The sequence below is a fragment of the Sceloporus occidentalis genome, unplaced genomic scaffold (genome assembly GCF_023333645.1).
Source record: "Sceloporus occidentalis isolate IW3139 unplaced genomic scaffold, rSceOcc1.0.p SCAF_385, whole genome shotgun sequence".
NCBI classification, from domain to species: domain Eukaryota; kingdom Metazoa; phylum Chordata; class Lepidosauria; order Squamata; family Phrynosomatidae; genus Sceloporus; species Sceloporus occidentalis.
Window position 1 is genome coordinate 236,647 of NW_028317365.1, and position 72,089 is coordinate 308,735.

General features: G+C 40.5%; 1 protein-coding gene across 5 annotated transcripts; it reads left to right on the forward strand.

Annotated features, from left to right (window-relative positions):
- Positions 1-29,613: 29,613 nt before the first annotated feature.
- On the forward strand, positions 29,614-53,818 carry LOC149273325 (ral GTPase-activating protein subunit beta-like). 5 transcript variants are annotated; one of them, XM_089506451.1, is made up of 31 exons: positions 29,614-29,796; positions 31,111-31,313; positions 31,602-31,765; positions 32,358-32,544; positions 33,683-33,814; positions 34,277-34,455; positions 34,678-34,725; positions 36,834-36,982; positions 37,203-37,419; positions 38,533-38,568; positions 40,628-40,829; positions 41,208-41,375; positions 41,663-41,777; positions 41,889-42,036; positions 42,547-42,611; positions 42,709-42,835; positions 45,578-45,711; positions 47,279-47,461; positions 48,100-48,254; positions 48,490-48,677; positions 48,871-48,977; positions 49,140-49,292; positions 49,565-49,774; positions 50,336-50,494; positions 50,947-51,112; positions 51,804-51,926; positions 52,089-52,222; positions 52,440-52,548; positions 52,971-53,049; positions 53,132-53,280; positions 53,625-53,818. In XM_089506451.1, the coding sequence occupies exons 1-31, from the start codon at positions 29,614-29,616 to the stop codon at positions 53,816-53,818; spliced, it is 4,566 nt and encodes a 1,521-aa protein (XP_089362577.1). The 5 variants fall into 5 exon arrangements, with proteins under 5 accessions (XP_089362577.1, XP_089362578.1, XP_089362579.1 ...); XM_089506452.1 differs by lacking the exon at positions 38,533-38,568; XM_089506453.1 differs by lacking the exon at positions 34,678-34,725.
- The last annotated feature ends 18,271 nt before the right edge of the window (positions 53,819-72,089 follow it).

The window sequence follows — 72,089 nt, forward strand, 5'->3', positions numbered from 1 at the left end:
AGAGGTATGGCAAGGGGCGCAAGGTTTTACCAAAATTTGTGTGGCCTATCAACAGATACTTCAGTAACTGAGTAAGAGAGAGGAATTCAGACATATTTGAAGTTCTAAACACATTTTGTGAACTTTATATAGATGTAAAGTGACGTACTGGTCTGTAGAAAAAAATGAGATATTTATGCTCGTCTTGGAACTGGTCCATACTCATAAGCCCTCCTGAAAAAAGAAGATGAAAAAGGCACAAGAGATTTGGGTCCCAAAGAGGCACTTCTCCTTGTAAAGAAGGACATTTGGAAGATAAGATAATGGAGGCTACCAACTAAAAAATACTGTTACGGCAACTCAAAATTACAGCCATTGGAGCTAACTCTGTCTTATTACACCAACCATGCCCCTTCGTGTCTTCTATAAACAGCAAGAAAGGGAAAGCTTTGAAGGTTCTAAGGTATGGGCCAATCTATCATGAGTGAGTTCAAACAGGGTAGCTGTACAATGTGAGCTTATTAAACATTGTTGGATCCCACAAGCAGTCTTCCCTACTAAGTTCAGATGAACCTGATAGGAATCTGCATTTTTGTCAGTTAGTCATCATACCAAATTCAATATAAATACAAAAAAATATATGTAACAGAATGGTAGCTTGGCAGAAATTGACCAGTGTCTGTTTCCAACTCTGAGCATTGACAATAACAATTTCTATGCAAGTTCACACAAGACGATCAAGGTCAAGGTTAAATTAATAAAAATGGAAGCTATGCTTTTATACTCTCAGGGCGCAGCAGCAGTAAGCAGTAGGGGTAAGTATGCGGTGCTGACCGCCACTGACCAATATCTCCATCTCTGACATTGAGGACTGGTGACTGTAATGGCAAGTGGTAAAATAACCTTTCCTTGTATCACCTGTAAGATTTAATATTGTGTTGAAACTATTACAAAATAATTGTATCACTAGTCATGTCTTTTGAGTTGTTACAAAATAACTTGTTCAAATGAAATTTTTAAAAAAAAACATAAAAACTTTACATACAAGATGTGAGAACTGCAAAATGCAGGACACATTACTATATCAGTATGATTTATGATTCTTCTGGCTGGAACTGATGGGTAATGGCCTCCAAAAAAAAGATGTTGTAGGCCAGTGACAAATTGAAACGGTAAATGTATGTCATAATCACACAGCAGACATGGGAGTGCAGAATTTAAATTTGGAGACAAGTTGTAAATTAAAGTGACGTGGCTTGGAAACATGACGTGGCTCTGTAGCATGAAAATGAGTTTTAAATGCCTATTTAGATTTTTAAGCAAAAATAAAATATTAGTTTAGTGGATGGCTGTAGAACTGCTAATGTTAGATTTCTAGGATTCGGAGTACATCAGGCATCAGGTTTCGGCATCAGGTTTAGTTCTTCCTATTTGGTATTATTTTTATTTCACCAACCTCTGTCCTTGTGGTACCGTCATCGGCCTTCAAAGAGACTCGAGCCTCGATAAACAACCCCTCAAAGTTGTCAAATTTTAATCCTTTTGGATTCCTGGAGCAAGAAAGTCTTCCCCTCACCGTGTAGCCAAATATACCCAGAAGCTTTATTCACTTATCTGATCTCACGGTACTTCAGGCGGCCCACTTTTTTTAGGAGTTGTGTAGCTAAGACTTTTATGTGACTCTGTAACATATTGATAGCTCTTTATGTGACTGACTAAGGCATGAAGAATAATGTATATTATCGATAGAGGTTATGAACAGATTTTCTGCTATTTATATACATTTAGGGTTTTAGGCAGGGGCGGCCTGGCCCAGGGGCAGGGGGGCAATTGTCCTCCAGACCTTTCCAAAATTCTTCACAAAGAGTTGGTCCGACCTGAAGGGGGTCACCCATGGAGGTGGGAACACACGTTCTATAAATAAAAAAAATGTGTTAACATGAATGTGTATGTGTTTGTGTGTGGCCATGAATGTGCATGTGTTAGTATAAGTAAGTGTGTGTAAGTGAGTGTGTGTTAGTGTAAGTGTGTGTTAGCGTATGTGTGTAAATATCTGTGCCAGTGCATATGTGAGCTACCAGGAGGGGGCAAGGGGCCTATGGGGTCGCTTGCTTTACTTGTTCTTCGGGCCAAATGGTGTCAGCTCATATTGGCTTTAGAAGGCTGTGATGTATTCATAACTATTAAAACATTCTTATAGATAGGATGTCATGCAAATAACACAAGTGTGATGGTATCAATCCCAATTCTGACACACACACACATGCTGAATGCATGTTCATCTGAGATCCCAAATTACACCATCTAAAGGTGCTGTTCCACTTACTTTGCTTAATTTCAATTTTAGTTCTGCAAAACAAAAACAAAAAAGCAATACAATACAATATTTTGTGGATGCTTTTGAAAGCATCTTTAACCAATTATTATGGCCACTTGTTGTTTAGTTCTTCGACAGTTTTATGTGGGGTCTTCTGAATTCTCCAATGAAACCTTCACAGCCTTTTAGCTTTTTTGATTAGGTATAATGCTTTGTAATCCTGGCTCTTGGTTCTGCCCATACCCTGCCTTAATCAACTTCTGATGACTTCACCCGCTGTGGTTTTTAGTCCATTCTAAGCTACCACATGGATCAGCATACCTTGGAAGTTCCATGTATGATAGACAGTTTATTCTTACAGGGACCCTCCAGTGTCACATGGATCCCCACCAACAAAGAATGGATATTAAAGCTGGGAAATAGGCAAAGGCAAACACCCCATAGATTACAACAAGTAATCTACCGTAAACTTGCTTCTGACTTGTGGCAGACAGACAGATGAATAGATAAGGTTGAAGATCCCAGGGTAGCGTCAAAATATTGATGGCTGAAATAAATATTTTTTTCCTTTTCTTTTATTGTCTTTCACTGAAACTATATATATATATATATATATATAATAAACACATACATATGAACGTGAACTTTATTGTATTCTCTATACACACTCAAAAAACTTATATATTCAACCATTTATTATCACATGGAGGAGAGAGCTGGGAAAGAACGGTTCATGAATTTGTTTGCATGTTCCGTATTTAAGGTATTTTTTCCCTATGTTTTGGAAAGCTCTCAATCTGCAGTATGAAAGGACGGGAATTAGATGGCAAAAATTGTAGCAGCTGTTCTGAGCATCTATAGACAATGAGAGAATGTTTTAATTTATCAAAACGCAGATGGAAGCTCTGAGGTCATCATTTTCTAGGTGCGTGATTGCTTCAATCACAGGTGATACAGATACCGATCGGTTTCGGTAGCACGGCTCATAATTATAAAAGAGATTGAACTGTATGCATTAAAATAAAATAAAACTCCTTTATTTTGTTCAATCAGGTTAATAGCAACAGAAAGTGCGTGATGAAATAGAAACTACATATTCAGTAAATATGCACATGTTTCAAGAACAAAGAGTTCTGCTGATGTTATAAGGCCTTATATAAGAAAGGGTTCAAAAGTGCAGAGAAGAAAACCCTCACGCACATATACACACACACACTATCTTTCAAAATATTGGGGTCACTTAGAAATGTTCTTATTTCTGAAAAGAAAAGTCAATTTTGTCCATTAAAATAACATGAAATGGATAAGAAGTACAGTGCAGACGTTGTTAATTTTGTAAATGACTATTGTAGCTGGAAACAACTGATTTTTAATGGAATATCTTTTGCAATTATGTTAGCACAGCTAGAAGTTTACTTTCAAACTGTTGAATGGTAGTGTGTGTATGTACAGTATATATATATATATATATATATATATAATATATATATATATATATATATATATATATATATATATATATATATATATATATATCCATAGGGCCATTGGGCACTTATGGTGCAATTCAGTTGGTGAGAAACCATGAGTCTCAAATGTACACCTTAAAAATGCTAAAAAGTCAATAAAACAACATGCTGGGACAAAAAAGTATACATCAAAAAAATAAATTAATTAACAAAAACATTATTCCAAAATAGAGTGAAATCTGTTTGTGTTATGGAAGGCTCGTAACCAATACCTGGAAAGTTGCCAAACTACTACTCAGTTGGAACTGGTAAACAGCACCAGAAGCTGCAGCAGGTCTGTTTAGTAGGTCATATCTTGTTTAATCATTACATAAAAATGCCTGAAAGTCAGTTTTGGCACTAATAAAATGGGAAACTTGGGAGAAATGTGTCTGGACAACTGTCCTGATCCTTTCTTGTACATTTTGATAATCACTGGCTTTCAACCAACCTTCTACTCAACCCCTATGCATTCAATGTCCATGCCTCATGCAGAACATAACAGGTTTAATATTTAAAAAAAATGCAGGGATGCTGGAGATCTCTGTTCTTGAGTTTATGTTGGATTCTGGCATCTCACTTCAAAAAACACATCTAATATACTAAGGCCTTACTGTCAAAAAAATCTTATTTCCCAAAGGAACCTACTTTACATATCAGAGGATCAGAGTTTATGTTATTGTGAAATTACTGGAATGCCCTAAATGAAGGCAAACCATGGTTTTTATTTTTAGATTTTGGAACTTTAAAAAAGGGATCTGTACAATATAGTTTTTTTTACAATGTAGGATTTGTGCAACCCAGACACAGTAACAAGCAGCAATGAAGGTCCATGGGTTTGTCTGCCAGTGATCTTCCCTTTCTGCTCTTTTTGACTAGTAATGTACGCTGGAAGAGCTGTCCTCTAATTTACGGGAATGGATGGAAATGGCACTCCTCACACCTGGAGATAAATGCTGTGGCCCACATACCGGCTGTGAGTTTCAGAGTTTCCAGGCCATTCCCATTGAGTTCCCAGTAACGAACATAAATCATTTGGATTTCTCAGTCCCTGCAAATGTATTCCTGTATAGTCACAGAGTTGCCTTTGATTCCTACATTCAAGCCTGAATCATTTGCATGTTTCGTACATTTCAGGAACACCACCCTAATATAATTATATGATCATTCATTAACAAAAAGACGTCAAATGCACAATCTACCATTTAGAGGAGCACTTCCATTTTTGAACAGCATCTAATCATGTTTTCTGAAAAATAAGTTAGGTAAATTCACATTTAAAAAAAAAATACATTTAAAAAAAAAAACACAACTTCTTTCTTCTATCTAGTAAGTATGTTTTTCTTCTTTCTCTGACATTACACAGACAAAAGACAGAGCAGGAAATAAGACTATGCTCTTAATTACTCTGAATAAAACACAGGACTTGAGTGGATTACCTTACCTCTAATGCATTATAGTCCAGAGCTTTTAAAGATGACAGTGTTTTGCTTCAGATACTAATGGCCATCAAGAGTATGCATTCCTCCTGATGCATTCCTCTTAATGTAAGATGTCTAACATGGCACGTAATAAAGTGTGTACATAGAGTGCCTGTATGAACCGTGTAAAAGACATACTTAAGATGCCAGTCTGACTCATCCTTTGGATATTGTTCCCTTGCTCCAAAAATAAGTAGCTCTACAGTGCATTGCTCCATTCAGCCATTGTTAACCCTATCATTAGTCACCATGTTGCAAAATGCACTTCTTTTCTTTAAATTCCAACTAGAAAGAAATAGTAGCACTGAATGTGAGTACAGAGAAGTCTGTATAAGGACTGCATAAGGACTGGAGGCAACCCATATAGACTTACACAAGGGCCAAAATACCAAAAGTCAAGGCGCAATATAAGTTGGCCTGAACCAGGCATTGGTCAGCTCTCCCTGTCAGTGGAAAATAATCCTAAAATGTGCTGCCAATAAGCATCTGGAGACTGTATTTTCTGTATTTCAGCAGAATTATTCTTCCATAAAGGAACGGCCACTAAATAGCGAAGTCACTAAATAGTGAAGTCCCCTTGCATCGCCGTGCTTTGTAGAGTGTTTCTGTGTGAAACGCGTTAACATGGCTTTTTGCCAAAGTTTTATATCGAAGTTTTTTTTTTAACCATGAAAAAACTATACATAGAGCTACATTTTGATTTGCATTTAGTTCACTATAAAATTTTACCTAATGTTTTTAGAACACTTCATTACATAAATAATTAACATTTATATTGGGCTGAAAATGACATCAAAGTGCATTGTTGCATTATAGAAAAGCCATTGTGGAATTAATGTTGGATGTGTATCTTGTATGGCTGTAATTTATTATGTCCATTGTTAAGCTTTGTTGTAAAAGTGTGTTCCTCTCTGTCTGACTGAGTCTTTAGTCGAAGGTGATATGTTTTATTAGTACAACATAGAATAAGATGCAGAATCACATCATTTCTGGACCTCAGTGATCTCTCCTTTTTATGGAATCCAAACAAGCCAACTCTTAGTGATTTAAGAGTGAAGGATTACCTCTTACAACATCACCCTAAGCTGCCTATCCCTAAAACCATGATCTGCTCAAACCCAGTCATCCTTAATGTATAATAAATTTAGAAATGGGTGATGGTGCTAAAAACAGAGGTCTTATGGAAGTTGCAACAGCAACATTTGGATGAGAACAGATTACTAAAATACCCAAAGGCAGGTAGGCCTGTGACATACACTCTAACTCAAATGAGTTGGAAAAACCATCTCCGGAATAGCGAAAGGACTGGTATTTATAGAGGTCACCACACTAGGCCTGACCCAGGGCTGCTCCCTCCAGAACTACCCTAGTTTTCCTCCTCCATTGACTGTTGCAAAGTGGTGGGACATGACATCATATCCCAGTGCTCTGCATTAACTTAAAAGTAATCATGTCAACTACCCCATTAACAGCCGTGTTAAAAAGTATAAACTAGGAAGGACAATCAAGCCCATGGATGAAGTGGCCCGGAGGCTGACATTCCCTCCAGATCTGGCACCTTAGGCCCAGTTGGCCTAGGAGAGAATACACCATTGAGAAGGACACCTGTAACAATGTCCTCCCTGCTTCTTGTCTCCCTATCCTGAGATAATTTCATCATTCTTGCTCCCTTCCTAGGTTTTAATTTGTGTTGGAGAGCCCCAAGTACCTTCTTATTAATTAATTTCAATATTCAAAATATTTGGCCTATTCACAAATTAGCTATATACATTATTGATCTATTAATTATATATATATTTTTTTATATTATTATTTATTCAATATCTATACATGTATTAATTTATATTACACTTAATCACTGATTTAATTGATACAGTATTATATATTTTTTTCCTTTTTGCACCTTCTTAAGGACGTCTCCTAGGTTGAGGAATGATACACAAAACATTTTTTTATTTTTTTTGCATGTAACCAAGAGATGCAATAACATTTTAGTATTTTGTTCTATAAATATCATTTTGTTAATCTGCAGGGTTTCTATATTCATTATATTGAAATATGTATTACGTTGTCAAATTCTCATTTAAAATATTCATGCCATCCCTCTTTTTGCATGAATTGTCATGGTAACATGAGAGTTGTGAATAAAATTGATAAATAGGTTAATATAAAAGGCAAAAATAGGGTTTAATCTGGCTTGTAAGTGCCCCTGAAATGGGATTGTTGGACAGTGGAATATGTTTTAGATTTAGATCTAGTCTGCAGGAACCACACTGTATATTTACATGGATTTAGCCATATTAGCATAAGAGAAGATGGAGCTTTTATCAAAGTTGATAGCTTTTATTGGGCCAAAATAGAAAAAGCAACGTGGACCTCAAAGGTCTCTTCCTCATTCCATCTCATTTCTAGATTTTTATATACTGGTCCTATATAAGGTGTCAACATCAACTAATGACTTCATGTATGTCATGTAACAATTAGATATATGCTTGTAGTAGATAAAATAAACCACTAATCTACTAATGAAAACCCCTAAAGATGAATTTGAGGTTAAAGCAGTATTTGGCAGATAAGAACCATTTGGCCCATCTAGTCTGCTCATCAGTTTGTGATCCTGAATTGTCATCTTAGGTGTCTTAAAATTCAAGATAGCTTGATGCCTATTCCATGTTTAAATTCCCTCGCTCTGTCAGTCTCCACCACTTCGGTTGGGAGGCTTTTCCACTTATCTACCACCATCTCAATACAGTAAAACTTCCTTACATTACGTCTAAGCCTCTTACCCTCTAGTTTTAGATTAAAATAGTTCTCTTCTTTTGAAATAAGCGTCCCTCCAGTACTTAGTTAAATCCCTTTAAGTATCTAAATGTTTCTATGGCATCTCTTCTCTTTCTTTTCTTTCCTCCAAACGATGCAGCGCCATTGATTCAGCTCAATGGTAAGCAATACAGCCATTTTAGCAGCACCCCAGCATTTGTATTTATATATTTCTTAGAGTATGCTTCCCATTTGTTGCTTTTTTTTTCTAGATAAAATAAACCATTGATCTATAAAAACAGAATCTCTAAATAATAATTTGAGGTCAAAGCACTATTTGAAGAAAAGTGAATTAAGCCCAAGCAATATATTTTTATATAAAAAAAAATATATAATAAACATATAATGATATGGTGTCTGTGATTAGTAGATATATTTGAAATGCAAGTGAACCAGTCATTCTTTTTAATAAACTAACTTAAGCTAATCACTTGCTCTTATCTGTTTCAGTGTATAACAACAAATTTTAGATGACAATCAAAGGTCTCTGGATAAATGAAACTGATTAAACAATCTGTTAAAAACAGACAGCTGACATTTCCATGCATGAACGAGAGCTAAAAAGGGAAACGTGGCAGCAGAAATTTGGTAAAAATAAAAATGAAAGATTCAAAAATAAGATCTTTTTTTGTGTTTTGAAACAAAACCGAAATCACGAGAAATTATATTTGTTTGGGAAAGAATATCTAACTGTTTGCTATTTTTGAGTTCTATTTCCTCTCCAAAGAGTTCCAACAACAATTTAGAAGAACGATGAATGAGATTTAACTGAAAAAAATACCCTTTTATATCCAATATCCTAACTAAATCAAAGTCATTAGTAGCTCAAATAATTGTATTGTTTTAGTATATCTAGTATTTATTTGATAAGGCTTCTGGTAAAATATAAGTCCATTTTGGTCATAAAGGCACATTTTCACATAGTTGCCAGCTGTCCTAGTTTGATGTAAGGATGGTCAAACCAATGTCACTTAGAACTTCCTCGGCTATGCTACCCAGAGCTCTCCCTCTTCTGGGCAAGTGGCTTTGTGTGCGGGTGAGGCTAGCCTTATAGTGCCTTTGGTGGGGGGGAATGTGGTTAGGGATCGGTGGAAAGTGGGCAGGGAGTAGTCCCCTTGCTTGGAGAAACTGGTCTGGAGACCCAGGGAAGCAGTGCTTTACTCAGAGACTCCAGGTCAAAAAAGTTCCCAGGTATGACCACATAACCTAACCTACATAGGATAACCTGCTTCACTGGTTATCCAAGGGGGTCTTTGGGGTCATTCCTATGTGTGTAAACTATGAAGTATAAACTGCTTTTCTAGAATCACACCAATGAGCTTAGACCACTGATCACCAACACGCAAGTTGAATAACCTTGCCATTTGACCTTCATTGCTACTATGTGATTAAAGACAACTGCAGGTAGTGTCCTTTAAAGCAAACAAATGGAAAAAATACTAGCAAGATAAAGGGCTAGGGAACACGGATGCTTTCGGTAGGTCCCTATACATGTTCAGATACTAGTGTTAGCTATTAATGACTGTGTACTCCAATCATAGCCTTTAATTTTTTATAGAACTCAAACATGACAAAGTAATATTTACGCTAACAAACTGCATTTAAAGGGACATTGATTCTGATGTTCATTCTTATGCTCTGCTCCTGGGTGTTTAACCCATAAATATTTTAATTTAATTTACCATGGGCAATGGGTACATTTAAATCTGACCTTGCCGCTCTTGCCACGAAAAGCCAGGTAACAGGATTACAAATTGAACATGTTATTCTAATCACTGGATAAATTGTAACAGCTTATTAACGCTAGACAGAAAATCAGACATAAAAGGATGCCTTATCCGTTTCGCACCATGGTAATTTATGAACGTCGTAATCCATAGCTCATTTACGAACACAATTGAAAACACCAAACTAGTATATTTGTTTGCAAGTCTGTCAATGGAAACATGGAAGAAAACAGCAAGAAGAAGCATGTATAGTGTATGTGAAAGCTCACAAGCAGCCAAACTGGATCATTAAAAGCAACACACAACAATAAAAATACAGGGGATGGAAATCACCTAAATTTTTTTTAAAAAGCAAAAAAAAAAAAAGAATAATCACAGTGATTAAAGCTCACTTAATGCTGATTTATATATTTTTACATTGTCCTTTATAGCAGTGTGTACAGGGGGCACAACACTGAGGGAGAATGCCCTGATCAGGCCGCATGGGCCAGTTATAGGGGCTATTTCTCATTACACTGTGATGGCATAGTCTCCATGTTATACTATATTCAGTATTGCATGGTGGAGCAGTGGAGTGGAATATGATATCATACTGGAATATGACATCAGATCCCGGCACTCAATAGAGAGAGAGAGAACAGTGGCCACTGAGGTAGGTTCTGGGGTTGGCTAGGGCACTGCCCTTGGTCAAGCCTAAAACCTCATGGCTTCAGACATCAGACAAAGCACACTTATAAAAGTTTCTGTCTGCAGTTTAAATGTTCACATTACCTTGCTGCAAGCTGTTAACATTGTGCATACATAACCTTTCAGTGTCTTGCTGTTAAAATTGCCTCTGTGCTGATATACCCCATTACTGCCTTTGTTTCTATCATCTCGATTCATTTGCGTACTATTGGTCTCCACCACCTGGCTTACATGTTAACGATATCTTCCTTGTTTTTATAGGGGTTACAAGCTTCAACTACATGCTTGCGCACATGGGCTATCATGTCCCCAGTCCTTTGTATAATATCTCACCTCGTGTTATCATCCTTGTCCTCTCCTTCATATCCCTATAGGCTACCTGTAAATCACACGTAGAAACACATGCTTGTGTATATAGCAGGCATGTGTTAAAATCAGTGCTACCTTGCATGATATATTTTTTGTCCTCTAGTTAAAGGACCCATCTAGTCACCTAACTCTAGGCACATGCCTAGCCATTCCTAGCTTCATACCAGCCATGACAGTACTGGTTTTCAGCCACTTTTGATAGCCCCTCTCTTTGTTAAAAATGTCCTGGATATCACATTCCTTCGCCTCAGCCCTGATTTTAATGCGTGCTCCTCGGCTTGGATCTGACCTTATTGTTCATTAGACACCAATGAGTTTATACATGAACACAAACCTCTTCAAAAAAATAATTGATCACTCAAAATTAACAGAACTGTTCCTTTTTTTTAATCACTTGAATTGATACAACATATAGAATGGATTGTGTGATATTGACTTGTAAGGTGATAGGTTAATTTTCAATTATTTTTAATTGTATTTCTTATATGTCCCACATAGAATTAAGATTTCTCCAGATTTTGCCCAAAATACTAATGATAAGTGTACATTATCACAGAATCTGATGCCACAGAACAGATAAGCTAACTATATATATATCTTTTGGTGTTTATCTCAGAAATATACCTGGATCCAATATTTCTATTGAGGTAAAATAAAAGCATCCACTTTTTTCCCACATTTCACTTTTTTTTTGTCCTCCGAGAAAATAAAATCAATTCCCAGCTTATAAATGGCAATTTAGAAATATGTAATTCCGTGTTGAAATATGAAATGAAGAAAACATATTCTCTCTCTTTTTTTTGTTCGCTCAAATCAATCTTACTTTCCATCATTTTTTTTTCTGGTGCTAAAATTAAGAATTGATGGTATGCTATAAGTGGATTTTTTTGTCCTGTCTGAAAACTTGCTGGATTTTTTTTTTTTGCTGCTTAGAAAAAAAAAAGCTTTTGTGAAAAGCTTTCCTACATTATCTCGTGAATTATAGATAGTGCAGTTCAATTCTGATTTACATAGTTTCTCTATTTAAACATACGCCATCTGAACAAAACTTGCTCCAAATGCAATTATTTTCTGAATAACAGAACAACCATGTATTAACCCGCCAGTTGCCTGGAATTTGGGGGGATTTAATGTTTTTTTTTCCATATAATACAGTTATAGTTTCTTTAGCCTTCACGTTTCATAAGAAAAATTAACTCTTTATGTTTGTTACAATGAGTCAAGCCTGGCATTATGGAGGGTTGGCATTAAACAGCTTGAGGCAAGTGAGTTGTTAAAGCAGGAGGGTGTCCAACTCGGCTCACGAGGAGCTGCCATGATTTCTCCAATTACGGTGGAGGCCATTATTTTTGTGACTAGAGTATCTTTGCTAAAACCTGCAACTCATCGGAGCTCCTCCTAATTGACCGCCAGACAAGGGATTATGTATCAAAAGTGATTCTGGGGCAGGGTTTAAAAAGTGTCTTTTCACCATAGCAACCAGGGAAATGTTCCTGCTGATTGGACAATTTCCGTTTGTTGCCATGGTTATACAACTGTTTTTTTTTTAAACTTTACATACTGAATCACTATTTATATATAACCCTGGTGACCCTCTTCCTATCAAGCTCAATCTTATACATTTATATATATATATAAATAGAAATGTTTCTATTTATTATATTTTTGGTACAATTTATATATTTTGCAAGTTCTGTCAGTGGGCCACACTGAGTAAACCTCATTTAATTAACTAAATTTAATAATCCAATATAATTTTAATTAATGAATCCAATGTCTGTAATCTGCTCTGTAATGTGTCTGTGATGTCAATATCTTTGTGGTAAATATCTGAATTTTATGCACATTTATGGCTGGCCAATCATGATGCCCCCATATTAGCAAGCGACAAAGTTACGTTGTCAGGCTGTTCATACTACAAGACATATATCTATACTTACTGTATCTTTACCTATGAACAGCGGCGTATTTACCTGCGGCACAGCCCTAGGCATAATCCAGGGCAGCGCTGCTTGCCGTCCCCTCTGAAAGCAAACTATGGAGGAGTGTGGTCCCTCGGCACAACTTTCGATAGTAATAATGGGTCAGCTGGGGAGATCAGTGATCTCCATTTTAACTGGTCCACTGAGTGGAGACGTTACAGTGCTTTTGAGAAAAGTAACTGATTTGACTATCCAAACCTCATGGAATCTATAATTAGATTACAATGTACCCTCGAAAATGATAAATATGTCATCAATGTACCTGTTTCCATTAACATATCAAGTGGATTATTACACAAGAGAATAGTAATATTTACTACAATAAGCATAATTACTAATTAAAAAAAAATCTCTTCCTAAAATATAAAAAAGTGCATAGAATTCAAGACTTAACTGTATGTACATGAGAACGGGTTCAGGCTAATTTATCAAGAATAGCATATTTTTTTAATAGCCTTCTTCTTGTGACGTAAGTACAAACTATTCAGTTACACGTTGATTATGTCCAATCAAGTTTATATTTTATAGAACATGAACATCATAAATACTAACATAAGAAAACAAAAAATGTAATGCATGAAGAATACACTTACCATAAAGGCTGGACACTAGTGACAAAGTAAAATAGATTATCCTTTCAATTTTAAAAATAAATGTCAATAGCACGACAATGGAAAAGAAAAACATCTCATGCTTTTCTCCTCAAATGCTTATTCTAAGAACTTATCACAACAATTTGATCTATTGATACCTCTTCACTACTAGTTCACTCTGAATAAACACACAAGGATGATGTAAGTCTCCTCTAGTCTGTGGGTCACATTACTGAAAAATGATATTATGGTAGCAATAAAGCACCTTTCAGTGTGTTGATTGCATCTTGAATTGCAATGTTACCTACATGACCTTATCCTTATTTCCCGATCCTGCTACTTTATGCAACTCTTTCTTCTACAGCCCCGCAAATGAAGAACGCACATATAAGTACTTTGTAAGAACTTTAATATGCATTATTTAACCCTTATGAAACAAAAATACAAGAGAAGCTGCAGTTCCAATGTCGTTTACCCAGGGCCGGCCCAAGGCAAAATGCCGCCTGGGGCGAATTTTAAAATGCCGCCCCCCCCCTTATCTACCCCCCCCCCCCTTGTACTTACCTTTCAGCAGTCCTGCGGCGAGTCTCCCTGTTCGGTCTCGGTGCTGGCTTGTAATGCTGAGCGCCGGAAATCTTCTGGCACTCAGCATTACAAGCCGGCACCGAGACCGAACAGGGAGACTCGCCGCAGAGGAGAGAGAGAGTGGCGCCGAGCGGGTACTGACAGCGAAAAAGTAAGCGAAAACCATTCGGCGCCCCTTTCTCTCTCTTTCGCTTTTTTTTTTTTAAAAAAAGGGGCTTGGGGCACCTTCAAAAGTGCCGCCTGGAGCGGTTGCCCCACTTGGCTCCATTGTCGGGCCGGCCCTGCGTTTACCACTCCAAACCAATATGAGCACTTTCTATGTATGCACACAAGGTTTCATTAGACCACAATGGAACTGAGCCAAAGCTAGACCTGGATGCCGATAAGTATTGTGCTCATGCACAGTGGCAAGAAGGATATGGAGGTGAGGAAACAGGCAAATACATAGGGGGAATCTGCTGAATCCCCCCATACATTGGAAAGCAGGAAAAAACAAGTACATATGATAACTCAAGTGTCATTGGCTTACTGTCATGTGGCAGCTATATATACCCTTTCAGATACATTATTTCTATGTCAGACAAACCGATTCTCTTTAGACTTACCTCATAAGAAGAAAAAAAATATTTTAACATTTTACCCATTTTTTTTAATGGTGCATAACAGGTTAAAAGTCAAACATCGTATCCTATAATCATTGTGAAGTCGTACCAAAAATCCATAAACAAAAAAATAATCTATTGACGTACATCTTAATTTTCTTTTATACATAGTCATTTCGATATCTCTTGTAACTGCCACTTGATACTAAACTGTATTCTAATTAACTTCCCATAACTGTGTGTTTTAATGTTGAATTTAACTTACTTTTAACATCCCAAATTTCTTTACATGCAAGGGTAGGATAATTACAAAACTTTGTCATACTGGTGAATTTAGATTTTTTTCCTAGAAACTCTGCCTTTTATTGATTTCCATGTGTTGCAAAATATATGTTTGTTTTGTTAATATTAGATCGTACTTTTGAACTATCAATTATTAATTATGTATTTCATGTCAGCTTCTTCTGTAGGAACTGCAGCTCAGATCTTACACAATGGCTTTGCTCCTGCATAGGTTTTAGACTGAGACAAATAATTCTCAGATGAATTTGCACAATTAATGAGCTGTTACTTATTAGAACCATCATTCCTTGCATATTCCATTTGAGATTCTTTGGCTGATTCGGTATATTCTGTTAATCATATAATGTATTTGGACCTATGGGCATTTCTGGTTGGATAGAGTCCACAAACAAGAAATGCCTGCTTTTAGCCCATTTGACTTGTCCACCATGGTTGATACAATTTGGGTTAAAATTTAAGTAGCTTTTTATTCCTATTGTAGGAAATCTGCATTTATTTTCCTAAAAGAGTAACGGAGGTTGCAAGTTCAACAAGATAATATAAAGATCTGTATATGTGAAAACTATAGGTGTGACTATGCTGAGTGAAAGTGAATATACGAGGAAGCGTTCAAGGCATTTGTAATAATTGTACACTTTGACCTTACACATAATTACACTGATCACCTGTCTGGTCATTCAGTATCTGATATTGTATCATTGCTTGCTGTGTTCCATACCGCCCAACATTTTAAAGAAGGGCACTTTTGAGGGGTGGTTAGAGACAAGACTATTAATAATGGCGTTCTACCATAACGAAAGCACATACATACCATACACTCATATATACATGCTACCTCCCTCTCTTCTCTCCCTTGCACCACTAACCCTGACAATCGAGAACCAGCTGACACAAAAAACTCACACTAACACCATACACTAACACACACACACACACACACACACACACAGACACTATAACACCTGTATACACATGAATGCTTATACTAATGCACACACTAATGCTAACACCATACATCAACATACACAGACTGTTACACCATAAACTAATACACGCTCTCTAACACCATACAGTAACATGCACATGCTAGCAGCATCTTCTCACAGATGCTAACACCACACACTAACACATACACACCCTCACTCTTGAACACCATACACTTACACATAAATACACACACTATCTCTCTCCCTTTATCCATGCAGCCTACACACTTCTCCATCCCTGTCTTTCCTCCTCCCTACCTCTTTCCTCCTCCCTACCTCTTTCCTTGCATAGAGCCCTATCTTCACTGCAGCTTGCACTCTCTGTGCGAGCTCTTGCCCTACTTCTGCAGGATTATGTGATGCCAGTGGGCACCTCGGTTACCAGACGCATCGATGCCATCTTCTACTGGACCCGTCTTAGCACACCTGTGAATGTGAGCTTAGTCTTTCTTTGTCCCAAGAGTGCATCACTATTCACACAAAATAAACAAGTATTTGGGAGCATGAATACAAAACTATTTTAGGCTTATTTTTCTTAAATACAAAGCAAAAAAGATGTTAGGGTGCTATGTCAATCATTTAGTGTTTACTTAATGTTTAATTACCTCCTCAACACCCTTCTAAAACAACCTCATACAGAGGAAACGCTCATTTATAGGTGGTTTGACACCTAAAGTACTTTTATATCAAGTGGTTTCCACTCAAAACATAAGATTTAGAGCACCATCTAGTGCAAGAGCCTCGGAATTGCCCCAAAACATTTTAACTGCAAAGTGCTAACCATATGTAACGCAAAAATCAAGACTGGTCTTATCATCAGCTGTCACCGATAGCTTCCTGGAGAGCCTGAATAAGGAGTGCCAGGCACATTATTGGGCCCAAATTCCCTCTTTCCTCTATGGATGTTTCTACCTAGCTCTGGACGTTCACAAAAAGTAACAATCGTGTGCATATAAACAGCTAAACGGAAAATGTGTCTATAAATTAAATTAAATTAAAATGGGGGGTTCCAAAGAGTATTCTTGTCTGGGATGCCATTAGATCCAAGACTGTGCCTGAAAAAAACTTCCATTATATGCAGTACTGGTGTGTCAAAGACTAAACAAAGGAGGTAATTTGTCACTCTAGCTTGGTTTTTCATCAGTAACCCATTGAAAACCAGAACAACATGGACAGTAAGGGCTTTTTAGGTGACCCTCATTCTGTGTATGTTAAAATGCCTGTTTGGCAATAGAGACAGCCACAGGGATAGAGAACTGATCTTCTTGGTGAGGAAAATTACTTGATAGAAGGTAAGATGCTCCCAACTGGTACAATGATAAGACTCCTTGTACATTTGTGTCCGTTACCTCTTCACCAATTAAAAACACCATAAGTCTTGGAAAATGAACAGTAATTCAGACATACTGAAAGCTGAATCTCCCCGATGGCTATGATTGCATAGGTCTGTGTTGTTGGTTGTTTTGTTAGGATGAAATGTGCCTAACATTTCAAATTTGACAGTTTCTTGTTTTTTTTGTGTGGCATTGAAATGGCAAAAGTAATCTAAATGTTGAGATGCTTCTAGGTGCCTACCATTCCACGGGACTTTCTCTTTTATATTCTTTATATTTCTTAACGTTATGATGATGAGGTATGAAAATAATGGCAGCAATAAAAGAATTGGTGTATAGTGTATAATTAAGACTCCTAGTCCACTCATTTAAACCATATCGGGGTAAGTATACTGAAGTTTCCAAGGTACAGGTAATGTATGGATGGTTTTCAGACTCTATCCAAAGATGTTCTTCAAAGCGGATGCATGTTCTCCAAAGGTAAGTGTACAAGTAATAAATTTGCATTATAGTACAACTAGCCCTCAACTATGGTACATACCCGGCAAGCCATAAAGTTTTGGCATCACAGACCTTTAGTTTCTGATCCTCAATATATTGAATTTCACAAAATAAATTTGCTATGAATACAAATCAATTCAATAAAAGATGGGTAAAATAATGAATACAATAATAATATAATAATTTAGGGAATATAACACTTTTTAACAACAATAGCAAGCAAATACTTTTGGGGGTGCATTTAGCATGTAAACAAATAAGGTAAATTACAATAAAACAATCATATACATAAACTGTACCTCTGTTATCAACGCCATCAATATATCCCACACCACTCCCGGCCCCTTCCCTTAAAAAAAAATTTTTTTTGGAACGTACAAATCAGTTTTAAAATACTTTGGTTAAGTTCTCCATTTCAATAGCTGTACTTCAAAAGAGAAATTGTTGTTCCAGTCCCTGGTAATAAATTACTTTGGAATGGCACGCACTTCAATTTAAAGTCGGGAGAAGCGACTTTAATAAAATGTACTCTAGTAATACACTGAGAGTTGTTTCTTTAGAATCGACTCCAGTTCTTTGGTTCTCAGCGGAGCAGAGTGAAATATAACATGCAGCCTTGAGCGATGGAACAGGAAAACAGGCAGCTTTATGATAAATGGCCTTGAAAAGTGAAATTACAACTTCAGCAAATGAACAATATGTAGAAATGATTTGGTGTTTATTATTTTTTCCATCTAGAAATGCTGTAGAAAGCAATCAAGATCAGTTTGGCTTTTTTTTGTTAAATTTTAAGACAACAGTGCCACCAAGGGGTATTACTGTCTCAGGGCAGATGAAGAAAATAAAGTATATTTATGCAGGAACATTTATAATTTAATATTGTATAGTGGGAGAACAGATATATTTGCTAGATTTACCAATGTTATCGAACTTGGTGTCCTGCTTGTAAAGGACTTTAAAATATATCTTTTCACAAACGAACAGGTGACAACCAGAGAGGGATTTTCCTATACAAACTTTCTTAAAACAAGCTATTATTTTACATCAAATTATATGTATAACATCAGTGATGTTCCAAACCTCCCACAAAATATTCCTCTCCAAAGTGAGCGGCAATCTCAGCATCATAAACTTAGACCCACTTTCCCCACAATCTCCTTCAAGCAGAAACCACTACGTCCCCGGCGGCTTAAGATGCTACAACGCCAACCAAAGTGGCATTAAAGTGCTCTTGTTAGAGAAATGCAATATCGTATCCAAAAAACCTTACCAAAATGAGCACAAAAGTTGAGCCGTGATTAAAAAGGCTGTTATTACAGAAGGTGAATAGTATTTCTACAATACAGAATTGATAAGGAGATGTTAGAAACAGCACCAAAGAGAAAGAATAATACTGAGCTCATAACATGGCCGGCCTAGGAATAACAAAGTGGCTCTAGCACTTTAAGGCCAGTGGCCCCCTAGTTACATAGGTGCAGTCGATGGCTGGATATGAGAGGCCATTTTCATGCTAATGTAGCGTACAGTCAGGATATGCAGCCAGTGGAGCAATATATTGTGTGAATATTGGGCTCTGTCAGCCAGTGGCATATCGGGCATCTGCCCCTTGTGCCAGGTGACCAATACAGACTTGGCTTATAATAACACACAGACCCTTTTTCAATATGTTGCCCTTGAGTGAGCAATGACACCAACAATGAAGATGTACCAGCACTTCCACCAAGCACTCTCACACCAAGCACTCTCACACTGGAGTGTTGCTGGGACATGAGGGTGTCCAGGCTATCTTCAGACACCTTTTGTGTGGATGTAGTAGAAGGTCCATAAGGCTGTCAAGGGGTTATACTTATTAAAATATATATGTTATATATATGTTAAAGAATCCATTTTGGAGAGTTTTTTTATTCTCTTCAGGAGGACAAACTATTCTGAGATTATGGAAAATACATTTATTTATTTCAGTTAGAATTCTGCTAGGATCTTGAAATTCAGTAAACATAAAGATTAGTTATGAAGCTTCTGTGACATTTAACACAAAATAACCATGCCAGGGGCAGTATGAGAAGATCACTTGAGCTTCTTGTCACATTTAATTGGCTGAGACACATACTGACAGCCGACAACTTATCGCTTGGAACATATACATTCTTGACTGAAAATTCCAAAAGCAAAAATAACCTTTGTTTTTAATCAGCGATGCCAGTTTTTTTTCAAACTTTAATGGTCCTTTAAGATTCCATGAAAAAGAAGGTACTTCCTTTGTCAACAAGAATATCCTTAGAAAAGGCATATCAATAGAACAAATGATTACTAATTAACATGCCTATGACAGCAATGCTATTTGGATGCAAATGACCATTTTCCTGATTTCTCGGAGAAACGATAGACAGTGGGTCTACTTGGCCACTGTGGAGACTGCCCAACTTCTTATCCAACTTGAAGAACAGCTGATTTGCATATGTGGCTGAGGACGATGTCACAAATGCACCACAAAAAATATCTTAATCATTCTTTTCCCTGTTTCAATGATTCTTTACTATTCCCAGCTTGTCAATTTTACCCTGGAAAAGTGTATGGTGCATGTTCTTTTTTTCCAATATCCAGTCAACCTGTAAACATCCATCCAATAGATAAGATAATCATATATGTTTATCTCACAACCATGTTATTCAATCTTCACAAGCTGTTATTAATACACACTTATAATACACAATACAATACACACTTTTGTCTCATGAATCTGCATTGGGTGCAGTTCTCCATTTCAGAGCTATTGTCAAGATATTGGTGACAAACTAACAATGGGCCCCAGCATGATGCTAAGTGCAGGTCTGAAGGATAAAATCTGCACAGGGTGTAAATAGAACATGTTTTAATCTAATTAATCAATAGCTAATGTCTGTGCACAGTGTTACTTTTACTACAATGTTACAATCAAATGAGATTTTTGCAGTAATTGTATCCTTACTAGACTGTATTCGGGAGAACATGAAAACGAACACAAATGTTGTGTTTTTCGTTGTTCAAAGCAAATACCGAATAAACCAATATGGCGGCGGGTAAACGTGCATGAAGACGAAGATGCACAACACGAAGAATCTTTGTTTCCTCATGTTCGTATATATACTAGGCTAGCCTAGCCTCTAGCCTATCTTAAATCCTCCTTAATTCACAAGGGAGAAAAAGATAATAGTGTGAGAAAAATAGATCCCTAACCCTCTAACCTGATGCTCGTTTCAGGTTACCCGGCTTTGGCGCCAAGATTTAAAGGTCCGTAAGAGCGACTCTATTGGTTGCCGGCAGGTTGCTTGTCTGGCATCAACCAATGAAGGGCCTGAGCAGCTGCCCTTTCCCATTATTTTAATGCTGCTGCTAACTGTTACAATGTTATGCATTGGTTTCATTTATAGGTTCTTTTATGAATGAGGGACAGCGTTGGATATTTCATATAAATTGCCAGAAGCAAACCTATGAATCAAACAAATGTATAACACTGTAACAGTTAGCAGCAGCATTGACATAACTGCATTCACACTAAAGAATGATAGGAAAGGGCAGCTGCTCTTCATTGGTTGATGCCAGACAAGACCCCTGCTGGCTCCTACAATCAGCACGTAAACAGAAGAACTGGAACTGAGCGATGGAAAAAGGTGGCCTGGTTTGATGAATCACGTTTTCTTTTACATCACTTACCTGGAGAACACATGGCACCGGGATGCATCCATTGAGGCCCCACCCCACAACTTACAGGATTTAAAGGATCTGCTGCTAACGTCTTGGTGCCAGATACCACAGCACACCACATCAGCGGTGTGTCTTCTTTATCCTGCTTGAAACATTCCTCAGTCTATATGGTCTATATGGACATGATGGCACCATGCATTTGCTGCAGATTTGTCGGCTGGACATCCATGATGCAAATCTCCACCACATCCCAAAGGTGCTCTATTGGATTGAGATCTTGTGACTGTGGAGGCCATTGGAGTACAGTGATCTCATTGTTATTGAAACCAGTGTGAGATGATGTGAGCTTTGTGACATGGTGCATTATCCTGCTGGAAGTAGCCATCAGAAGACAGCTACACTGTGGTCATAAAAGGATGGACATGGTCAGCAACAGTACCCAGGTAGGCTGTTGCATTAAAATGATGCTCAATTGGTACTGAGGGGCCCAAAGTGTGCCAAGAAAGTGTCCCCCATTACACCACCACCAGGCTGAACCTTTGATACATGGCAGGATGGATCCATGCTTTCGTGTTTTTTATGCCAAAGTCTGACGCTGCCATCTGAATGTCGCAGCTGGAATCGAGACTCATCAGACCAGGCAACGTTCTTCCAGTCTTCCATAGTCCAATTTTGGTGAGCCTGTGCGAATTGTAGCCTCAGTTTGCTGTTCTTAGTTGACAGGAGTGGCACCCGGTGTGGTCTTCTGCTGCTGTAGCCCATCTGCTTCAAGGTTCAACGTGTTGTGTGTTCAGAGAAGGTATTCTGCATACCTTGGTTGTAAAGAGTGCTTATTTTAGTTACAGTTGCCTTTCTGTCATCTCGAACCAGTCTGCCCATTCTCCTCTGACCTCTGATATCAACCAGGCATTTTCATCCACACAACTGCCACTCACTGGATATTTTCTCTTTTTGGACTGTTCTCTGTAAACCCTAGAGATGGTTGTGCGTGAAAATCCCAGTAGATCAACAGTTTCTGACATACTCAGACCAGCCCGTCTGGCACCAACAACCAACATGCCACGTTCAAAGTCACTTAAATCCCCTTTCTTCCCCACTCTGATGATCAGTTTGAACTTCAGCAAGTTGTCTTGACCACATCTACATGCCTAAATGCATTGAGTTGCTGCCATGTGATTGGCAGATTAGCTATATGCAGGCCCGGACTGGGACAAAAAATAGGCCTGGGCATTTAAGCCCGAGCAGCCCATTTTTATTTATTTTTTGTTAAAGCCCACCCTTCATGTACCATCTTTGCATTTACTCATTCACACAAATCATTAACACATTCATTAATGCAGTCTCACAAATCATTCAAGCAATTCATCCACAGATGAATTCATTAATTGTCATACGCATTCACACAATTCATCCACACATTTATTCATTCATTTTCATACGCATTCACACTACCCCCTTTCCCCATCTTATCTGCCCCTTCTCACTATGTACCCCCTCTCACTATCTATCCCCTTTCCCCATTTCTCACTATCTAACCCCCCTCTGCCCCTTCTCACTGCACCCCCCTCCCTCACCCTACTTACCTTGTTGTCGGAGCAAGCAGCAACTGCTGCCGGACTGACTGGGCCTATGCGGCCTCTACGGCCGCATTAACGCAGGGCATAAGGGGCACCTACCCCTTAAGCCCCCCGCAACTGCGACCGGGTCCGCCACTCTAAGGGGCCGGGAAGCCCCCACCAGGGCCGGCCTTACTATTTTAAGGTAGGGGCCTGGAGCTGCAGCTCCATCAGCCGCTAAGTCAATCCGGCCCTGCCGCGGCCCGGCCCACCGGGCCTGGCTATATGTGTTAACAAGCAATTGAACTGGTGTACACCCTCAGTGTCTGGATTACTATATAATCACAGGAGTCATGCTGTACCACAATCAGTGTGTGGATCCCTTTATAGTAATGGGACTTGCTTTGGCCCCAACCAGCACCAAATGTGAATAAATCACTGGGTGTGGGGAAATTTGTTTTACTGCAGGGGATCTGGATCTAAGTTTTAGAGCTCTATTTGAGGTCTTAAATAATAACATTGTGTAAAATGCACAGGGCAGGGCAGCTTATGAATAAGGATGCCAGACAGAACTGCTTACAACCTTAGCGCATGCGCGGCTGCCACAGAACTGTCACTGTCAACAAGACGCGTTCCAAGCCTCAAACTGAAAATTCTGTTAGACCGCCTTCTTCCGGGTAATGGTACGAGGCAATTTGAGTGCCATTGGACAACTGGAGTAGGTACCTAGTTCTCAGCCAATAGGTTTGGGCTTTGCGACCGTCACGTGATCGGGGCGAAAAGCCAGCCATCTTGCGGCGGCTCTGGTCTCCATCCGCCCAGTGGGTTGCGGAAGCAGTGACCCAGCCGGACCTTGGGCACCTTGAAGGGAAGAATTTTACTGATGCTGAAGGCCGGAGAGAGGAGCTTCCCGAGTACTCTGCGAGGTGAGGTCAGCGCGTTTCCTCGGCCGCTGACATCAGGCCAGACGGGCAAAAACTTACTGGAGAGAAAGGGTGGGATAGCGCTGGGCAGAGGCGAGTAAAGTTACAGAGCGGAGCTGGGGATCCCCGGGTCATCCAGATGGCTGCCAGGTATCCGGTGAATGAACAGGCGGTTTGCAGCCTCAGAGTAGAGTACCGGCAAGGAGGGGGGTCATAGGGGTACACACAAACTCGGTGTGGTATAGGTTGATAACTGGGGACGTTAAGTGACATTGAGGAAAAGTTGGTAAATGCTGGTACTGGTGACACTCTGCTGATGCCTGAGAGTGATGAGTGACACCATGTGAGGATGCCTGGATAAGGTAGGTGGCCAGGGGCTGGTAGGTGCCGCTGCGGGGTGGCCAGGGGCTGGTAGGAGACAAATTAAAGGTTATTTATATAGAGTTAGGTGCATATTAACATTTGTATGGTTGCCATAGTGACAAATTTGTTATTTTGTCACCCCAATGACTCTCATTGACTAAATGGATGACGTACTTGTCATGATTACTGGGACTCACAATGTATACATTTTTCCTACCCATCTTATTGGGATTTGTTGTAAAATACCCTTATGACAGAGGTGTCCAACCTGCGGCCCTCCAGCTGCTACAGGACTAAATCTCCCATACTCCTCAGCCTGCACTTTAGCTGAAAGAGCGTTATGGGAGATGTAGTCCTGCAGCAGCTCGAGGGCCGCAGGTTGAACGCCCCTGCCTTATGTGCTGCCACAGCTTGTTCAAATGCTTCAGATGCAGAGGAGTTTACTTTCTAAAGCAGGAGTTGGCAGGAGAGTTGCAGTTTCAGCTTGCTGACTTCGTTGTGCATTATGAAGCTCACCCCAAATTTCTGGGACAGGAATGGCTGGTGGGCTCTGAAAATGTGGAATACGGTGGGTTTCTAAAAAAAAAAAAAAATCTCATTGATTTCATTATGCATCATACAGGGCCAACCAAACTGTTCTTGCTGCCAGAGTTCAGTGAGGTTGGACCTTCATAGTAAAGTTAAATCCAGGAGTTGAAACTAAAACACCTCGTTTCGTGAATAAATACATGATTTACACGTATATCCTTTCCATCACATGAGTGAGGACTGCCTGTGTGTGATGCTGCTTTTGAACTGTTCAGTCCTTGTGAACTGTGTCTAATGTGAGTGTTGGGAACCCGAGGTCTGTGTTGGGTGATCACGCTATTACTCTACCGGCCGGTTGCGGAGATCAGAGATCTCCCTTGTAACCGTCTCATATATGCTATGGATAAAGGTGGCAGACTATAGTAAACGTATTCTTCACCACTTTTCATTTCTAAAGCGTTTTATTACATGCAAATTCATACATGTATCCTTTCGCTATTGGAAAATTGGATTCACTCGCTCTCTCTGTTTACTGAAAGCGGGGAGCATCCATAAGAACATTTCCTGCACATACCAGTTGCCGCTTCCTGCTTTCTGTAAAGTCACGCAGGGGGAAGGAGGAAAATGAGAAGTCCAGAACTTGTGTGCATTGAGTCCATGAAAGAGTATTCCGTTATGCCTTTACAAAGTGAATTTACCCAACTTGCTCAATTCTAAGACGACCCTGATTATGAGATGACATAGATGATCTGATCAATATAATGGTACATATTTTGTGTGGGTTCCATACTTTGCGGGAAACACTGCAAAAAAATGTTAGTGCACTAGTCACGAAGCTTACAAAATATGACACACAGTCCAGTCATAAAGAGGTTTGTGATAGAGAAAGAGAAAAAAAAAGTCTTGAACATAAGATGACCCTATTGGGGGGAAAAGAATCTTAATCGCTGTTTTTGCTTTCGTTGATCTCGTGCTCTCTGTGTTTCTCCGCCGACCGCTTCCATGTCCCCGTCTCCTTTTTCACAGCTTTTTCTTGCCTCTTCTTGTTGTCCTGTCTTCTCGGCATCAGATCTGTTATTCATGTACCTCCACAAAAGGGCGGAGCCTCCGCGCACATCCTCTCGCCCGTGATGAGAACTGTGGCTCCGCCCTTTTGCTGAAGTTCTCCGAGAGGCCTTCAAAATTTTCCAATATTGCAGACAGAAAGAGAAGCGTTTCTGCACCTCCTCTGCCAATCCGTCTGCTGTATTCTAGAATAATATTCGAAACCTTCGCTATTTCTTTGTATTAAGCGATTTTCCCCTGAATAAACATAAATGTAAAATGATAGCTTTTAAGTTGAATTAAACATAACTTTTGTTTTGTACTTTGAGGACTGAGAGGTTACTTAATGAAGGTCACTCAGGCTGAACCCCAGACTTTAAAATAAAATCTTAAATTTTGGACAAATAAACCCATATAATGGAGATCAAACAATATGTATGCATTTCAAATGCCTTTTCTGTGTACATCAGTGGGACCAGCCTTCTCCGCTCCATTACCGAGGAGTTACAGATCACTTCCGCAAAGCGGTCAGGACAGACAAATAGCGTGTAATGAAGATTTTGCTGCCAACTGCCACTGTGTCCGGCACTAATGAGTTAAATAGTCTCTTTTTAAAATATATTTCTACACGCTTTGGAAAACAAAAAAGGGTATCTTGGTCACCACATCTACATGTAACAAAACCTAAAATAACTGGGGTAGCCGTCGCCATTAAGGGCTCCAGTAGATCTGCTTCATGCATCATCTAGATAAGAACGCTTGTTTTGGATGCTGTGATACCAACCAAACCTGTATTATTACCACATCTCTGGCAAGCCGGCATTGGCTTGAGTTAGAGGTCTTCAAGAGTAGAGGAGCACAAGCCAGATCCAAGGTGGCTGAACCTCCTCAAGGTTGTAATGCAAGTGATTCTAAGTTTAACTATACGTACTTAACATAATGCAAGAAAGCATACAAATACTGACCCAAACGCAATCCCTCTCAGCTAGTCTAATCCAATGTCAAACTACTTTGAAAGTAGAATTAAACTTTCTTTTTTTACTCTTAAGAAAATCATCAAGCTGTCCTTAAAAGTATGGTTGGCAGACTCGCTTCCTTTAGCGTTTAGAAGAAGAAATGCCCGTAATTTAACTGGCGATGACCAACTCATCCCTGGGATTCTCTGCATAAGCCAGTCTCAAAAAGGGCCAAATCCTCTTCTAACGTTGTAGGAGGGTCTCGCTCAACAAGTCCACCTCAGACTGACTTCTAATCCAGGAGGCAGTCAAGGAAAGTAAGAGAGCGTCACCCGTGACATGACCTGGCAGTTACCTAAGAACAAAAACATTTATTAATCCGTAATAGTAAAGCACAAAAACAGGACAGGGAACGATCTAAATGGGAGAACCATCCAACGCGTTTCACACCTAAGCGGGCTCGTAATCGCAGACACCTGGGTGCTATCAAATACCATCTATAAAGTCTAGCTGGAACGTGACCCAGCTTATGCTGCTGAACGCCATACCCACATCTGCCACCGCTTCTGATCATAAGAGATACTGGATGGTTCTGAGACATTGGGTGGCAGAATGATGTCATTGTAGTGACTACTCATTGCTCGTGTAATCACCCCACATCATAAATATTGTATTGTATATACTCCTGGTGCCAACTATAGAAGCCTGGAAAATTTGGATTCGTCGGCGGATCAGAACCGTCTGGCCCATCTAGTCTGTTTTTGCTGATGTCAAGAATCGGATTTTACAGTCTTTGGTCTTGTCTTAGATTCAGGATAGCTTTATGCCATGCATGTTTAGATTCACTCAGTGTATTGGCCTCTACCACTTCTGCTAGGAGTCTGCTCCACTTATCTACCATCCTCTCGGTAAAAAAAAAAAAAATCACCTTACGAGCCACCATCCCTTATAAACACAGAATTTGTCGACGACCGAGACCTACTATTCAGTCCTGTGCACCGAACTCCTTGCATCAGCATGTAGTCAATCGGGGTCACTCCCGACAGCATGTGAAATAAGTGAACGGACGTCCCTTCTGCGTTTCTGCTGCTGGGCTGTCGCTTCGTACGCTCGAGGGAAGTGGTAGACAGAACAGTGTCGCGGTACACGTTAGAGAACAAAACCACGATAGGGAGACTCAACGATGAGATAATAACATCCATTTCCAAACAAAGACGGGAAACTTGCTCCGAATAATCGTGGCGTCTTTATTCAGCGCGGGGCAGATACCCGGCACGACATGGAATATTCGGTGTCAGAATCCCTATTAAACGTGTAAGGGTATGGCGCTTTTCAGTGAAATATTATTATTATTATTATTGGTATGAACGGTTGGCGGACCCGGGGCTCGATTTGTTAAGAATTTTCTTTATGTATTAAGCGAACGTCCGCCATCAGAATATTTTTTTTATCAGATTTTCTGGTTTAATGTCCTAAGCGAATCTAAGCAGTGATGATTACAGAAAAGGACATATGACCTCCTGTTTTCTGGATCTGCGTGATTATTCCTCCCCATTAACTTTACTCGACCTGTTAAGTTGCTGATTGTTATTGATGTGTTCAGGCAGACTCTGCCAGGATAGAAGGGACAGGAAACTGATTAGATAATTCTAGTTTTGTTGTCTTTTCCTACAGACTCCAGATTCTTTAAGGTGACTTTTTAATGCGACACTCCTAAACAAAAAATGCCTAAAAGTCATTTGAAAGTATCTGTAATATGTATTCGTTAAACCTGCAAATAAAAAAAATCAATTATGTGCCTTTAGGAGAAGCTGCAGCCATGGTCGGATGTTTCGCTGCCAGTCATTGTGAGCAGTTTCTGCACATTCGCTTGGGGGTCTCAGTAAGCCCCTTAAGAATGCTTGCAGAGCAAGCGATGATGGGGTTATTTTGTTTTTTAAAAGTGTTTTTCCGCCTACTCTGCTGCCTTCCATACTATTGGAAATAGTTTTAGAATAACGAACGTTTTAGCATTTTGTTGAACTTTTGTTACAAATGTGTGTAAACATTGTTTAAAAAGAAGCTAAACACAACCTGTAGCCCCTTTCTAATATTCTTTAGCCAATCTTGTAGGCGATGGTTTGTCTAAATCGTTTAAAGAGCGTTATAGAAATTACCTTTTTTTTATATATTTTTTTTTTTTAATGGTCCTGTAGCCTTATTAAATTTCTGCCTGCCTGCCTTGGTCATCACAAGAATAGTGCCAGTGGATTCTTTCTGTCTTTTAAAAATCCTTTCCTGATATTTAAGAATTTTATGAAGTGAAGAGGGAAAAAAAACAAAAAACCCAAAATCTAAACAGAAATAAGGAAAGACATGTTTGACGGTCGGTCTGCTTTGATTCCAAAACGGCGGAGCCTAAATTTCTGCATTGTGAGCAAGTAGTAACCTACCCCCCTCCCGGCAGTGATTTATTATATTTATTATATATATGTATTTTGTTTCTGTGAATACCCTTTTTTGGGGTTTACATTTTAAATAAATCTACCATAAATGTCTGTGCTCCTAAACAAAGCATTTATCGGTTGCCGCGTGAATCTTTATACTCTTATAAGCGGTTGTGCGCTTTTACTTTTTCTACGTCAGTCGTTATTTTGTTCAGTGGAGAGAGTGGTCCCGGTGTATCTCCGGCCCTTACGGGGTTAATACTCCTTGGACGTGTTTAGCGAATCCAGACTTCCTCTCCATTGTAAGCATTCTTCCGATTCTTCCCGTTTCAGACGTCGGGCTCTGAGAGGCGCCCACCATGTACTCCGAGTGGAGGACTCTGCACCTCGTCATCAAGAACGACCAGGGTCACACCAGCGTGCTGCACAGCTACCCGGAAAATGTGGGCCGCGAAGTGGCGAACGCAGTGGTCCGGCCGCTGGGCCAAGCGCTCGGCTCGCCCTCCTCCGGACATGAAAGCATATTGAAAACAGACAAAGAAGTAAGTGCCGCTCCTCAGCTTCTCCTTTTAGATAAAAATAGGCGCTGGCACAAGGGCTTCTCCCGTGGACTCCCGGTTTGGAAGAACTTCTATTAATACCCAGCCCGCTGTGACGAACGTCGCTGAGATGTTCTGCGTAGGACTAAGTTGTCTTCCGCTGACCAAAAAAAATATTTGTATTTCTGTGCTATCCAGAATTTCGATTTAGCAAAATCTTGACTAATATTTTTAAGTTAATGATGTAACGCATTAATCAAAACATCACAAAAAGGCGCCAGTTGTAAAATATAGCTGGTAGACTTTGCCTGGTAGGCCGCTCATATCGCTACTTGTTTTAGGGGAGGAGGCTTTGTGAGGGGTATTGCTAGCCATGTGATGCGGTGTGGCTAGCTGTGTGTCAGGGGGAGCTAGTCACATACACATATGCAACTAGCCCCAGGTAACCTTAGCTCTCCCCTGGAGAAGAAGGAAACTAACCTGAGAGACTCCGGGTCAAACCGGGAGAGTTCGCAGGTACGGCTGAATGCTTAATTATTGGCTGGCTATTCCAATTTAAAGGTGCTGTTCCCCTTCTGTGCTTTTGTTACTTAATGCAGCGTTAGATACGGTATTCTCAGCACCGCTGAATGTCCCTGAAGCGTTTCCAGAGATATTTACTTAAATTGACACTCCATCGTATTCACTTTAATGCATATGATATACATTTGCCCCTTCCCCGCCCCGTGTGTACTTAATGTTGGCCGGCTCCAGCTCTGCCTCGGCAAATGCTTTACTTTAAATGGAAGTGCTTTCCTGTCGCTGATTGGCTGTCTGAAGTAGCCAATCAGTGGTGGGAAATGTCTAACCACGGAGGAGGGTAACTTCGGTAATTTCTATGCCAGATAATTCCTTATTGAAGAATGTATCTTAAAGTAACGGAAGACGGAATATTATGTTGCAAACACTTGAGACATAATGTAAGTGCAATCCAATTTTATTGAATGCAGGCTTTTTTAAACAGCAACCTGCTTCTGTTCTCTTTTCGTCGATTTTTAGATGGCTTTGTACTCTGCTTCCTGGGCACTTTCCAAACATTCTGTTTAAATATAGAAAGCGGAAATCGAAAGGAAAATTCTTTTCTCCGCTCTGCCCAAAAGCACAAAAAACAAAGTTTCCAGGCCCCCTGATGCTTCTTCTGTTAATCCGATTATTGTATTGGTCTGGGATATACAGTGTATTTTACTATAGTATATGATATATTTCTATTTGATCAATGCGTGTGACCTTCCCCACTTATAACCGGTAACAGACAAATATTTCCATTGTGCACGCCAGGTGAAGTGGACCATGGAGGTGATATGTTACGGGCTCACGTTACCCCTGGAAGGGGATACAGTGAAGTATTGCGTGGATGTTTATACAGATTGGATTATGGCCCTCGTGTCTCCCAAGGACTCCATCCCCCTACCGGTTGTCAGAGAACCCAACATGTACGTCCAGATCATTCTCAAGCACCTCCAGAACGTCTTTGTGCCCAGGTGAGAAATAACGCAGTAATATGGACAGCATGAGATGTAATTGGAGTGGCCTATGGGTATATATTAAGAGTATGAGTACACACTTAGCGAAGGGGCAGGGGATGCTTTAGCCTAAAACATCTGTGTACTAACTGCCATAGGGCTTAGTCCTAAATGACAAACCCTACCTTTAACCAGTGAGGACCTGCTGATTGCCGTTTGGCATCTATATCGCCCTGGTGACAAATAAAAAAAAATATATTTTATATGTGCTAAAATGATGAATCTACCTTGTTCCCTCTGTCCCAGACAGGAGCAGTTTAATAGCCAGGTTCGGCTCTGCCAGCAGGTTCTGCGCTCCGTCCAGAAGCTGGCCAGGGACTCGACAAGCATGGCACGTGAGACCTGGGAGGTGCTGCTCCTGTTTTTGCTGCAGATTAATGACACTCTTCTGGCTGCGCCAACCGTGCCAGGTTTGTTTGGGTCACGCTGATCATTGTCCTTTTGGCTCTGCATTAACGCTGCAGGAGCTTCGTACGGAGCTCTCGTGAGTGTTGTGTAGTAAATACGCCTGTGAACTCTTGGTGTTCGGTATTACGCCCTGCGCACAGTATAATAGCTACTAAACAAATGATTAAAAAGATAAAGCATATATGAAATAGAGGACAAAAATGCTGGACCTTCTGCTTCCGTCTTCAACATTTTACAACAAAAAATAAGAGTGAGGGGTCATTTCTGTCTCACTCAGAGGACAACGTAGACCTCTCGACCAATGAAACAATGCGCTTTGCGATGCAGGCATTTTGGTTCTGTATTTTTGGAGTTCCAGATTTTTAGTCATCATTGTAATTGTTTTAATTAAACATTTGTGGGATGGGGAAATAACATAATGTTATTGCATAGCAGCTGAGATCTGTTTATAGCGGCCATTTTTCCTGTATTGGATAACCACTTTCTTAGTGCATATAGCTTAACTTCTCGCTCGATATACTTTAGATAGAAAACTGCTGGGGGTCCTTGTTTGTACCTTCTGCCTCTTGACCACGTGGGTTTCATTTCCTTTAGGGGGCATTGCAGAAAGCCTCGCTGATAAGCTCATTGGAGTTCTGTTTGAGGTCTGGTTTTTGGCCTGTACACGCTGCTTTCCCACACCACCCTACTGGAAGACGGCCAAAGAAATGGTGGCCAATTGGAGACATCATCCCGCCGTGGTAGAGCAGTGGAGTAAAGCCATCTGTGCACTTACTTCAAGGTAAAGAAAGTGCTTGTACGAGTCCAGTATCCCTTGGATGGGAGAAACCACGTGAGATCACGCACAAAAATACAATTTCCTTTCATTGACCCAGCACATGAAAGGAATGTATTTAGGTTGTGAGTTGCCTTGGGCCCCCATCTGCCCTGAGGCTGACCGCTGTGGCAACCATCCTAAGGGTTGGGATACAACATTGTATCCAGGCGCTCAACCCAGATGGATATGTGACTCCGGGGAAACATAATACGAAGATGATGAGAGATCGGAGACCTCTGTTACAACCAACCCATTCAGCAGTGCTGCACCAATAGGGCTTAAGCCAGAATATGCCACTGACTGTATATATATATATATATATATATACAAAGAAAAGGTATTGCTTCTATTTCTTTTTAATAGCAGCAGACACATGAACAGTAGAGGACGATATCTTGTTCCCTGTAGTACTTTAAAGTGTAGAATTATCTTGTATAAACTCTGCATTATGCATGGTCATGTCCTCTTCCCTCTCACGAACCATTGAGATAGGCCAATGTGGTGAGAGGACACACTTCTGCTATAATACCCACCGCTGACCGCATGTGTAAATTGTTCAGATCATGTCAGAAATGTATTTCTGTAAATATATATATTGTGAATTAAACCTTGAGCAGCACCTTGAAGACGCTCTCAAGTCCAGGTAGTAGTGGATAGATGTGTGATGACAAAAAGAGACACAATATGGTGTAGTGTGATTGTGACTTCTTAAATAAAAGTGCAAAAAAAAAAACGCGCTTACAATATTTGGAACGCATAAATCCGCTCCAGTTGCTCTTTTATTTAAGAAGTCACAATCGCACCACATCATACCTGGGGAATTAGTTTAAGCCGCTGCTCCCTCCTATTTTTACTACCATTCACGATCAGAAAGGAGAGACTCTGGTTTGGGTTGTCCTAGCTGCCCGGTGACATTAAATATTTAGCGCTAAGAAACCTATTGTATATTACTTGTGTTAAAAACATAATGACCGTTGTCCTTCACACTTCAGGCAAACGCCTTTGTGATGAACTTTTTTACGGCAGGCACAAAAATACGCATCTCATGTTCCTCGTTGTTTATCTCCGTTGGTGATCCGTGTTTTCCCTGCCTCTCTCTCAGGTTGCTGCGGTTCACCTACGGCCCATCGTTTCCTCCGTTCAAGGTTCCTGAAGAAGATGCCAGCTTGATTCCTGCGGAAATGGACAACGAGTGCGTGACCCAGACATGGTTCCGATTTCTTCACATGTTGAGGTGCGGTTATCTCGCCTAAACGTTCCCCTAAAATATATATATTCTGCCAAATAGCTTTAAAAAAATCTATTCTCTCCTGTTCTCGACATTTACGTAGAAACAAAGTGTTCATAATTTGGCTAATATATATTAAAAGTTTAAGTTTTATATTATATTGACAACAATGTGTTTACTTGTGATTGTTAAACTTTATTTGCCTACCATAGTAGGCAGTTACTTATATTTCTACTGCACCCCCTTAACCTGCAAAACTACACTTTTGGTTGCTTTATGGGAGAGCTACGGAAATCCTCGCTGTCTTCTTTCTTCTTAGAGGTTTATACAATATCTGCCTTTCTTGCTTAATATTGGTACATCAATCCAAATGTATGTTTGCCCGTGCAGGTATACGTGTTTGCTGTATTTGCTTTTTCGTGTTCTGGTCTGCGCTGCATTCATGCTGATCCTTTTTATGTCTTACAGCAATCCGGTGGATCTAAGCAATCCAAGCATTATAGGCACAACACCCAAATTTCAGGAGCAGTTCCTGAATGTCAGCGGCATGACTCAAGAACTCAATCAATATTCTTGTCTCAAGCAACTGCCACAGATTTTCTTCCGAGCCATGCGCGGGGTCAGCTGCCTGGTAGATGCCTTCTTAGGTAATGTAAAGATCTTGTGTGTGTGTGTGTGTGTATAATATCTATATATAATTTGGAGATATGCGTGTTATGGATAGCCGCTAGCCCTTGAGACATTGTGCACTACAACTCTCGTGCTCAGCCAGCTGTATGACATGAAGCTTAGGAAGGGGTTCCTTCTGTTGTGCAGAGAAATGGTTGAAAGCCAATTCACGGCAGCAAAATCATATCTTTCTTCTTCAGGAGTTGCAGTCTTTAAGAACATTGGGTTCCAAAGATTACCCAAATATGGTATCCAGTCCTTCTCACTAACCTTGCACTTATTTGGTACAAATAATCGGGGGGGGGGGGGGCAAATGTGCATGGTTATTAATATCCACTGATTCTCTGTTTAATGTTTTGGGTCAAAATGTTCCATTGGAACGATACAGCATTCTGTTTCTCGTAATATACAATATACAATAGACTGTACACCTCATCATCAATCTATTTTGAAAGTAAAATTATTTTCCAAAACCGTAAAGAGCCCTACTTTGCAATGGGGTTCTTGATCTGCAGCTATTATGAAAATATTCTAACCCCCTTCCAGCAAAATAACGTAATACGTTGACTGGCTTTGTAGCCTGTCGATTCTAATGAAAGTAATATCTTTTAGGTGAATGTCCACTATATGACCAAAAAGTGTGAGGACACCTGACCATCACACCTATATGAGATTGTTGGACATCCCATTTGAAAAATCATGGGCGTTAATAATATAGAGTTGCCCCCACTTGCGGTTATAACAGCCTCTGTTCTCCTGGCAAGGCTTTCTACAAGATTTTGGAGAGTGTCCGTGGGACTTTGTGCCCGTTCAGCCAAAATAACTTTGGTGAGGTGCTGATGTTGGATGAGATGGCCTGATTTACAACTTTGTGGCTGAGCTGTTCTCCTAGACTTTTCCGCATCACTGGCACCCAGCGTGGATCGGGGCAGAAATTTCACAAACTGATTTGTGGGAAAGGAGGCATCCTACGGCACTGCCACGACCCATTCTACCGCCAGCGTTTGTTCTTAATTTTATACACTTGATAGCCATGGCTGTAGCTGATGTGCTTAATCTCCGTCATTAGGAGAGGTGTCCATGTACTTTTGGTCATATAGTGTATAAAGAACCAACTATAATTCCAGAATACAAGTGCACAGAAATGATGTCCGGATGCAAAAAGAAATATGGAAAACATCTCAAGATTAAATATCACTGAAAATGTTTGCTGGTCAAGTGGCATAGAGTCCTTTTGCAGCTTAACCCCCGCTGGGTTCAAATGACTTGTAGGAAACAGAATGCTGTTGTCATGGTGTGGAGTTGATTGTCCCCATTCTGATTTTACAAATCTAGATTGCACCGCAGAGGTATGGTGGGGTGATTGGCGATCAAAATCGGGCAACCGGCACAGATCTGTTTGTTTGTTTCTTTGTTTGACCCCCAAGATTTCACAGTTAATGGTTCCCTTTCACAAAGCCAATTGAAACTGGTCACTTTAAGGCAATGTTCTCTTCTGGTAAATCCAATTTACCAGTAAGAACTTTGACCCCAGGCTGTGTAATATCACATTTCACAAATTAAGGAATGCAGTTACATGCATATTAAATGGCTGCACTAAGAAATTACAAGGGGTTTGCGTAAATACATATTTTTTACAAGACAAAGTTACCATAAATGGGGTAAGAGCGTTATCAGAGGCTATTGTATTCATGAGACATAGTGAGTTTTTCACACGTCTTTTTTGTACCCAGGACAATTCTACAATAGTTATAAAAAAGCTCAAATATTATAATAATCAATCATGTGACTTGTGCTTTCCCAATTTTTTTCCCCATAATTAACAATTCTTGCCCTAAAATTGTCATCTTTGTTAAGTTGTGACGCTGTTACAAGGGTTTACAACCGTAGTGTGGATAAAAAATAAAAACCCAATACAATTTCTTAATGGGTTCCACGACTAGACCCATTGATTGTTTATCAAAATGAAGGCGTTTAACCCTTACAGCTTTACACATTGTCCTCTTCTGAAAAATAACACACTTGTGATTTCTAATCATGGTGATTTTTGGGGGAGTGTTGTGTCCATTTTCAATGAAATGTATGGAGGGTGTTACCTGTTACAAAGTAATTAAAAGTATTGCTGTACCCCAAATCAGAGAACACATTTTTTGCTGAAGCACATCTGTTGGTGGTGTCTGATCCAACAGGCCTCTCCTAATCCAGATCGCTACTCCATGTAGCTTGTGCGGAATCTAACCTTCTTTTGGGAAGGTTTGTCTTAAATCGGGTGCTAATCAATACAAAAGCTTCCAATCCTGCTGGGGCAACTTCAACGGGGAATACCTCCGGTGACTAATCCATCTCCTACTACTAGGTATCTCTCGTCCCAGAGCAGACAGCGCTCCACCTACACCGGTAAACAGACTAAGCATGCCACAGAATACAGCTACCAACACCACCCCTCCGCACAACCGGAGGCATCGCACCGTCACTGTGAACAAGACCACCGTAAAAACCAGCTCAGTAAGTCAAAGTCCGGCAGAGTGTGTGTTTATTATTATTTATTTTATCTTAAACAAGTCGATCCATTCTTAGACTTTAATTTTAAGGGTCTGAGATCATTTTCACCTTATAAGGAGTCAAGTTGGCCATTTCGACCCAAAATACCATCTACGGCCGCTTGCGCCTTTTCCGGTATAAAAGCTGTTGCGTTTTATCCTGTCTTATGGATGTCCCTTTGCAGGCGAGCACAACCCACAGCACAAAGGTCCAGCAACAGGCATCTTCCACGTCTCCACTGTCCAGCCCGAACCAAGCCAGCTCCGAACCTCGTCCGCTGCCGGCCCCTACGCGGCCCAAAGTCAATAGCATTCTGAACCTGTTTGGTTCCTGGTTGTTTGATGCCGCATTGGTTCACTGCAAGCTGCAGAACGGAGTGAACCGAGACAGCAGCATGACAGGTAAGTGACCACCGAGACCTCCACAGTCATTATCTCATCTTAGAATTGCCACCATATTTCCTACCTGCAAGATTAAATTTGAGAATTACTGGGGGCGGGTGGGGGAGGGGTAGACCGAGGGCATACAATGATGAACCCATCCATTGTTATTCCTACAGTAATGAAATGGACATTTTTTTAATCTCTCTCGGCTCTATCCACAGTTATAACAGGTTATTCTAATTTTGTGATATGGTCTCCTATGGTTGGCCTTTAAACGTTGCTTCTAACTTGATTTAAATGGACTAAGGTATGTTCCTGCGATACATGACCCTCTGTAATGGGAAATGACCGTTAAACCCACTGAGTTAGATAAAAAGGCACCCGAAGGCTGAGGGACTCGGTGCATTTTGGGGTAATTACTGGTTATAAACACATTTTAGCCGTTTATTTGTAGAAGCCATGCATCTACCATGAAGCTAGAAAAACAACTCAATCTGAGTGCTGAGCTCACTACTTCTAGTTTAGTAAAATAGCCTGAGTTCACTTAATGAAAGGCCCGTCCCAGGGGGGGTTCACCTGCATGATGTCATAGCTGATCCATCATAATACACGGTTAAATCGAGAAGCCGAGTTTCAGAAAAATATTTCCACGTTGGCTCTCCATTATGCAGGAAAGGCTGACTGGGTTTGGCCCTTCATAATGCATAGAGAGGAGAGTATTCAACTCCCAGGCAAACAGTTACACATCTGAATGATATCCATCTAAGATCAATGACGGGTGCCCGGTTCCCCCTCCCCACCGGCCCTAAATCTACTGAGAACGTCATGTTTTATGTAAATGCTATAATGTACATAGAGCTGAGATGGTTTAAACGCATTTCATTAGATCAGCCTAGTCCTGTAAGTAAAACACTCCATCCATCCTATAATTATTTACTCATCGTTGTGCACACTGTTCTCCGACCTCACAATTTGCAATTACCCAACCCCTTCCCATCTAATTTTTTTTTTTCCTTTTGAAATAATAGTAAGTCTTTCCGTTACGCAAAGTTCTCACCATAATTTAAAGTACTTTCTTGTAACTACTTCTGTCCTTTGATTTCTTTCCATTTTATTTCTGTTATCTTGCAGCATCTTTTATCCAAATTCTTCTTTCTTATAAATCTTGTAAGTAGGAATCTGTAGCTTCTCCTCAATTGCCATAGTTTTTATTTCTTCATAACCGCTCGCATTTTTGTTTCTTCCTAATGTCTTTGTTGTCTTGTTGCTTTTCCCTTCTATTAAATTTTTTTTAATTATTTTTTATTATAATGTATTTTTATTTTTTTATGTTGCGCTTTCTTGTGGGGAGAAACAGTTCATTTCTTCAGTCGGAATGGGAACGATTGTTAGCACAGCAAAATCAATCTGTATTCAATCCTCCCCATTTAACTCATGTTATGAATTCTAGGATTTTTGCACTAATCATAGTTTACTTTCATTTTCGAAATTGTTTTTTTTTTAAATTTATTTATATGGATGTAATGTTTGATATTTGTGCATGTGTTGGTTTTACTTATTTTTTTGTACATTTCATGAACTGTACTTTATTTCTGCTGCCTGTATCTTATGCAGCAGAGGCTCATGGGAAAAAATGCAAAAAGATTCATTTTGGTTTTAAGGACCAGGCTAGTTTTTTTTTATTTCTTTTATTTTTTTGTCATCCTTGTGCTTAATATTTATCGCTAGCGGTTACAATGGTGGTATTATTAATTATTATTTTATAATTATTATTATTTAATATAAATTTCTCTGACCCAGGCTGCATGTAATGCTTCTTTGTGTGATCTGCAGAAAATGGTCTTAATCTAACCCTGCATTATGGGCACGTTTAACTTCACCCACATGGCTGGACGGGTGCTTGCTGTGTGTTACGGGTTAATCCTAGTACTAAATGGAAAATAGTTAATGGCGCTGAATCGACGATTGAATTTAGCCTCCGTTATATGTACTACATACTGATTTATCACATCGCTTTTGAAAGTTTGTATGTGGGAGTCCTTACCGCCACCAGTATTGATTAATTTGTCACTTTTATGTAATGGATGTAATTGGAGAACACATCGCTGACAAACTGGCCGGAAAGGTAAAGAGCTGTGTAACCCAAAGCGCAAGGAAAATCTGCAATGGTGCTTGTACTATATGCCTTATTTATAATATTAAAGAGCCTTCAATATCCGTTTATCGCTTTGAGAAAATGTTATATGAAAGTTCTCCCTTCATGTAATGTACGCTGCTGTCTATGATCAGTCTAAAGGGAGCCCACTGTGTTCATTTACAATTTCCTCTGAAATGGAATACAATAAGCAGAAATACTGTTATTTGCTTACTTTACTTTTCATTCTGTTTAATCCGTCTGCCAGGAAGTAACAAATCTAATTATATATATAAAAAATAAAAATAAAAATGACTGAGAAAAAGAGGGCAAAATATTCCCACTGCAAATGCGTGTGACGGGATATGAAGCTGGGTTTTGGGGTCCAACAAATTTCAGAAGTCCCCAGGCACTGGGCAAGCGGGAACCTAGAGGTCCTCTCAGCATATCCATCGACGGAATGTTCCTGCTGACCTTTCTAGCGGTTATTAAGTCATAAAACCACTTTTTAAGAAATCGACCCCAGAATTACTTTTATACGTAATCCCAATCCGAGACGGGAAGATGTCCGGCCAGCGAACGCGTGAATCCACAGTGATTGCTCCGTAGTTTATAGACCTTACTGAAAAATCCCACATATCAAGATCAGCCAATCCAAAACATTACAACATGATTAACCCATTCCTCTTCCTACTCCTACAGACTTCACTGCATCACTGAAAATAGACACGAAAGATAGCTTTTTAATAGGTTTTCCTCTAATTGCCTGTTTTTGCTTAGAATTCTTCCAATCCCGTCATAATTATCGCCTAATATACACAGCCTGATTGGTTTTGCTTTTTAATTCTATTTTACATTATTCTCGCTTGTTATAATGGATCTTGAGACCCGGGGAGAGCAGTGTCGTAGGCGTGCTTTTATTGTTAAATGTATTTGAAGATACTGAGATAAGTCGGTAGGACTCCTGACCCCTGGTCGTTCTCGGGGTAAAATCCTTTGTTTCGATCTTTTTGCCCTTGTTTCCCATGAGCCTAGGACCATTGCCTTGATGTGAAACTATCCAGTGAAATAATCTTCCTCCCTTCTTTACAGCGATGGCTACGCAGGCCACCATGGAGTTTCGTCGCAAAGGATCTCAGTTGTCCACCGATACCATGGGCTCGAGCACCGTGTTTGATGCCAATGAATTCCCAGATAATTATGAGGCAGGACGGGCTGAGGCATGCGGTACATTATGTAGGATATTCTGCAGCAAGAAAACCGGGGAAGAGATACTGTCCGCGTACCTCTCCAGGTAGCCGTTCGCCACCCGGTTACTTGCCTTTTACACGTTTTGTCGTCCCCAACGCTCCCGTCGTCTTTTCATAGATAATTGCATTTGCTTTCCGTGACCTAGTGAGCATGGTGTGTCAACATTGTAATGACTGGGCCACATGTTCCAAGGGCCCAACGGGTCAACACTCAGTCGAAGACCATCTCCTGATCTGTTCCAGGAGGCAGCAGAAGATGAGTTTCAATGACATCACATCCCGGTACCTTCCTTGGCTGCCGTATAACAGGCTGAGTGTTTGGTATCAGTGATGATATCTGAAACCGTCTGAAATGTCTAAAACAATTGTATGCCCTTGTCTGAACATTGCTTGCTCACTTTGGTTGCACTCTCTCTTTTTAGGTTTTACATGGTTTTAGTCCAGGGGTTGCAAATAGGAGACTTCATCTGCCACCCCGTGCTGGCCAGCATTATCCTGAACTCGCCTGCTCTCTTCTGTTGTGATCTCAAAGGGATCAACGTGGTCGTTCCATACTTCATTTCTGCACTTGAAACCATTTTGCCTGACAGGTAAATGCTGCACAGGTTGGGATGTATCAATAGCGGTGGCAGATCTTGTAAGCTTATTCATTGTTCACATCAAGTGGCAGTAGTACTTTTAAAATGATCCATGAGTTTAACACATGTTTATATTTGCCTTGTGGCAAAAAATGCTGACGACGCAGATCTTCTCTTACTTTGTGATGTGGGTTTATTTTTTTTAAGTAATTTCCGAATTGCCGTCCTCCTTGGTGTCTCTGTTTATCAACAAGATCTTTGGAACATCTGACCTTATTTATTTTGCCTATATTTCTTAGGGAACTTTCAAAGTTTAAAAGCTATGTAAACCCAACAGAACTAAGGCGATCGAGCATTCACATCTTGCTGTCGCTGCTCCCTCTTCCACACCATTTTGGGACTGTAAAATCCGAGGTAATTACCCTTGATCTTCTCATGTAGTCGAGGCGCCATAGCGAGCAGCTGTCATCCGCTCTCCGTTTTATAAATTATTTTCCAGAATTCATTATTTTCTTCTCTTTTGAGGTCCTGCTGGAGGGAAAGTTTAGCAACGACGACAGCTCGGTTGGTGATAAACCAGTGACCTTCCTGTGCCTGAAGCTGAGACTTGTCAATATTCTTATAGGAGCTCTACAGACAGAGACAGATTCTAACAACACTCAAATGATTTTAGGTATGAATGTCTCAGCGGTTGCGACGTATTTTCTGTGCTTGACAAGTAGGGAAATTATGGTGGAAGTGTACACTAGAAGCCCACAAATGGTGATGAGACCTAATTATACCCAGGAATCCTATGGAAATTGGTTGAGGAATGAGCAGAATTGTTGCCAAAATGTGAAAGAAAAAAAATTCATTGCCTTCCACGGTGTCTATACCGGTTATGGTTTTCATGGATCAAGAATCCTCAACAGGGGGAACTGCATGTGGAGGCACGAGAGGGAAGCCTACAGGGAAACCAATTGGTCCTGTAGGCTCCAGCTTCCACCTGCCAGTTCATTAACAGTTGGTGAGATGCTTTTGTCTACATGTGGTTACTGTACTTGAGCTAAGAGCTTGTCATTCTACTAAGGTTTCATCACCTGGGACAAGGAACCAACCACGGGCACACAAATTATATCTAGAGCAAGAATTCAGACACATTGGACCAAAGGAAACATTGCCTAATATATACTTTCTGTTCCAGGTGCAATGCTGAACATAGTTCAAGACTCTGCATTCTTGGAAGCAACCGGTAACCAGGTAGAAATGGTGAGACATGAGAAATGGTGCGACCTTAACTGTTCGTAAAGTAAGCGATACCCAGCCATGAACAAAATGTGTTCTCTTTTGTGTGGCCGTGGTTTAGATAGAGAATAATCTACTGAAAAGTCACAGCAGAACAAACAGTGGTATCAGCACGGCCAGCGGTGGCAGCACTGAGCCCACTACTCCAGACAGCGAGAGACCGGCGCAGGCACTGCTGAGGGACTACGGTAAGTTAGACTCTCACTTCCGTGCTAGCGTAGAGACCGGGCTAGGGTGGATGGTTAAGCAGGATTCTCAACCATTAGGAAAGTAGTACCCAAGGAGTCCATGGGATTCTTGGCTGTGGGTGTTGAAGTCTTCCATGTGAAAGTACCATCACTCATGTCCACGGATAGTACAGGCATAAAGTAGAGTGTATGCCAAGCTTCTGCTGGAGGCAAGACACAAGAATAATTTTTAGGCTCCCATATGATCAATGAGTTGGGCTCAGGGTTCTATCACACAGTTTCCTTGACTAGTTCAGTATTTTAAAAAAAAATCCTTTATTGTTTGAAGTTTAGTGTTTTTTTTGTTTTTAGGTTGTACAAAGTGGCGTTAAATTTGCTAATTTAACTTAAGTGGTGGTTATATTCCAACTTTCCATTCATCTGTAAGTGCGACCCTGATGTAATCACCCATACAAAGCATCCACAGTGACTGCAACGCTAGATGACTGCCTATGGGCAGTGATACGCACAAGAGCGTTTAATGGCGGAGAGGAGACTCTCTTCCACTCTTAATTCACCTGTGGGTCTTAAACCCTTGCGTTGCTTGCCCGATTCTCTTTAATCTGTCCTTTGAGGACAAGAATAGCAAGCACCGAGCAAAGCTGTGCACAAACCATGACAATGAACAGGTTAAATACGCGTTGGTAAGGGTGCATGCCATGAACATGTAAAGTTCTGAATGTTCATCCTATGTCTGTCATGATGGATGTTCAGTATCACCGTCCTTTAGCTGCCATTTCCGTCGCATGGTGCATTGTCGTTTTGTTAACTTTGTATGCATGTGTTGTACATTGTCCTTGGCTGTGTTGTTTGGTGTCAGTGTAATGTCTGTTGGAACCAGATATTTATATGTGGAATTATTCCTTGATTATGGTAATCATTATAGATCAGTTTTTATCTTTAAAACTTACATCAGGTCAGAGTTGTTCACTTTAAAGTAATTTCTTCAGATATCTAAAGTGATCAGTTTTGACCTTTTATGAACACGATAAGAACACTTAGTTTTCTGTCGGTCTGTTATTGGATTTTTTTTTTTTTTTGTCCTTTGACCAGAGATGTAAAATTTCTGGAAATTTTGAAGCCATGGGAAAAACAATGGAATTTTTTTTGCGAAATTGAAAAAAGTAGTTTTACAAATGTACAATTTTGTTTCACTAGAAACATGAAACGCAGTGTGTGTAGAAGTATCACGCTTTAAATAAAAGTACAGCGCATTCAGTAAATAATAAAATAAATGCTTTTTAAAACTATTTTTTTTGTTGCAAATGGAACAACAAGGTCTCTATATGTTAAGAGCATTTCAACTATACACGAGAACAGGTATTTTCCCCCAAATGCAACAAATCGCCCTCGCCCAATCAGCACCTTCGCACCAACCGCAAATGAAAACCGGCATTTGTGCCAGTTGGGTGCACTTTCATGTAATATAGTTTGAATGCCATAAACATATTTATCATTGTCAAAGAGGATATTCCACACTCCATTTTCTTCCAATTTTTCTGGAAATAAAAACCAAAAATGGCTTCATAAAAAAAGTTTTTTCCCCCAATTGTGTTTTTTTTTTTTTTTTCTGACCTTCCCATCTCTACCTGTAACCGCGTAACTTTTTTTGGAACTTCTTTGGAAGCAGTTTATTGTGAAATGGTATAGATTGGGGGGGGGGGGCAGGATGGTAATAACACTTGTTTCTTTGCTGTTATCTCTCCTGTAGGATACCCAGGTACCAATCCGGCCACCACTCATTACTCTAATCATTTTAATTCTCCCGTCATGACACCAATCCACTCAATACTTCAGACGCAAATTAATTACTAACAATCACAAAGATTATTTGGATAAAAATGCCAGGAACGTACATTTTTAATCCTTTTTTTTTTTTTTTTATGTATCATGCATTTCGGTATACGTTGCATGGGGTTTCCAGAACACGGCTCATTATAAAGTGCAGTTAATTCACAGCAGAACTCCTAGAATATACGATCGGTAATTTAGCAGCAAGAGAAGACTAGTCTATTATCGGAAGGCTTATGTTTCATATACATTTATTCAGCATTTCACATATCTCGTCAAGATCAACATAAAATAAACCTGAAAATATTTTCTATATTTTTCTTTTTAAGAAAATATCCGACTTTTGACAAGTAGTTGATGAGAACAGCGTTCCCATGAGGATATCGGTCAGTGGTTCCATGTGAATCATGAGACCTTTTTGGGACTCTAGGCTTCGGTACATTGGGTTTTGTTAAGATCCGACCCACAGCCTTTGCTTCGGAACGATATGTGGCCCTCACCGCTAAATGGTCACGGTGTCGATGATTGAATATTGTAGATTTCTATGCAGTTTCCATATCGTGCACACGCATGTCCAGTCTGGTCCCCGATGGGTTAACCCTTTGCGTTTTACAGCTTGGTTGCTGATATTATAAACCATCGTGCCATGTATTTCACATGCTAGACCCGTGTCACACGGCTCATGGCGAACCTGCTGTGAATTTACCTGTCCTGTTACTTAACTGTAATCTGTTGTTGATTAACCCCAACCTGTCACCTAATGGTTGTAGCGGGATTGTTAAGGGTGCCTGATTTGTATATGTCTCTGTGCTCACTTGGCTGCATCCCGCCAACGGTCTGGCCGCTTCTTGTTACTAACGCGTGGTTGTTTTCCCTCCCCTGCTTTGCATTCGTTCTCCGGTTACATCCTAGCTCTTCATACAGATACAGCCGCCGGCCTGCTCATGCGCAGCATCCATTTGATCACCCAGCGGCTGAATTGTCAGTGGAGGCCGGACATGAGCATCTCGTTGGCAGCCCTGGAGCTACTGTCTGGTTTGGCCAAGGTACTAATCCGAAAGTCTTCATATCATGCAAATACCATTGTACTCTGTAGCTAATGTTTGACTCGCATTGCATCAGTAAAAAAACAAACTGATTTTAGAGACTAAAACGCATTCCCATCGTAACTTGAGAGCGGATCCAGGAATTTTGCACAGAAGCTGGTCTCTAAAATCAGGTTCTCTTGTATGCTAAATGTTTAGAAATAATGTCATCCCCTGTGTAATTAAATCAGCAAAGAGAGAGAGAAAGAGGGCTTGCCAAAGATATTCAAGGTGCTCGTGCCGTGTGAAAAGGGAAGAAGGTCATCAAAGGTAGAAAGTTGTAGGGATATAACTAGACGCTCGTTTCTACTCTCTTACCAGCCAATTTCCACGAACTTGGGTTTTAAAAATCAATAATATAGTAATAATATAGTAATAATGTAGTGTAATAACTGTAACATCAGAGCCAAATCGGTTCTACAACCCACCAGGTTCTGCTACATTTTCTCTTTGTTCAGAAGTGTCAAAAGTAAGAAGCATTAACATCCGGCTTGGTCTTCGTTTTCACCGATACTGTAAAATTGCTGAATTTGAACCCATTTTCTAAGAGATTTTAGGGGCAACTACACAGCTGGATAGCAGAGGGTCCTTAACATTTACTGCTTCAATATATATAATTGATATGCATGGAATATATCCCTCCATGCCTCCTAACGAAATCCTAAATTGTACATTAATGATATGAACGTAAAGAACTGTGCCCGCCACCGCATTACTGCTTCTTCCTTCTCGCCCCGCCTTACAAAGGCTGCCTCTACCATTCAACAACAATCAGCAACTTCATAATAAGGGAGAGAGCATCATGCAAACAGAACGTTAGGCTGTCTTGTGCTATAGTATGCATATGTTTTGTGTGTGTGTATGTATATATATGTGTATGTATGTATATGTATATATACATATATATATATATATCGTGTTGGCTCGGATATAGGCCGCCCCTGTGTATAGGCCGCACCCTAAAAGTTTGGTGCTTTTTAAAAGAGAGTTTTTTTAATAGACATGCTGCCACTCTGTCGTCGTCCCCCCCCTTCGAGATATGCTGCCACTGTCTCCCTCCCCGAGATATGCTGCCACTGTCCCCCTTGCCGGGACTCCCCCCGTGGGAATTCCCAGCAAGGGAGATTGTTAAAGCACATCGTGCAGACGTGCCGGCAGCGGAGGTTGTTTACGTGCATCGCTGCTGTCGGTGAACGTCTGTACGATGCGCTTAGACAACCTCCCGTGCCGGCACCCAAACCCCCCCCGTGGGAAGTGCCAGCAGGGGAGGCTGTCTGAGCGTATCAGAGAGTAGGATACGGGTCCCCTGCACCGCTGGGGGGAACAAGTGCGGCCTATATTCGGGCCTATAAGGTGTGTGTATATATGTGTATATATGTATGTATATGTGTGTATATATATATGTGTGTGTGTGTGTGTTATATTAAGCTGTGTACTTCATTACAGGAGTATAGTTAGAGTATAGGATTATGGCATGTAGCATTTAAGCTGTGGATGTGTTTGTTATTAATTGTTTCCTTCTTCCCAGGTCAAGGTTAACATAGACCCGTCGGACAGGAGGAGGGCCGTCAGTTCCGTGTGCACATACATCGTGCACCAGTGCTCACGCCCGGCCCCTTACCACTCACGGGACCTCCACTCCATGATTGTAGCCGCGTTCCAGTGCCTGTGTGTCTGGCTCACGGAGCATCCTGACATGTTAAACGAAAAGGTGACTAGCCGTGTAGATTTCTGTATGTCGTTCCACGAACGCACTGTGCATGTATGTACTACTTTTTACGCTTCTAGATTCATAGTACCTGCGCCGCCTATACCAAAAATGAAATGAATAAGCTCCGTCCCCATAAGTTGTAAATGACCAGAGAGCTGTTTTATACTATAAACTTGAATAAACCCCACAATTATATTGCGCCTTGAATCCTAGTTTGGCGTCTCGGTTATAGTAAGGCACCCTTGTGCTCCAGAATCTCTTATTTAAAGAAGACGTAATTGGAGCAAATTAAGCATAAAGGGAATTTGAAGATCCTTTGCAGCTTGGAAAAGTAATAGTTAGAGTTGGTTAGCAGTTAAATTTTACACCTTCGTTTCTTGGCCTTTTTCTAATCGGTTAGCCCAGTCATTCTAAGCAGTAGCGTTTGGAATTAAACAGATATTGATTTTGGCCGAGATGCCCATGCGCCAGAAGCAGAGAAGCTGCGACGCTCGTCCTTACTGAGTTGTCGTGTGTCATTGTAGAACCCCTATGGCAGCTTTTTACACGTCATCCGGACAAATCTTTCCTTAATATAGAATAAAGCGTGCTAAACCAGACAGCTTCAGTAAATATATGCATACTGATCCCTCTCCCAGGACTGCCTGAAGGAGGTGCTGGAGATTGTAGAGTTGGGTATCTCTGGCAGCAAGTCAATAAATTCTGAGCAGCAGGAGGTCCGCTACAAAGGAGACAAGGAACACAACCCAGCCTCGATGAGGGTGAAAGACGCAGCAGAAGCCACTTTAACCTGGTATGTGTGAGAGATCGATGAGCCTCGGAGTAGCGTCCATCGTTTACAGTATTTCTCAGCCAGCACTCGCAGCAATAATATACTTAATAATATAGCGCTCTCTTCGCTTACGCTTAAACCCCAATATTTGTGTGTGAGAATATATATATATATATATATATATATATATATATAATATAATGTGTAATGTTCTTCTTAAACAAGATACCTTCTTTCTTCCCTTTCCCCCCCCCAGTATCATGCAGCTGCTTGGGGCATTTCCTCCACCTAGCGGCCCAGCCTCCCCCTGCAGCTTGGTGAATGAGACCACTCTAGTCACCTACTCCCGGCTGCCCATTGTGAATAAGTACAGTTTCCGATACTTTGTCTTGGATAACAGCGTCATTCTGGCCATGTTGGAGCAGCCCCTAGGCAATGAACAAAGTAAGATGACCCCTTTTCTGATGTTTTCAGAACTAATGGTGTCACAGATGCTTTTTTTGGCGGTACATCTATGGAACCCATGCAATATATGTGTTTCCATTAATTTTTTTTTTATTTTATATAGACCACTTTATATGTCGGCTCTTCTGTTGTCTTGCACATTACGTACAGTATGGCCTTAACTGTTTTGCAGGCAATCCCAGCCCATTCATCACTGTTTTGATCCGAGGGATGTCTGGCCGCCATGCCTGGTCCATGCAGCTTTGTCACCTCTCTAGGACAGCTCGAGCCTGTCAGAGGGTAACGCTGTGTTGTGTTTGTTTAATATTGGCGTGTTTTATCACCACATTGTGTTATTATTTTAAACACTCCACACTGCAAAGGGTTTGTAACCCTTCAATTTTTATTTCACAATGGTGGTCTTTGTGATCTGCTTCTGAGTTCCACTTTCTTCTTTATCAGATGTTCGTTCCCGAGGCTAGGCCTGAGCCTAAAAACAATGTTGGCATTAAGTACAACGTGAAGCACCGTCCGTTCCCAGAAGAAGTGGACAAAATTCCCTTTGTTAAAGCTGACCTGAGCATTCCTGACTTGCACGAGATCGTTACAGAAGAGGTGAGGAGCCCAGAGACAGAGGAACGAGAAAGAGTTGGGGTTGGACTATGTGTGTTAAATTTAACTCTGGGTAGTTCAACTGAAGCGGTGTAAAAGACCTTAAAAATCATTAATGTAACATTAGTGCATTTTGTATTATAGATAATGTGGGCCTATGAAACCTTTCACCCAACTCTCATGTTTCACACAATCCTTAAAGTATCCATCGCGATAGTTTACATACGCGGTAACTATTCTAACGAGGGCGACGTGGTTTTATGCTCTTTCGTCAGTTGGAATTGAGGCACGAAAAGTTAAAGCTCGGAATGGCCAAGCAAATAAAGTATGAGACGGCCCTGGAGCACATAAAAGAGGAGGAGTGGAGAAAGAAAAGTTACCCTGACCCTGTGACGGAGTGCAGGCCTCCGCCGCCTGCCCAGGAGTTCCAGACGGCGCGCTTACTCCTCTCCCACTTTGGCTTCCTGTCTCTGGAGGCGCTGAAAGTAAGCAATTTACTCAAACGACGAATTCCTAATACAATCAATCCTTAAATAAATGAGCCTTAACCTATCCGGTCTTTATTCTTTCATCTAAAGGATTAATAACAGAAATCTTAGAAGCCTCTTCGGTTTCTGTGAAAAACGGGTCACTGCTTTCTCTGGTTCTGTGTGATAATAAAGCACCCCTGAAAAAGTATGAATTGGGCACAATCTTATATGATTAAAGAAGGGATCGGGCTCAGCCGTGTTAGGTGTGTAATCTCTACTCCTACATTTATTAATAAAAGATCGCCCTCGGGAAGAGGAGACACTCAAGACAATTTCTGAGCCAAGTGGGCATGCGAAAACTTGTTTAGGCATCGGCTGAGGTCTATTACGTTCTGGATCCCTGCTGAAAACTTTTGATAAGAGGAGTACGGTGCAAGCGCTTACGCTGCCATCGTAGTGTGCTGTGTGTGTCGCGTTCTCTGTTCCATGCACTCTTCTGAGATTTAAGACCAAGCACTCACTTTGCTGGGTGATACATCCGCTTGCATGGAGCATTAACCACTTTCTGCTTCGTAGGAACCTACAAACAGTCGTCTACCTCCTCACCTGATCGCACTCGACTCTCACATCCCCGGATTCTTTGATGATATCGGGTACTTGGATTTGTTACCTTGCCGCCCCTTCGATACGGTTTTTATTTTCTACATGAAGGCTGGCCAGAAAACAAGCCAAGAGGTACGTATGTGGCATGTATACGTGTGTCACCAATGCCATAAGTGAAGTTTGCCTTTCTAAGTTTTGAAGATGGTGCGTGTTGAGGAATCTATTAAGCCACAGAGCAGCATTCTCTAGTAATGTTCCACCCGTGAAATATCAGACCGTTTGTGGCGTAGAAAGAGCATGGAATGAACGGTGCTGTCAAGATGGCAGTGAATAGTGTGAAAGTGTTGGGCAAGTTGGTTTTTGTGGGTTTATATTTTTTATTTTTATTTTTTGAACAGCTGGTGTATGTGTATATGTGTGTGTGTGTATATATGTGTATATATGTGTGTAATATATATATATAATGATATATGAAGTACATGTGCAGTATGCAGTGAATGAATTGCCAATCAGAATTCCTTATATAACAATGCAAAATCACGTGGCACAGAGCCAGGATTAACAGATTGTGACCTGATTTCTAGATCCTAAAGAACGTGGAGTCTTCTAGTAACGTACAGCCGCACTTCTTGGAGTTCCTGCTGTCCTTGGGCTGGCCAGTGGATGTAGGGAAGCACCCCGGCTGGACGGGTCATGTCTCTACCAGCTGGTCTATCAACTGCACTGGTGAGAACGAACAGCAAGATCAAGGTAGGACATGCATCTGAGAAAAGTGTCTTTCTTAATGTGGAATGGAAGAATTCAAAAACCGTTCCAGCATCCTTGTCCACAGCAGGACAAACTAATTCATGACTAGCACCAAAACTGGTTGGCATGGACAGCCCTATGCAGAATGCATCCCAAGGAAAAGGTGACTTCTGGCCATAGTCACTGTTCGCATGTCTCCTACCATTTACCAAATTCTGGGAACTTGGCTCCCATTGCAGCATTTACGCCTTGTTCGGATGGGTAGGAGGTGAACAGTTGGATGTATAGTAACGTAATAGGTAATGTCATTGGAGAGGTTTCTTGGTCCCACACCCAAAAGTGCCAGTACAACTAATGTACCTCATGAAATCATCTTTTATTTAAATGGTGCCAAGAATTGCCTCAACCCCAAAAGTAGTAAAAAAAATCGGTACCGCAAGTTTGAGAATTGGTGGAATAGGCATAAGGTTACGTGAACTGGTGTAATACAGAGAGCAGAATGGGCATGGTGATGTCTAAGGCAGGAGAAGCTAGTAGAGAAATACTTTATTTGCTTTTTTAATCAAGAGATATGGTTATGGCAGGGGTAATAGACTCAATATTTGAGGTCTTCCAGCAGATCGGCCAGTGGCTCTCCTCTGACTCTTTATATATGTACGGTAAAGGTAAAAGCTTTGTTTTCTGTGTAATTTAGAGGAAACCGTTTTTTCGGAGGACTCTGGTGGAAGTGTTTTTAACGGGGAGAAGAAAGTCCTTTACTACGCCGATGCTCTGACTGAGATTGCATTCGTGGTTCCATCACCTACGGATTCCTCAAGTAAGAATAATTCCAAAATTAAACCAAAACAATTAGTTGACATAGTTGTCCTTAATCAAAGATAATTCTTGTATGTATTTGTATTTGGACATAACAGATTTGCCATCTGTGTGATGAATTAATTACACAAAGTAATTGAATTTTGTATTTTTTCACCATCAGCGGATTCCACAGAAAGTAACGTGTCGGAGTTTGATGGGGACTCCAATATGGACCTTCTCCCTGGGATATTGAAGCAGCCTTTAACTCTTGAATTATTCCCTAATCACACGGAAAGCCTCAATTCCACACAGAGGGTAAAGCGGTGTCTTTTTTTTTTTTATTTTTTTATTCTTTCAGTATAAAATCCACATGAGATGAGAAATCTCATAAGCCTTAAAGTAGTTATTCTGAACAAAAACCTATTGCCGTAGAACTGTAAAATACATAGAATTTTAGAATAGAAAAATATTTATTACTTTAGAAATGTTTGTTTTTCGTGTTGGTTTAAAGCTTGTGTGTTGCCTTATCCAGCTAAGCCCATCATCCCGTACCAAGAAGTTACCGCAGGGACGTACCGTCCCACCCTTGGGTCCAGAGACGAAGGTGGCGGTTGTGTGGCTGGACCAGTATGACGATATAGGTATCGAGTCAATACACCTTCTAAAATCCTGCTTGACACGGTCTTTCCATCTGTAATTCCATGCGTCTGTTCTCTGAAGATGCCAGAAACTCATCTCCGTGGCTATCCATAGAAATTACCCCAGGCGTGTAAAGACCATGTTAGACAGTCTGTTAAGGCAATGGCGCTCATGGTGTCGGTCAAAAAAAGCACTATAGGGGTCTCACAACAAGCTTTATGAACCATAAAGCCCCAAACCAAGCAGTCAGCACCTTTTAAAAAGCCTTGCGAAAGGGCAGTTGCCCCTAGCCCTTCTATCGTGCATGTTTCCATTTTTATTTGGTCTAAATTTTTTTTGGTGGGGGGGGTTGTATGCTTTTTCTTTAAAAAAAAAAAAATGCCTTTAATCCTTTTAGTCATGTTGACATCTCTTTTTCATCTAGAAAACTTTCCTTTATCTGATCTGGTGGCAGAAACCAGCACTGGCATTGAGACCACTACTAACAGCAGCACTTCCATCAGGTTAGACGCAAAGCCCATTGGGTTGCAAAGTTCCTAGCATTGACTGCCATAGTCGGTGATTGTGATTTGTGTTTGTCTCCAGGAACAGCGCTCCAGAAAAAGAAGTCCCGGTAATCTACATCCACCCCCTGTACACCGGCCTTTTCCGTGTAAAAGTACATGGAGCTTCAGGGAAATTCAACATGGTGATCCCGTTAGTCGAGGGAATGGTGGTTAGCAGGAGAGCCCTGGGTGAGTTGTAGTTTAGAGACATTAACTTTAACATTCGCCCTAGTTCTCCTATTGCAATGAAACATTTTAATTTTATTCATTTTTTATTTTATTCTGGGTTTTATATAAATTACTACTCCTAGAGTACATCTTGTTTCGTGCTGCCTGGCCTTTCAGACGGCTTTATCCCTATTTTACCAATGTGCTCATTACTTTCCATCACCAACTGAGACAGATCAGTACTTGGGGGGGGGGGGGGGGGGGGGACGTGTTTTATACTTACTTGGAAGATAATCTGTGAAAACGCGCTAGTTTAGGGACCTGTGATGCACCTGTGACTAATTCCAATCCTTTGCTGGTTTTAGGTTTCTTAGTGAGACAAACAGTCATTAATATTTGCCGGAGGAAGAGGCTGGAAAGCGATTCATACAACACGCCGCATGTCCGCCGAAAGCAGAAGATCACAGACATTGTCAACAAGTACAGGAACAGACAATTGGAGCCCGAGTTTTATACTACCCTTTTTCATGATGTGGGCCTGAATAGCTGCACCCCATAAACCAAAGACCCCGTCTGGGTCTCGGAGGGAGGGCATTAAACTGAATTAACCTCCCCCGGAGTGTCTGTTAACCAAAAAAAAGAGATCTGATGCACTGAATGTGTCATGGAGGAGCCTCCGTAACACGCCACAGAAAATCCAAACTACAGAAGTCTTTTTGGGTTAATAGAAGGCTGGTGCTAGCACTGGTTATGGCACCAACGACTCTGTAGATTCATCTGCTATGCCGCATGTGGAAGATCTTTATAGACTATCGCCCCCCTAGTGTACCCGAGAACTACTATTCCAGTCTCTTCGCTCCTGTTTTGTATATGAATTTTTATCTCTTTCTATGTAAGGGATCTGAATTGTTAAGCAGGTCTGTGAGCCTATTTGCCGTGTGTCTAAGGTCCTAGAAATGCGGGATTACGCAGTGTTTTAACGGACCAAGTTGCACAGAGAACCCAATTGTCATGAAGCAGGGGTGTTTCAGACTCCGCACTCAGTAGTTGTCTTCCTCTGGTAAGCAAGGAGACTATTCTTGAGGGAGGTCCAAGGAAAAACTTCACAATATGTATGCAATCTTTATTTTTCAATATATAGCTGTACATTTTTTGTCTTGGTCAGTATCTGTCTTGCCACAAAAAAAGCCTATATGGGTGTCACAGCAGTTCCTGCACAGATAATAAGCACTCTATACAACTGATAATTAACCTCACCTAGCCATCAGATTAAATAACATTTTCAGATCATCTGGATCACTTCCATGGTCTCTAGCGTTGAAATGTTTCTGTGATTATATTAGGCAGTGCCTCTTTGTAGGCCACCATATTGAAATGGCCTCCATAAACTCCTGTTGTTCCTAGCCAGACACTGAAGCTATATACATTTTTATTTTTCATATTTTACAGGTTATGCCTTTTTTTGATGGAGAAAGATGTAGGAGGCCTTTCTCATTGCAGGATTCTTCTCAACATTAAGCTATCTATTGCAAGCAATTTGACCTCGAGGAAATATACGTTTTGATTCCAATGTTTTGGCTTCTAGAACTTACGATAGCAAAGTTACTATTGGAACGGTGAACAGGTAGTAAATCTTGCCTTGTTCTTGTCAAATGTATTGGTTTAAGAATCAGAAATTAAGTAGTAATACGTCACGTTCTATCAGACGACATCATTAATAATTATTTTACAGTGATCGTTGGGGTTGGTTGAGTTAGGCACAGCCAAGTCGTATATCCAGTTGTTTCTTTATGCTAATTTTGCATCCATATATAAAATCAAGATCGGGTCTTCTCTCATTCATCTAGAGTTTGATGTAGAATGACCTAAATCCATATTCATTTTCACCTAGTATGAAAGCACTTGTAGGATTAATGCTAATTAGATGTCATTTCCAAACGGATCCTCTCCATACTCCTCATTCCACTATAAACACTTCAAGCCCATGTTTCGTTTTTATTAATGTTCGAGTAATTTTGTTTAAAATTGCACATGATGTAAAAGGTCTGACCTCAATAGGCATTTTGTTTCGTTTGACCCACAACTTCCTCCTGCTGAGGTCCAAACGGCATGAACTTATATTGTTGCTGTTGAGGGGGCTGGTCCCTCTACTACTTTAAGGTTAAATAAGTTAAACAAATTTGACCTTTTATAAGTACATATTTTATTATTATTATTATTTTGGTCAAGTTTCTCCTTAAGTCTTTTTTTTTTGCCTGAAATTTTCACCTTAAACATGTAATGGTTTTCTTTGCTTTGTTATTCATATTGTTCCTTTTTTTTTGTTTTTGAAATATTTTGAATTTCATGAATCACATACGGTGCAGATCAAAGATTCTTGCACTGTGCGTCATTTTCCCAGTTTGGTTGCAACACAGAATAAATCTGAAGTATATCACCGACCCCTTTTTAATAACGAAAAATTAGTTTATTAAAGAAATTACCTTTTTTTAAAAAAAAAAAAAATTCTCATTGGAATTGTAAATGAATATCTCACACTTCTCTACTCCACAAGGTAGCTTATGTGTGTGTAATTTAAAGTACCTGCCTGTCCCCGGATCATGTACACATTGCATGACCTTTTGCCCCCCCCATCTTCTGTATTTTTTATGTACATAACATGGGCACAAAATGTTTCAAGCCGCTGTAAATAGAAAGACTTAGCCCTGTGTAGCGGGATTCCTGTTACCTTTATCCAGTTCAGCCACGAAAAATTATTTCTATTCATACTTTTCGCCAAACAAGGAACACATCAAATATTGAATGTAACACATTTAGTCAAATAAATTTTAAAAGAAATTCTTATTTAAATAGGTGTTGTCATTTTCTTACGGGGTGTCTTAATTGTGCTTTATTATCAGTTTATAAAGTGATCTTTTGGATTTGGTCTATGGTCGTCTTATATTTATAATATAAAAAAAACACTGAATTGTTTCGGTTTTGCGGATCAATTGTTTGTCGAAAAATTATCAGCAGCATTGCTGTTCTCGGCCTAGATCAGCGCAAAGTCTTTTGGCAAACACAATGGACAAACCACATGGATTCTGTCCCAAAACTGCACTGTGGAAAAGGCTGAGGTATGATGGACATTTTCGGGGTTTCCGTAAAAGTAAAAAAGATTAATGATTAGATAACTGCGATCTCTCCCTTGAATGCTTTGTCATATAACTGATATATTCTTGCCAAGGAACCGAATGGGGCTCTTTATATGTTGGTAGTCAGAGGACTGAATAAAACAGATCTAATGTTCGTTTGCTGAAAACGCAGGAGTTTGTGTTTAAGTGGATTGTTGCCTTTAAAAATTGTCATTTAAAACTATGCCTTTTGGCTAAGATCAAGTGAGTACCTGGAAAGCTTGGATTTAGAATTATGGGGGGTTTTTTTTTGTTTTGAGTACCAACGTTTTCGCAACTTGACAGTTTAATCTTCGCTTTGGGTTAGGCTCTTAGTGGGGTTGGTTGTATGGCCCATTCTGCTCCACCCCCCACTGGCTTAGTGCCTTAAATGGTTCATCTCATTGACCTAACCCCAACAAGGGGGGTATGGTATGGATCTACGTTTGCCACCTTTTTTGCCCAAATCAGAAGGAAAGGAGAGAAAAAAATTGATAAATGGGAAACAGGAAAGGAAGAGGAGAGAGAAACAAGAGTGAAATGGGAGACGGAGAAAAGAGGGTTGGGACGAGACACAAAATAGACACACACCTTTGTTTACTCAATGTGACCTCAATGCAGCTACCAGACAATACAGTGCTGTGATGACGTAGATATCACTAGAACTCAACAGAAATCTTACGAAGAGACATGGTGACGTTCAAAAACATTTGTTCAAAGTATCAAAAAAAATGGGTGTACAAAATGGATTTTGCCCCTGCATCGTTACTCCCCCTGCGCGGATGCCGGTCAGAGCTGTACCGGGTACGAAGTCTTATCTGGCGTGACACTCGCTGGCAGATGTGATTCTCTGATAAAAGCGAGACTGCTCGCACAAGAAAGCTGCAGTTGAAGTAAAGGGGTGCGAGAGGGAGGAAGTATGAATGAATATGTATGTATATATAAGTTTATATGAGTGTGTATGTGTACTTGTGTAGGCGTTTGTGTGTGGATGGATGTGTAAGTGTTTGGGGGGGTTAAGATGATATAGGCAAGCTGTTTTGGAGCACAGAGGTGGTACTGTGGGACATGTTGCTTGTGAAGTCAGGGGGCCCTGTGGTTTCTAGTTATGCCCATGTGTTAAATTATATGAATTAATAAAAAATATTGAATATTGTATGAATATGAAAGGGGATAGGTGGGAGATAATGAAAAGTTATGTTAGGGAGGGTGAAGATGGAGAGGATGATTGTGGTGCAATATGGGGTGATAGGGGATGGAAGGAATGATGAGGGTGTAATAATTGTGGTTGGGTATTGGGATGAATTAGGATGTTGGGGGTATGATGATGTCAGGGGCAGCTCTACACTAACACACATCTACTCTAACACCATAAACATACATACATAACCACTAACACTTTACATAGATATACATTACAAACACCATTAACAGCAAACACTTATGCACGCGCGCACACACACACACACACACACAGCCCCTCCTACACCACACATAACATACAAGCATTCACTCTGATAATCCACACAGCTCACACATCCACCTTCCTCGGCCATTCTCTTATGTTTTTAGTAACAATTTTACTTGGGGCAACTACATATTAATGTGAAGTCCGGTGACCCAATACTTTTTTCCATATAGTGTGTGTTTTCTGTGGCAAAACATTTCCATTACCACCACAGCTTCTTTGTCCGGCCATAGGCCCACTGGGCTCAATCCTGAACGCAGACTCAAGGATGCCCTCATCTAGTGAAACAAATATACTTATACTTAGTGCAAAATATGTATATAATATATGTGTATATACACTTCCAGAACAAAAATATAAATGTAGGGAAAATGAAAAGTTAAAGACTTTATAAACAGCAAATTAAAAAAGACCTTAGTGTTGTGTCCACAGGGTCTGGTGGGAGCACAACTGCAGTTTGACACCTTTGGTTAAACTAATTGTCACTGTAATAATAATAATAATAACAATATTATTCAATGCAGATGAATGAAGTAACCAATGTAAGGCAGGGGTTTCCACTTTAAAACAGTTTCTGTATTGTGTCTTTATGGTGACGTTACCCCTTGAGAGAGAGAAAAATAAAAAGGTTCCCAATCTATAAATACTCTACAAATGGCTCATTCAATATGTGTCATTCTGTTAAGGGTCACTGGTTCGTACTTATATGTGTATATGTTCAAAGAGCTGCTTCACTATGTTGCGATATACATCACAGGTCCTTTAGGCAAAAAAAACCAAAAAACTGCACAGACTTAGAGCAACTAGAATATTCAAAAAGCTGTTCTAAGCACAATTACCTAATACTAATTATCTAAATAGAATGTTGATCCATAATAGAAGTTTGTAATGTATGAGTGAAAAGTATATATGTTCATTAAAGGGATGTTTCTATCTGTGATTTCCCCATGAAGAATTAGAGATCTTATCATTCATTGTCTTGTTCTGTCTGTCCCCTCTGTCATGGCCACGGTCTCCATAAGCCAGAGGCAACGCGGCACAGACATGCTGAGTATCAGGATACCAAGGGAGGTGTTACCATGGCAACTGCTACCAAGTGGAAGGAACACACAGGCTTGGTATCCTAGCAACCAGACTACGTACATCTACCCTGAGCCTTTCCTGCATTCATTTTTTTTTTTTTGGTAAATCACTTTCTAGTTTAGGCAGGAATATAGATTATATGAACAAAAGTATTGGGACACCTGACTATTACACCAACAGGGACTTTGATGACATCACATTAAAAATATATAGTCATTAATATGTAGATGGCCCACCCTTTTCAGCTATAACAGCTTCCACTCTTCTGGAACGGCTTTCCATGAGATTTTGGAGAGTTTCTGTGGGAATTTCATCCAGCAGAGTATTTATGAGGTCAGACACTGATGTTGGACGAGAAGGCATGGCTCGCAATCTCTGCTCCAGTTCATCCCAAAGGTGTTCGATGGTTGGAAGCATAACATTGTCCAAAATGTATTGGTATGCAGAACTCTCCATCGTTGTGGGAAGAGTTTGGGGAAGGCATGGTTGGATGAGTTTGGTGGAAGAACTTGACTGGCCAGGCAGAGCCCTGACCTCGGCCCCATCGAACACCTTTGGTGTTCAACTGCAAAGGAGATTGCTAGCCAGGCCTACTTGTCCAACATCAGTGCCTAACCCGACCTTGCGTTGATAGAGAGGAGAGTGAGGTTTGATGGGCGAGGAGGTGGCCCTAGTTTTGTCATGATCAGTGGGTCAAGAGTGGAGGCCACAGGTGCCTGCAGCCCAAGAGGAGGGGGGAGAGGGGTGTGTACGGTAGACAAAATTTAGTGGCCCAAAGGGCGACAATGTAGTAGGGTGAGCATCTGCCACAAAGGAGAGATCTATGAAACGCCATTCTTAAAAGAGCATAATAAACAACATTCAATAACGACAACACAAAGTGCTTATAAAGTAACCCATCGGGTTTGGTATTATCATAAATATTCATAAATAAACTTAGCATTAAGTTATTTTTACTAATCCCCGTTATCCAATTGGGGGGATATTTAAAAAAAATATATTGTGCTCTGTTTTATCTCCTCCTCATGGTGAGGGGAATAAGTAGTAATTTTACTAGGCTACAGTGGTAATCGAGATGTGCGTGACTGGAGATTGTCTGCCGCTTGACAGATGTGGCCAGAGGGACTGTAGCTTGACTTTGCATTCTGGAGACGAGCGTTAGTCCCCCGATGTCCACAAGGTGTGTATATAATGTAAAGAGACCCCGAAGGTATGTTACAAGCAGTGAGGGGGTGCCCGTTGGTGACCCTGTCCATGTGGACCAATACATCTCACTGTGGCCCTCCCCGCGTTCATGTACACTCATGTTGTGTTTGTACAGTGTGATGGGTTCTGGACTCTAAAAGGAGAAATCCAGATACTTTTTTATTTGACCAGGACAGAGAAACACAGAGCTGAACACAAGCATCTTGGGTTGCTTTCAAGCTTTTTATAAAATGTATGAATTTATTCTTTGCGTGTAGCACATGGAAAGAAAAATGCAGGGGGCATTAAATTGCGGGGGGGTGGCACTTCTTCAACCCTATCAGTACCAAATCGATAACGTTTTAAAGCGCTGTTCCACCTATCCTGCTGAATAACCCACAAATTATACAAAGTACAAAAAGGAAAGCACACCCTAAGATTCATATAAATTCAGATTTTAGGGTGATGTTGATACGACCCAAAATGTACATACTACAGAGCGAGGAATCCTTTTACACCCAGGAAACACCATTTATCTGAAGCATAAATATGGGGGTTCCATCACACTATGTGGCCATTTATTACTGAGCCCACAACTACTTCAATGTACCCCAATCTTGGCAAGTCCCTATCTCATCTCCGTGGTAAGCGATACAGCCATGTTCTCTTTAGTATTCATCTCTTACATAATTAAACATCCTCTCTAATCCTACATACTTAATATTTGTGGCCCTGTAATTCATTATTAGCTAATGAGAGATGATCTGATTAGGCGCTTTGCCATTTTATTCTCACAATGCGAATTGTCACACTACTCGTTTGCACAGTAAAGGCGATAGATTTCATGGGGAAGAAAAAATTAAACATAATGAAGCTTTCAGAGTATTAATTTAGTAAAGAAAATTGAACAGTGTAACCGGTCTTACAACCATCTTTCACTATATTAACATAATATGTATTTAAAGAAATATTACATGGATGAATTCATTAAAATGCGTTTCTCCAGAAAATATGTTTTGCTGAATTTAAATTACATTTAATTTGTCACTGTTTATTTGCATGTAAATCAGATATAAAATGCAGCGTTTATCTAGGAAATCAAGTGTAGACGATTTGAGTGAATCCTATATATTACACTATTTCATAAATCCTTATGTTTAGCTCTATATGTGGTTCTAGAAACGTCCATACACAACTCGGCATAACCATACCTAGAAACTCTCTGTGTTTGTTCATTGAGAGAGCTGGGAAGAGCAATGCCGGGGCTGTTTTCTAATGAGGGTCTCAGCATTAACCCCTTAATGACAACGCCTGTACATGTACGGGCTCAAAATGCATTGTTTTCAATGGGTTTAGGGACCGCCCATTGTCCTTAAGGGGTTAAACAGATTTTTTTCTTGTAATTCCACATATAACCACCAGGCTGTCTAGAATATCAAATCATTGACACAATGCCTGGATCCTTTGTGTGCTTTTGAGCAGGGATTGCCTTTACTTGGCAGCACTCCCCTAGAGTCCATGTAGTTTTTGCAACCTCCAGGTTTTCTGATCAGGTTGCATATATACATACCTTCCAAGTGTCCCTGTTTAGGAGGAACAGTCCCCTTTTCTCTACTAGCTGTTACATCCCAAATCAGAATTTTGACAGTTTTAATATGGGATCTGTGCGTACCAGAGAACTTTCTTAACTAACTGATCTTGGAGTCTTCAAATATTTACCCCTTAAAAGTCCACAAGAAAGTTTCTACTGTAGTGACGCTCTAATGGAGATAAATGGCGTTCTTCTAATAACAACCTATATGGAAACAGTCAGACATTTTTCATGAGCTAGAGATATTCTGGGTCAAGCCATCTTGACTTGAATATAAAGGAGTCAGATCCAGACGATCCCTGAGACACTGCCCTTTCAAAGAGACGGGGGGGCAAAAAAAGGCCCCAAATGTCTCATACAATATGGAGGACAGACCGCCATAACATTTAAAGGCACATTGCCATAACCCCCCCAATGATATGGGCTACAAAGAGCTTACTTTTCCTATAGCACTTTAACGTAGATTGTTGTAACTAGGATGCGGATTGATTACAACGCTGGTCTCCTAGAGGTGGGGATTTAAACGCCAAGTAAAATAATTAAAATAAATACATTTTCAATTTACAGATTCTGAAATAATTTTTATTTAAATTCATTGTTTTCCTAAGGGGATTTATTATATAAAGCTCCATGCTAATACCATTAATTAATATGTAGAGGGTACTAAGTTCTGCACCATGTATCACTCAAAGTAGCCGTGTGAATAGATGACATCTCTTTGTAGTGAAAAATGTTACTTGGCTTAAAACATATAATTTCATTGCATCGCAAAAGTGAATCAGTTTTCGCAGTTTTTAGTATAGCTAAATTCTAGAAAAAAAGGGTGTTTTTCGTTTAGTTATTGTAGCTGGAAAAGTAGACTTCTGTATTCACCTCCTTTACTGAAACCAGGGAGTGTAAGCAGAAAGCATGCTTTCTGCACATGCTCAGTAGCATTTAATTCAATAAGAGCTGATCTGAAATCGGTGGGAGAAGCAGCAGCCAATCGCATGTATGCTAGCAAAACATCAGTGCTCAGATAGCATAGATGTGATTGGCTGCTGCTACTTCTATTGACTAGGATGGGCAAGCTACTGAGCGTGTGCAAGAAAGTTACCGACGAACTCTCCCTGTTTTCAGTGCAAGCAGCTGGGGGCGGAGTTCAATGAGACAGAAGAGTTCCCTTCTAACTTTAATAATAAAAGAATGCCTGCATTGATTCTCATGCAATAAAATGCATTGGAGCCCATGCAAAATAGACTCCAATATACATCTTACTTGAAAACAGGACTGGAGCAGACTTTATTTTTACTATATTCAGAGGTTTCTCGAAACAAAGAATATTATTTTAAAAATAGTGATCTTAGCCACACTAGTTCCAACACAACGCAATTCATTATCACAAGCGATATGTTAATACGCTTACTCAGCCAAAGAGAATGCACATATCCCTAGACAATAGCTTAAGCATGTGTTATACACGTGTGTGGGAAGACTCACATATACTGTATCAGTATTTCATAATAGAAAAAGTGTGTACAATTACAAATATCGCCTCTGTCTCCCGTCAATCTCCCATCAGGCAAAATGGCTCTCTCCGCAGTATGAAAATTCTGGTAACAACCAAGTGATCAGATCTGCATAAAATCCCAGCACGGAGGAGAGACAGATGCAGAACTGGAATGCATTCTATGTAAGCTGCCAATGATGTGAAGAACAGAGTGAATGCAGAACAGGGCAGAGGGACCAGCGCAGAACGAAGGGAAAAAATAGAATGCAACTCAATACAATGAACACGGTGTCTAGCACTAAATCTTTACATTATTACGAGGTTCCTCTCTCAACTAAACTACTTCCTTTTTTTTTTCTTGTTGAATTCTTAGAATAGTCACACTTATCCATAAAATATACCAAGGATGTGGGTATCGCTAGTGAGATTTAAAACACTCGACTACGGAACCAGACCTCCAAAAGGAGCCAACAAGTCTGCAACTCATATTGGTCACATAAAGGCTGCCTTATGTACATATAGAGAGGAGAAGCAACAAGGAGAAATCTGGAGTATCATATTTTTCTAAGGATTCCCATAAAACCATATCATAAATGATTAAGTAGCCCTTAATCTGGCTCTGGATTCCTGAGATTCCTCAAAGACCGACATGGGGACAATAGGAGGCAAAAGCAATCGTGCTGAGCAGTAGCTGTACCCACATCATGTCTTCTACTCCACCTACTTAAGTAACCTTCACCCATTAATACCTGGTTTTATTCCAGTTTATGTCCTGGCCACAAAGCCTCTTATTTTATTAAAACAAATATACATTTTTTTAGCAAAGGAGCTGTGTCTTCAGCCCTAGAATTGGAGATGTAGTGCTGGTGCTTTAAGTACTCAGCTCTCCTGAAATCTCCCCTCTTTGTGATGGCACGGATTAGGTGTGAAATATGGAGTAAATGCGTCCTAGGGTCCATCGTTGACCATGGGTATAAGACTTATATGATGATATGACGACCAATATGGGCTGCTTCATAACAGAATCAATGGCAACACTAACATCAAACATGGATTATTTAATCAGAGGCGGTCAGGGTTTTTCCCCACCCTTTAAATTTTGTGTTGTGTGCTGGACATGACAGCCGAAGAACAAATGTTTTTTTTTTCACTAAATCAGAACTTTGTAGTGGGTTTCCAGGACTGTAGAGCTGGCCCTGAATGATGCATATTTCAACATACATTGGGAGATTTTTTATATAATACACAGTGAAGTTGGCCAGATGAAACAATAATTATTCTTATTGCCGTTCTCAGTTTGCAGCCTAAAAGATTCACCAAGCTAGGAAACCCACAAACTGTTTTCATGAAATAACACTGCCTCCTGGTTTAAAGAGGAAAGGCATACCAATAATTAAGAGAACAAGGTGATCCATGAAACAAATCTGCCTTGGGGACAATAAATGCTAAAAATCTGCAATACTACACAATCATGTATAACTGTCCGAGCCAGTGCAATGTACAAAGTGGGTAAAAATGGAAAAGCTGGTTCCTGAGTCTGGTTTATCCATTGCTGGACCACTTGGTGGCCCATCACTTAGATCTAGGTATACGAGCATCGTACAAGTAACAGCCGAAACCTAAAATATATTTAACCTTAATATCTTGTTCTGATCATCTCTCTGATGACAAGGAAGAATAGACCAAAGGCATACCAAGTAAAAGGAGAAGAGAAAAAGGTTACTTTTGGAGGCAAGGTCATCTTTACTGAATTCAGCACTGAAGACCACCCATCACATCAATCCAATGTTCCATTTTGTTGGCATTTAAATACAATACATGAAAACATAATGAAAGCTGTATTAGCAAAAATACCATGAAATATATGTGTGACACAACTATTGGCAACCCTACGAATTCATATGAGAAAAATATATTTAATGTATATTTCCATTTTTATTTTCCGTTTTTTAGAACATGGGGGTGTTCAACTATATTAGATAACACAAAAGACACATTTCCTTTCATTAAATAAAATGAGTATGACCAAAGAATATAGCTGTGAAATGGAACTTCAAATGGGATTGGGTTCTATGGTTAGATGAAACTAAAATAGAGCTTTTTGGCAAGAAACACAAGAGGTGGATTTGGTGCACAGAGAGGTAGCCATTTGGAAGAGTATCTTATGCCCACAGTTAAACATGGTGTGGCTCTTTAATGTTTTGGGGCAGTTTTTTCTGCCAGAGGGCCTGTTTATTTTGTTAGAATAAATGGCATCATGGACGCTATCAAACATAAAATATATTAAATGAACACCTGACTGCCTCTGCCAGAAAGCCGGCATAGTGAGCTGTTCAGAGAAGGCTGCCGATGTGAAGACCCAGAAGCTACACACAATGTACAGAGGTTTTCACCCCGAGTCCAACACCCAGAGACTGTACACCAGCCGGAAAGAAGGCGGACGGGGTCTGGTAAGTGTCAAAGCCATCATCCAGGATGAAAGCCTGAGCATCCGAGAGCACATTACTGAGCTGTAGAGGTGCCAAATGAAAGAAGGAGTATGAGAAGCTGGAGAAGTACCAGGACCTGAAAGAAGAACTAGAGAAGATGTGGAGAGCGAAGGCCAAAGTGGCCCCAGTGGTCATAGGAGCACTCGGGGCTGTGACTCCTAAGCTAGATAACCAGTTGTGATTATACCACATCACAAGTATAAAATACAAACAAAAACCTAAAAACAATAAATACAAGTACATTAATCTGAAATAGTAACATTATTCAGTAGATAATAAAAAAAACTAACCAAACACTATGTTGTAGAAATATGCTAAATCCATTGAACAAGCATTTTGGTCTCACATCTAACCCTATTCTTTCTTGATTTCTACCCATATCATAAAACAAGATTTAGAAATTATTATTTTATATAGCACCATCATATAGCACAGCTCTGTACAATGGATAAACAGGACATAACAAGTAGTATATAACATAACAATGAAAAGGAGGCAAGGAGAGAGGCCCGCTCAATCGAGTTTACAATCTAATCTGAGGGGGTTCGGTGAAAGTGCCACTGTTAGGGATGGACCGGCCACACTAGTATTGTCTGAAAGCAGGAGATGGACCAGGAAAGGTGAGCTAAAGCAAGACGGGAGAAAGGGCTTTAACGGGCAAGTAAAAAAACATGCAGTAAAAAACAGATTCCATGTCCAGAAACATCATCCGTTCCTAGGATAAGTAACCATCCAAACTTTCTTCCAAACTGCTCGGACCAACACGACATGGTAAAAATGGTCTTTACCATTGTTTAATCTCCATCACAAACATTCTGATGTGTGAAATAAACTCCCTATTAAGATTAACACATCTGTGATAATCACTATAATGGAACATTAATAAATTATAAATTGTAAGGTGATACACAGGGGATCGTATATCCGATGAAGAGCCATTGTGCGACCTGATTAGCATAGCGTGCCTTGTACTTAAAGAGACAGTTGTCATCCTTATTCACTGCCCTTGTCTGGTATAGAGTCCGATTAGAATTTCATGCGATGTTCCTTTATTTGTTCTACGAACATAAGTATCCTGATGTATCCGGACATTTCTACCGAAAGCACAAAATTACTTTTAATTCCATCCACCTCTCAATGTCATGTACTATCTTGCTTGTCACATGGGAGAAGCAGAGACACATGGGTAGATTAATACATTCCTAATACTGGCCAGTTTAGCATAATGCCACTTTAAAAAGGTGGTTGGTGATTTTTACACATATGAATGATGCAAAATTACACAAGAAGTTCCAATTTAGGGGGATAAGGCTATTCACTTTCTCCAACTTTGACGTTGAGACACTGTAGGTAAAATTAAATGTACGATACCAATAATATGGATGTCTGCTGTAGGGTTGGCTCATGAAATTAACTTTTCTAAAAGTGTGGTGCCAGTTCTATAGTGATCATAGGGTTACTGTCAGGACAACTGGAGGTGGAACCCAGGTTGTGGAGTAGAGACAGGTACAGGCTTAGCAAATCTAATGTAGTACAGAATGCCAGCGGCACAGGAATATTCCAAGTTCCAAGGTTGAGGACAGGCAGCAGATAAACGCCAATGCAGTACCAAGACCAGAGGTCAGGGTCATAGCTAAGCAAGCTTACTCCAAAGTCACAAACCAAGGGTTGGTAACAGGAACCAAACTGCATCTGGAATGCTAAATAGACAGCACAAGCCAACCAAGTAACCAAGCACTTAGTACCAGGAAGAACAAGTGCTTTATACTGTCTCTTATATACTGACATAAGCGTGTCCAGGGGATGTTGATGCCTAAAAGTGTAAAACATTCGCGGTGACTGTTGGTGGGAACATAAAGATGACAACCATCATCCAGACACGTAAAAAATCCACAGGTATCTTGACACTTGATCATTACACCAACAGGGTATGCTGAAGGTGACCTACCAAGACGGCCCTTTTCTATTCCGGCATTACTGTGCCCCAGTGCACAAAAGGCAGAATTCGAAGTAGCTTAATTAGGGTTTTTTTGCCTTCTTTTGTATCAAGACTAGGAAGGTTAGGTTGAAGGGTTGAACTTGATGGACTTAGGTCTTTTTCAACCTTATGAACTATATAACTATGTAAAACAAGAGCCGTAAAGACACCGTTGGATGAGTTTGGTGTGGAAGAGCTTTACTGGCTGCACGGAGCCCTGACCTCTAGCACATCGAACACCTTTGGGATGAACTGGAACAGAGATTGCGAGCCGGGCCTTCTCATCCAACATCAGTGCCTGACAAATACTCTACTGTATGAATGGGCAAAATTCCCACAACTATATATTAATGTCTTTGTATTTAGGATTTTATGTCATAATGATGGTGTAATGGTCAGGTGTCCCAATACTTTTGTCCATATAGCGTATATACCGTATATACACACAGCTCAGCAGTACCAAAAATGTTCATAATGAAGATACACAAGGTAAGAAAAGTCATTTTCTTTAGGTTGAAGGTCATCTGGTCTCTGGGTCTTTCCTCTTTCTCCATTTTGCCATACATACTCCCTGCCCACTATTCCTCCTACTCTGGGGTTAGCCCTAACCCCATGGACAGCTAGTCCCACATGGCAGAAAAGCCCTACCGCCCCCCAGAAAGCCAATCCCTCAAAGACAGAGATCCAAGTAGCCTGTTGTTCAGATCTGCCCCTCAGGTTTGTGGTGCCCCTTTTGCCTTTGTAAGAAGAAAGCTGTCTCTCCCTTACTCTTGTAGTCCCTACGCACACGAAAGAAGCAGACAGCTTGGATATGAAATCATATCTCAGTACCGAGACCTGAAAATAAGCAGGAAGCAGCGACACGGTCAGAGACCTCTGCGATAATGTTTCAAGTTAATCGAGAGGTTCCCTTGTTGGCTATTCATAATGCTGGGATGAATACATAGCTATAACAGTCTTGAAAAAAATATTCCAACTCCCTCCAATGTACGGTGAAAAAAATAACTTTTCTACTCAGCGGCTGAATTTTCTAATGGAAAATGGAAATTTTCATACCCAGCTACAAAGACGCACTGAGCTCCTATGTCCCCCATATTGCTTCAAAATGGCAGCCCAGGCAAGAATACTTTTTTTGTCTCATTCCCAATGTATTTTTCTTAAATCTCAGTAATGATACAATTAAACAAAACAGTTGCGTGTTTACACAGTTCAGTTATGAACACATTTCTTCTTCGCCTCACTGTTTTTATCTAAACATTGAGCATTTTAGGGCTGTAGAGCAGCATGATATATCCATGTGCTCAAACCATCCTGAAAGGAGGAACATCATCATCGAAAGAGGGGCAAAGGGAGTTTAGGCCCAATAAGGGGATCTGCTCATAGAAGAGAAGCCTAGGGGCTACCACCACTTTAGATCTATGTCCCTAGGAGTAATATGCTTCATGTACCCGAGGCATGATGCCAAGAACGGCCCTGTCATTGGGTGCTTCATATGAAGCCAACAAATGTGTTCACAGACTTCTCTCCATACGCGGTTGGGACCAGAACTGTAACTTGGGCACTCGCTGCCCAGGGTAGGGTTGGCGATGCTACCATATCCCGACATCACATCCGAGAGGGGCACGGGGGCATTGCCACTCTTGCCCCATGGACGTTACAGGCCTGGCTTATATATGCACCTACAGGGAAGTCACTTCACACATGTAACATGTTAACTCTAAACACGCAGGATGTACGGTAGGCATCCTTTATATGTGGGCATTCAGGTATCTAAAGCACAGACCCCAGAGCACTATATGCATGTGTAAGATGGTTACACCTGGCCTGAAATTCATTATAAAGATTAGTGTGAATCCAACAGGAAAAAAAAGGAGCTCAAATATCCAGCAAGAACCCCCTGAGTCCTCCCTCCCCTTGTCTCTCACTCTGCACCCCCACAAGCCCCACTGTCCTTTCAGCCAATCACAGAGCCCAGCTCATACATGCAAATAGCAGCACAATGGAGTAAAGCACAACCACGCTGCAACCGCCCTTGAAACGACCACCACTTGTTTGACAAGCCGAGCGCCAATCACGATTGCGCATATTCGGTGCCTGCCACCGAGACAGCCAGTGAGAATAGAGAGGAGGCGTTCCATAGCCATGTTAGGGTGTCCTTGCAGGGTGTCTTGTGCTAAACTTCACCAAATAATAGCTGTTTGTATTTTGGCTGCTGCAGTGGCCATTTTAGGTAAGTTCTCCCCTTAACTTTTAATTTGCTGCGTTTTCTGTTAGTCCGCATCCCCCCTCTGTGTGTCTGGCGGGCAAATAGCCCTTTCCGGGGCATCTCTTATGAATGAATCTGATTTTATTCCCCCTGCTTTTCCTCTCCTTCGCGTGTGGTGCACAGGGGGGGTTCCTGCAAACGTGTCCATCTCCGGAGAGGCCGGCAGTATTTCATCCCTATTTTTTTGCCCTCCCACTCCTCTCTTTCTTCATTTTTCCCTCGCAGTTTTTTTCCGTGTGTGTATATCGGGCTATCCCCCTCCGTTGCCCCTTTGGTTCTGCCCACTGCAATAAAGCGTGTGGGGTGGGCAGTACCAATTGAGAGAAGAAGGGGGGGGGGCAGGAGGAAACAAGGGCATGGAGGTGCATAGTTAGAGGGGAATAATGATATTTTAGTTTGTCGGTGACGTACTCTGGATTAGTAGGGGGCACGAATGGTTATTTAGTAATCGGTATGTTGATTTGGACAGGGGTATTGTACCTGTGTGCTGTAGCACAGGTGAGATCCATATGCTTTTCAGGCCTGCAACATTGTTCCTGCTCACCGGGTACCTGTATCCTGAGGGGGCAGATAACCTGTATCCGGTGGCTGGGAAATGCAGAGATAACTCGCGTGTGGGTGCAGATGTTAATATGCCCTTTCTTTCCCCAAAATGGGCATCCTTGCCCCCTCAGCAGGGGATATGAAAAGGTTGCTTTGTGTTGGTTATACCAGGCCCCTTCATCCTGAACCATTTATCCCGCTGCACGGCTCGATGCCCAAGCGAGCCTCATCCAAACCGCAACGTTCAAAACTTTCTCATACCTACAGATTGCTGCGAATTACATAAATGTCATTCTTTGTGACATCATACGTTTGGGACGGCTGCATTCTTTACTTAGTTGTATGAAGACCACCTTCGCATTGTTATATTTAGGGTTGATGATTCTACTTTATTTGCTGGGTTACTTGATCCTTGTGTTTTTTTAATTATTTGTATGTCAAAACATCTGGTTACTCCATTGAGGTAGCATCGATTGGTAATGTCGCTAAGGTGACTGGTCAGGTCTCAAGTTAGGTTTATTTGTAAATGAACATTTTTTTGTAAAAAAAGTTTATAAAGTATATTTAAATGTTCCATTGCTCTTGGGTCGGTGTGATTATGCACCAGAGAATATTTCACTATTTTTATTATTTTGTAAGGGATGAGATGAAAGGCAGATTGACCGACAGAGGAATGCTGCCAGGCCCATGTTAACTAAACAGGGAGTTCTAATTTAGGGCAACTTTCTAATCGCTGCAGACGCTCCACATCTTCTATTTCTGGCCTGAGTTTGCTGTGTGTTACAGCGGATTAGGATCAGCAACGGCATTTAAAGTAGTTAAAAACCTTACCTTTCCCGGTCTTAAGGCTAGCTCTCTATCCGCAGGTTGTGGCTGCTGTCTCCTCGTTGACCTCCTGACATGTTTCCCCTTTCTTTCTCCCACAAACCGCTTCACCTGCCGATTGTTATTTACTTTGCCCCTCCTCTGCCATGCAATTTTCTGTATGAATTTGTGGAAGACTATATGCACAGATGCTCACAAAAGCATTATTATCCTTCTATAGGATAAAAATAAAAAACCAGGAAGGACTAAGACGCCTGAATATAAATAGTTTGGAGGAAAGAGCGAGGGAGAGGATGTTATAGAAATGTTTAAATAAAGGGGTTTAAAAGTACAGGAAGGAAGTTTATTTCAGAGGAGGAGAGATGTTAGAATGTAATGAAAGGAAGTTTTACTTTACTGAAGGGGTGGTAGATAAGTGGAAAAGCTTCTCAGCAGAAGTGTTAGAGTGAGGGAATTTAAACATGGATGCGCTCCTGAATTTAACGCGTGACCCCCGTGGCTGATTAAGGCCTTAGCCTTTATATCAGGGGAAAAACAAGCCCATTGGATGAGCCAAATGCTTCTTATCTGCAGTCAAATTCTGTGTTTGAAATAAAACTTTTAAGTTTTGCATATTGCCGTATTGTACGGGGGCAGCAGAAGGATCTGTGTGAAACAACGTGACTCGCCCCTCGGTGACCTCATCGGCCATGATTTCCACGATGTCATGTAAACTGCTGTCCTCCGGTATGCGTGGAGTATGAGCTCAAAGAAGGAATCTG

Excerpts from the sequence above, each read along its gene's own strand:
- LOC149273325 (XM_089506451.1), top strand. The coding sequence starts at position 29,614 with ATGTACTCCGAGTGGAGGACTCTGCACCTCGTCATCAAGAACGACCAG. Across the intron at positions 31,314-31,601 it reads CAGAACGTCTTTGTGCCCAG|ACAGGAGCAGTTTAATAGCC; the intron begins GTGAGAAATAAC and ends CCTCTGTCCCAG. Across the intron at positions 51,113-51,803 it reads GAACGAACAGCAAGATCAAG|AGGAAACCGTTTTTTCGGAG; the intron begins GTAGGACATGCA and ends TGTGTAATTTAG.